This window comes from Acanthopagrus latus, chromosome 21 (assembly GCF_904848185.1).
Source record: "Acanthopagrus latus isolate v.2019 chromosome 21, fAcaLat1.1, whole genome shotgun sequence".
Classification (NCBI taxonomy): Eukaryota; Metazoa; Chordata; class Actinopteri; order Spariformes; family Sparidae; genus Acanthopagrus; species Acanthopagrus latus.
The window spans coordinates 16722100-16794188 of record NC_051059.1 but is presented as its reverse complement, the minus strand read 5'-3'; the positions used below and the strand labels follow the sequence as shown (position 1 = coordinate 16794188).

The 72089-nt window shown below is 39.6% G+C and overlaps 2 protein-coding genes across 6 annotated transcripts; one reads left to right on the top strand and one right to left on the bottom strand.

Moving 5' to 3' along the window:
- The first annotated feature begins 25899 nt into the window (after positions 1 to 25899).
- On the top strand, positions 25900 to 61127 carry asic1c (acid-sensing (proton-gated) ion channel 1c). Of its 5 annotated transcripts, none has more exons than XM_037085267.1 (11): positions 25900 to 26504; positions 43734 to 43884; positions 44721 to 44848; positions 49185 to 49335; positions 49441 to 49497; positions 49950 to 50103; positions 50346 to 50437; positions 50798 to 50877; positions 52274 to 52345; positions 55963 to 56015; positions 57132 to 58854. In XM_037085267.1, exons 1-11 carry the CDS (start codon positions 25980 to 25982, stop codon positions 57208 to 57210), a joined length of 1542 nt encoding a protein of 513 aa, XP_036941162.1. In that variant the 5' UTR covers positions 25900 to 25979; the 3' UTR covers positions 57211 to 58854. The 5 variants fall into 5 exon arrangements, with proteins under 5 accessions (XP_036941162.1, XP_036941158.1, XP_036941160.1 ...); XM_037085263.1 differs by lacking the exons at positions 25900 to 26504; positions 44721 to 44848 and adding exons at positions 39491 to 40739; positions 47119 to 47246; XM_037085266.1 differs by lacking the exons at positions 25900 to 26504; positions 57132 to 58854 and adding exons at positions 39505 to 40739; positions 59106 to 61127.
- A 1062-nt stretch (positions 61128 to 62189) lies between these two features.
- cdk5 (cyclin-dependent kinase 5) lies at positions 62190 to 71228 on the bottom strand. Its single transcript, XM_037085272.1, has 12 exons — positions 70908 to 71228; positions 70482 to 70570; positions 70323 to 70390; positions 70123 to 70183; positions 69984 to 70040; positions 69747 to 69842; positions 69480 to 69554; positions 66957 to 67053; positions 65699 to 65768; positions 65470 to 65530; positions 65287 to 65367; positions 62190 to 65057 (listed from the first exon to the last, which is right to left on the bottom strand). Exons 1-12 carry the CDS (start codon positions 70942 to 70944, stop codon positions 64971 to 64973), a joined length of 879 nt encoding a protein of 292 aa, XP_036941167.1. The 5' UTR covers positions 70945 to 71228; the 3' UTR covers positions 62190 to 64970.
- Positions 71229 to 72089: the final 861 nt, after the last annotated feature.

Sequence of the window (72089 nt, the reverse complement as noted above, 5' to 3'; positions counted from 1 at the left end):
TGGCAATATCACAAATCTCCTAAAACTCATAAACATCATACACATGAAACTGCAGTAAGCAACATAACGATCAGAGAAGAGGGAAAGAAAGCAGCCAAATGTTTCTGCATCAGGTGCCAGAGTGAGACAGAGCTCTCTGATGTAGCCTTTCAGAGATTCGGCCATTATCCAGGTACACAGACAGAAGTGACAGTTCAGGCTTAAGTGGACCACTATTCAGACAGTCTGCTTTCTTCTTTCTGCAGTGTGCTCATGTAAACCTCTTTTAATTTTCAGAAATGAAAAAAAAAACCCACAAGGTAGAGACCTATCACTGTCTTTAAAAACAGCTAATATCTGATGGCATAAAGAAATGTAGGATAAGCAATTATTTTAGTAGAGTTTATGAATGATTTGTAGCCAAATAAATACATATTAACACAATGTGTTACTTTTAGTCTCACAGTCTTTGACAGAGTTTGTATATAATGTGTAACTAGATGTCTCGACTAATAACACAACAAAAGGAGGGAGTTGTGGCTCAGTGAAGGAAGCTGGAATGCATTAGCACAATTTGTGAATAGCCTGCAGTAAATTGCACGTACCCTTTGCACTCAATATAAGGTACGTACTACTTTTTGCCTCCAGCTGTGGTCTGAGTCTGCTGTGTTCTGTTATTTTAATTCACCCAATGAGAGAGCTTGGAAAATTCTGCTGTCACGGATGTGTGATATTGCTGGTATTATGGTTTTGGTGCATTAACAGAAATCCACCCTGCTGATTTGTGTGTTTTGTGATACACCTTCTAGACAGGAAATGTTTTTTTGGGGTAAATTGCTGTCCCTTTATTTATTACACCATCAATTGGTTTGAGTTTCTGTCAATAGTTACGAGATCATTGGAAAGACAGGGTGTTTTTTTTTGCAGTTTTAAAATCAAGTAATTTCTTTTGTCATAAGGAAATCTGTGAAACACTTGTGATGGCGCAAGGTACAAGGCAGTGTAATGTTCAGTGTGAACTTGCGGCATCCCCCATCAATACACATAAAAACTGTAATCAGCCCACAGTGGTGCAGAGAACTCTCTTTCATTCTTCTTCATATAACATATCGTCTGTGGCTGTCATCCACACTGTACCTCAGAGAACCGCAGTAACATACAGTACGTAACTCTTGTTGGATGTTGTAATTTGAGGACATAGTGTGTGCCGTTCACCATAGTTGCTTGCAGCTGTGGTTGAGATTGCACTGAATGAGCTTTTTGAGAATACACGTGAAGAGGAACAATCAAGCTCAAAGGTTGGTTGCTAGGTTGCTCTGTAATGATGTGTCTGATTAAAAGAACATGAAGGATACCAGCTTTAATGTTCTCTCATATTTCATCCACTGTTTTCATTTGTCAGTCATACATGCAACAAGCCAGTGGCTTCTCCATTTTATGTTTGGTGAGAGCGAGAGATCAGTTCTGGCATTGGTGGGACATTGGTGAGTCATTCATGTTACAATCCAAGTTTAGCACCACGAATGAGGCGATAGGTCAGTTTGACACACACATTTTTTCTATCGGTTGTGGCAGCAAAGTTAACCAACACAAAGCCAAGATGTTAATTTTCTATGCCAACAGATGAAATGTTTTACAGATAAAAAATGGCAAAAAAAAAAACAAAAAACAAAAAAAACGTGGCTGTCCAGCTAACTTGCAGAGAAAGTCTGCAAAACAAATCGCCTGTTCTTCTCTAAATATGCAAACAATCTGCACCAGCTACCATCCATTGAATTTGTATGCTTTTGAAGAAATGCTAGAGAAATGGGAGTCATGAAGAAGTTCAGTGAAATGGATACCTTGTGTTTGTTATTTAATCAACAAACACAAGTTAATTGTTGGTCTTATGAGACTTTCCCCTGTCAGAGTCATGTAGTTACACAATTGTGACAAGTTATCTACCAACATGATACAATTCATCCATTTCCAGGTGGGGATGATCATACTGTTAACCATAATTAAGCTAATGATGACAAGATTAGATGCTCATTATACGCATGCCTGGAGAAATGAGAGATAACAGCATAAACTTGATAAGCTCAGGAGATGAAAAGGCAAGAACTGGCAGTTTATGGCAAAGAGAAGGAGCAATGAAAATTGTGCTGTCAATTTAATGAATCATGAATTTTGCATAATCACTTAGTGAAGGAAGTGTTATCGACAAGGGGGAACATTCCTCCTTATGAATATCTAATCTATCTCGTTGTTAGAATTAATAGGTCACAGACCAAAAAAAAAACCCCCTAAATACTTCAGATGAATTGTTTATAACTACAAATCTTTTCAGTTTGTTGGAATGAGTAAAGTGCAAACATATTTAACTCATCATGTGACACATCCTCAAACCTCTGTGGTTTCTGTGCCACCAGCAACAGTTGTGCTTTTATTAACAAACTTAGATCGCATGTGCAGAAAAATATAATTGATTTACTCCATCGCTGTGCCGCAAGTGCTTCTCTTTGAAGCTTAATTATCTCTTTTCATATTTAGCCTCTGTCAAGGCACTGTCAAAAGTGGTCACTGGGGCCGAAACCATTAAAAAATGACTACTCATCCATACATGTTTCGAATCAAGTACCTGTTTTCTTCACAGTCATATTTTTCAATTTAAATCTAATTAGACTCGCACAGCAAAACACTCCTATCCCCCTTTGCTGAGAAAAAAAAACCTTTAGAAACAACCCTAGTAAATCTTCTCCAAGGGACCCTGTACTATGCTGCTTTAAATTCCCAACCTGCCCATCGACATGTTTCTATAAATAGCCTGCTCGGTTTTATTACCGCGCCTTTACACTGATGGCAGGATGGCAAAACTACTCGACACGGGCGCATACCTCCCTTACAATTGATAACAAGAAGTGCCTCATGATAATTAGCTAACTGCCTCATCAGGCTTTCCTTCGGAAGGGAGGTATACAGGAAATGAGTTCAGTCATGCACAAATATTCAGTGCATTTTAAGAGAACCTGATTTGCTGGGAAATAGAGAACTGCGCAAGCTTAACCTATTGTTCTTGACATGGGTTAAATTTAGTTTTTTCTCAACATGTAGCATTGTCAGTTTAAAAATCACTGATAAGATGATTTATTTATTGAATGTGAAAATAGGTAAAACTACAGACAGTTGCTGTACATGGGTGATAAGTAAAGATTTTTTTATTATTTTTTTTTATTTGTGTAGTTGTTTCTATGTTTTATGGCTACACAATGAACATCAGGTATGTTCTGATTACACTGTTTTTAAAGAGTTTAATCCTTTTCACTTATTGCTTTTCAGTGTCCGAAGAAATGAAAGAAAAGAAACGTGGGGATGCTATGATTATATTCAGTCTCCCGGAGTAATCACGATGTAGACATGTGTTCAATAGAATGAGTGGTTTGCCTCGGGCACTTGATTGTATTGTTTCCTTTCAATTGATTTGGGGGGAAAATCAAAAGGCACCATATGTGTGGGCTCGAGGATAAAAACGACACACACACACACACACACACACACACACACACACACACACACACACACACACACACACACACACACACACACACTAGATGCAGCAGGGCTTTTTATGCGCCAAAACAGAGGAGGCATAAGGAAAAAGCTTATTTAACCCCTATGTTACCATAGAAAACAGCACCATGTTGGGTGAAAGCTGTGTGAAAATGCCAGAATTTGTGTCTTAGTGTGGGTTTTTCTCTGTGGTGGGCACAAATCACAGAAAACATATTGATTATAGTCATGAGCTTCAATAGTATCATATCTGAATTTAAGGTGAATACTCACTCAGTTGCTTGAAGCTATACTCTACACACTTTATACTCTATACATACTCTATACACTTTATACTCTATACATACTCTATACACTTTATTCATGTTAATGGTCGGAAGTAGACAAGTTACAGACACCTATTTTAACCCTTTGGGCAAATCTGGATCAGTTGTGTTCACTGTTTGCATGTATGAATTTACTTTACATAGTGACTGCGGCAGTAAATGAGACCCCAGCCTGACACTCCATGCCCACACACGTTGCTGTGTGTGTAGGAGGCGGATTGGATGACAAGTCCAGGATATACTGTATAGTGCTTGACTCAAGCTCACTCGGTATTTCAGTGTATTTCAAAAGCCACATAATTCACACAGAAAGGCAGTTTTTATGCCAAGACCTGCCACGTACAGCTTACAGTCAACGATGGCATTTCACATTGCATTGTAATGCATGAATAATATCCTCTTCTTACCAGCTGTGATAGCTACAACAGCAGCTAGATGGATGAAGAGGTGCCTCTTTGTGCAGCATCTATTTGATTCCCCACCCCCCAGAGCTACAAGCAGGAGCCGTCTCCAGCTAATGATCCTTCACAAATTAAAAAGCTGCAGCCCTGAAACCAAAGTCACCCCTTCGCATCCATCAAAATATGCCCATCATTGGACCAGTCCGTATTGAAATAGAGTTAATCCTGTGTTTCTCCTCTCACATCCCCATGACACTCAGCTGCACACAGACTGCGTTATTAGTAGGAGGGGACAAAGAGATCTAGAGACCAATTGATCACTAAAATAACAGCCTTTCTCTTTGTTCCTACTGATTGAACATCTTGTTTTGGAAAAAGCAGTCTATATATGGTATAGATATCAATGATTATGTGCATAATTGTCTCTTAACCGCCTTGATTACACTGTTAAATCGAAGAAGATTTGAAGTGATGTAGCTAACATACCTCATCAAGACCTCGTTCTGCTCTTTTTCCTTATCTCACACTTCACTAGATATGATAAGAGTGTCAGAGAAAATTACAGTCTTTAAATTACCTGTCCTTATAAACATAGACATACAGGACAGATGGCAGCACATGGCACAGGCTTTCCTGTCACCCACAGATTTGCCATAAGAGCATTTATCATGGGTGGGCAGACTTGTTTGCCTCCCTGTATGCTATTGGTCATGGAGGCTTGAGAGTAATAGGTGGAAAGCCAAGTCCTCTTCCACCGCCATGTACCAGCAGCTCTCACAGGCACCCAGACCCACTGTAATCTCTCACACGAGTGAACTTAAATTAAATTGAAATTCTCAGGTGTCAGAAATGTATGAGCACCCTACTGCAACCACTAGTCTCACTACTTATAGACACTTATTGTGCTTTTTTTGCCCTCAGGCACAAATGTTATATTTTACACAGGGATAAAATTGGCTTCCCATTAGATAAATCAGCTTTCAGTGACACCTCAGAACAAGATGAATGACAGCCATCACTTATTAATGTTCAGCTGTGCAATCATATGAGTATATTTTGTTTGAATTTGGTGGCTTGAGTCATTTTGAAATGAAGGCGACTGAATGTGACATCCATGAGAATGAAAAAATCAAATTTCACAGAACACAGACTTCACAAGTTTCCTTCGAGACCTAATCTGGAGGCTCGGCTCTGCTGACAGGAGCAGATCTGGACTAGGATAGATAAATAGCTTGTTTGTCTACGATAGCAGAATGATTTGTGGTTGTTCTATGAAGGAATACACACCGTTTCTGTGTGTGTGCCTCACACGTTGTTATTAGGATTCACCAGCACAATATTTATCACTTCATTAGTCTCTTGTTTTCCCACATGTAGGTCTAAGTTGACTCATATGCTGTCAGTATGTCATACAGCTCTGTTAGGTGTTTATAATTCTGCTTTCTAAAGTGCGCACATTGATCTGTTAGCTGTGTCTCTGTTATACAAAAGTTATCATCCATGCTACATTGCACCGAAAGGCTTACTGTATTAGCTACACCTGTACAATCTAATGCAATCCAGTCCTGCCACATTTTATCAGAGCTTTTCATTAGTGTCAGCTGCCAGCCGGCTACTTCATTACATTAATTCTTGATTTTAATCAAATTTGATTAACCAGTTGTGCTTCGTGAATGCGTGCACACGCTCAGTAGAGCGGTTTTGTCCTGCCAAGTAGTGAGCAGAGAGTCTTCCTTCAGTGTTGACAGATATTAGCTAAATAATTGATGACTAAATACATTAAGAATTGCACTGATTGTGCACACTGAGAACAAACTCATTAAATGGGCCACTTTAGAAAACAATAGTTGCAACAACTTGTATTGCTTACAGTGTTGCTTTTACAACAGACCCAATCACCACAATAAATGTTGGCAATAGACATTTTCAGCGAACCACAGATATTTTTAAACTGTTCTTTTCATCATGTTTCAACTTTTGTTTCTTTAGGTTGAATTCTCAAATTTATGTTGATGATGGTTTGGCTTAAAATAAGTGATTTGGTCACCAAAGACACAGCAGATGTCCTTAGGTCTTGTTAAAAACACTTGGTCCAGTCACCTTGAATACAGGTGGAGATGTCCTGGAGCCTCTCCAAAAGATCTGTTTTTTGTAGCCACATTGTCCTGAAGTATCCTAAAAAAATGTCTGGTGATGTCATGCTTACAAATGTTAAAGTACAGTTTGGGTCTGCTTGGCAGCTCTGTCACTTAGCTTAACTCTACCACCATCCCCCCCACCCCCTGATATTAGTCATGAGTTGATGATGTAAAGTGCATGTGATGTGACACATATTGTACAAATATTGATCGGTGTATGTGATGGAATAGTGGTATTAGAATGTGCAGCCAAAACATTTATCTATGCAGGCATGCCCCAAGACCACCCTAGCTGTCAACTTCTCCTCCCTGCTTGTGGAAAGCCCTGAACATATTCTGCCTTAATGAAGCTTATAACAAACAGTTTTGGAAGAAACCTTTCTGAGGGGTGTTAAAGTAAAGGTCTGTTTAATACTGAGGTCGTAGTTAGTGGAGGTGATTTACTGGACTGCGTTATGTTGACATAAGTTTCTATTATACGTAGACTATGAAACACAAGATTTCCTTATAGGAACTGAGGTTGTCTCTGTATTTTATAGGCGAGTGTTTATAAATATTTTATAAGTTGCTGGATTCCATTTTAGCTTTATTTCAACTTTATTTATACTACTACAGTTCAGGAGGTAGAGCGGGTCATCTAGTAATCGGAAGGTCTGTGGTTCGAATCCTGGTTGTTCCTAGCTCCATGTCAAAGTGTCCTTGAGCAAGATACTGAACCCCAAATTGCTCCTGAGGAGCAGTTGGCACCTTGCATGGCAGCCTCTGCCATCAGTGTATGAATGTGTATGTGAATGGATGAATCTGACATGTGTTGTAAAGCAGCTCTGAGCGGCCAGTAGACTGGAAAAGCCTCATAGAAATATGAGTCAATTTACCATTCTGTTTTTATGTTGCTCAGTCCCTTTTTTGTTCGTACTAGTGTGTTCAGTGTTTTTGTTTTTATCTAATTATTATTATTATTATTATTCTTATTGTGTTCATCTATGTGGTGGGTAAATCAGTAGAGACATGCAGTCCAACACCACTGTAAACTACAACCACAATACGATACTCTTTAGTCAGATGAATACATCTTCAACAGTGACAACAGTAATAATAATAGTTTTGATGTGAGCTTTTTTTCAAACTACAAGCCCAAAGCACTTTCCATACTTAGGAAGGACATAAGCAGATTTAAGACTAATTGCTAAGGGTAGAAATAACTGCTGTATAACATTTTTAAAAGATTAAACAGATGAAAACAGATGAAACACTGGTTCAGACACTGTAGCACTTTTCCACAATACTGTATCTCTGGCTAAATAAACATTGCCACCTGCTGCCAGCCTCTATTAATTGAATTAGGTCACAAAGAAAAAGTCTTTTAAACACTTTTTTCACTGAGTCAGAGCTCTGACTGACTTTCCTTCTTGCTGTCACAACCAAATAGATCACATAATTGACTTGAACGAATGTCAAACATTGAACCATGGGAGCACAAATCCTTTTAATGCATGTCTTCAGATTTATCAACAAGCATTAGGCATCACAGCTCACAGAGCTCACTCTCTGTCAGCATGTTTTTCACAGACATACACAGGCAATGCAGCTGTTTGAATTTTAAAAGTCTCTCTATCCGTTGTAGAATCGGGAGTGAGGCCTCGAAGACTACCTGCGGGGTAAGACGTTTGTGGGGACTGTGTCCGTAGCGAGCACTTGGTGGATGAGCAGTGGAGATGCGTAGCAGATAGCTCAGAGGCACACAGGAGAGCTTGTTAAGGAGGCAGCTGAAAAGTATAATGGAAGCCTCTCACTTCACTGTCTGCTAAAGGGCCCAGACAAAATATATATATATATATATATATATATATCTATATATATATATATATATATATATATATATATATATATATATATATATATCTGTACTGAGAATAGACAAACCGCCAACACAATGGGCCCTGGTGCTGTATGTAAGCCTTCCCTCTCAAAAAAGACCATCACATGGCCCTGTAGCAACTGACAGCTTGTTTTTCTACTTTCTTTTTTTTCCAAAGACAGGGATGCAACACCTTTGCACTGCTGAAATGAAAAGTTGCCTTTCACAGTTTACATAGCTTTATGGACAGGTTCTGTACACATCACTTGGAGAGTTGAAAGCCAGTAAAAACTGTGAACAAGTGCAGGTAATAACCAAAAAAAAAAGTACAGCAGGAGAGGTGCCGTTGTTTATTCCTCAAGAACAACAGCCAGTCTCTGTGGTGCGTCATTTGTAACACCTCCAAAGCACATTTTGGCAACATTTTATTAATTGCTGTATGCATATGAAATTATTCATATGTATAAGCATTAATGTCCTCGCTTCAGTCCTGCTTGGTTTACCATCAGAAAGATTTAGTTAATCCCAGGGGAGCTGAAGGAAGTAGGGCTCAGCAGGGTGTTCCCATGGATTAATGTCACAGGTTGTAGCTGAGTGAATGTTTACTTGCCCAATTTAATTGAATTCCTCATGCTTCATACGCAGCCATTGCAGGTCGAAGATAGCCTGATTAGTTAAGTCAAGCCTGCAGCCAAGTGACAGCTCTCTGCCACACCAAACGGTCGGATTTAATAGGGAAAGATTCTTGCAATCAGTACAAATACAGACTTTAATGCCATCGATTCCCGGGCCGACATATGTGCCCATTTATTTAGTCACAGCCTAAAGTTGCCTGTCAGATGTACAGAACGAAGGTAATTGGTTTCAGTGGGCTGTTCACACACCACGTCCCCTTCAAGGCACAGCTCAGAGGAGGGAACCACACATGAGTTTTCAAAGGTTTATTAAACCAAACGCAGAGATAATCTCAAATATGTAAATAAGAAAACATCAGAGGTGTGTGCAGTGCATGGTTGAGTTGGCAAGGCAAGCTTATTTGTGTAGCGCATTTCAAACCATAAAAGAGAAGAACATTTGAAATGACAATCAAAAGGGGAATAAAAATATATAGGAATATAAAGAAATGACATCATATTAAATTAAATTACCAGTAGACAGAAAATGATGAAAAAGAATATATATATATATATATATATATATATATATATATATATATATATATATATATATATATATATATATATATATATATATATATATATATATATATATATATATATATATATACACACACACACACACACACACACACACACACACACACACACACACACACACCACTTTCAGTGCAGTAAGAGCAGTAATAAATAACAATAAATTTAACACAGAGGACAAGATAAGAGTTTTTATTCGGATTTGAAAGTGGCTAAGGTTTAGGAACATTTTAGCTGGGTGATTTAGCCTTGCAATGATATTGCAATATTCTAGGCTATATTTTGATACATGATACATATTCTGATATTTTGAAGCCCTTGATAAATGCTAGAAATCGGCAAAAAAATGAACTATTAATGAAAATGTATTTGATTAAATACCTCAAAATCCATATATTGACAGTGGGTTGTAAGGTTGACTACTGGTACTTTGACCTTATTAACAATAACACAATGACATTTTGATAAATAACTAGTCTGGTAAGTTCAGAGAGCGACATCACTTTACTGTAATGCAGCCTATAAACCAGGAAAACACAACACACAACATATCATGATGGCTTGTTGTCTCATATCATGATTAGGATATTATATCAATATATTGCCCTGCCCTTGTGTGTTAATATATTTCTTTAGGCAGTTAGGGCAATTATGAAATAAATGGTAGAGGGACTCACATTTTGGTAGAGCTTTTCTGGTCTAGCAAACACTTAAAGCACTCAACAACTCTTGCCAGAGGCTACCAACCAAGGTGTCAACCCTCTCATCAGAAGTAGTACAGGGCTTCCTAACCAGAGTGCCCCACAATATTTCTATGCTCAGCCATTTTCACATCCATTGGTTCAGTATCCTCACCGTGCAGCTGGAGCTGGGGATTGAGCCACTGACCTGCCCATTTGTGGATGACCTGCTTTGACCTGCTCCCGAGCCACTACTGGCCAAATGATATTAACTCTGGGAAATCCATTTTATGACCAAAAAAAGCTGCAGTAAAGAACTAAAAATGTTTATCCTACTGTCCAAATGTGTAGCAGTAATTCGTATTGAGATAGCTGAAATCATTGAGTGCTATAGGCAGCTAGCACTAGCTCCAAAAGTCACAAAAAATCATCAGATGTCTTCATATGCTCATTTACATATTCATGACATAATTGTGCACTCATCTGCATAAAGCAGATTGTTTCAGTTGCAGCAAGAGGTCACTTAGAGCCATATCAAAGGTAAAGGTATTGGCAAATTGATGATGGGAACGCCATCGATTTTAATTTTTAAAAATCTACCAAGGGAGGGAGAAGATCAAACAAACTATTTAAATGTTTACAAGATCAAAAAAAATATTTACATATTACAGGCCACACAACACTAACTCAGGGAGAAGGAGTGATGGAGAAGCACAAACAAACTATTTACATATTTACAAGCTTCATTACAGAGAAAGTTTCAGAGAGAGGGCATCACATAACTATAGAAAGTCTCAACTTCACCCCCCCCTACTGTGGTGAGAAGGCTGAAGACAAATAAGACAAAGGAGAGACCCTTGGAATAAATTATAAAATCATACATTTGAATATCTCTCTTGGCTTTTTCCCTGATGGTCAGAATAAGTCACGAGATTTGTCGGTAGTTGCTTTTTTAGAAATTGAGTTATTAAGAGGGTCTGAAAAGTTGCTAAATCACTGGCAACACTGGCATTCAAAGAGGTTCTTTAAATCTTGTATGGACACTGAATATCTGATTTTCACCTTGTTTTTTATATATTCAAAGGAAGATTTACTCATTGCCACAGTGTGGCTTGGAAGCTGAGATCCATTAAAACATCAAGATTTCTAATGTGGCCTTTAGTCTTTATAGTCTCAGTCAAGGTGAACATTAACCTTAAGTCAGTCCTCTTGTTGCCAAAAAGAAAAGTATCCATCTTGTCTTTATTCAGCTGAATGAAATGAAGTCACGTCCACTTGTTTACTTGCTTTTTATCAGCACTGACGGTGGGAAATGTTTTGCAATGCACAAAAGACGTGAACACGAGTATAAACCCACCCAGAACAACAAAATGAATATCAGGGGAGCGAAAGAGTGACTGACTGCCTCTACCAGCTTATAAAGCCGGGGATCCAGCCTGCACAGGTGTCAGCCGTCCCTCAGATGGACTTCCTGCCAATCTCCCTGAGGGAGCCGACAGCAGACAGGACCAGGCAGCACTACAGGGCTGTCACACTCCTCACAGTTACTCTGCCTTTCTACTCTGTTTCATTTTCCAGACGTCTTTCAGACAGCTATCAAAACAATCAAGCTCCCTCTAGTTTTATATTAATTGGTCCAAAGCAATTTATAGCCGCTTTAATTAATGGCCGTGGGAGTGAATTGGAAGCAGGCTTGTGTTCAAACTTTACACCGAGGCATAAATGAGGAGAGAGAGAGTAATGCTTTATTGACAAGAAGTGTCCAGTGCCTCCTTTTGACTGTCATTGCTAATCCAGTTAGCTGACTTTGCGCAGCAGTGCAAAGTCAGGGCAAGCAGAGAGGACATTATACTGTAGGGCTGCTTAAATACCCCAGTCTATTTAATCATATCAGCATTCCACTAAAACATCTCACATTGACTAAAGGGATCGGACTACTTAGCTGTGATGATTAGTGATAAAAGATGTAATGGATTCCATCAATCAACAAACACTTCATTGATTTGTCAGGATTTAGAAGCATGGAGAAGAAGAGTTTTATGTAAAATACTCAGTGGAAACAAGGTTCATTTTCTAGTGTTTCTGCAGAGACTGTGATGTGATAATATTCTGGCATTGATAGGTATGGATACATCTTCGGCCACAAGAGGTGAAAGATTAAAAATGTATTGTAACCATCTCATGAATAGCAGCACACTATCCAGAGAAAGATGGTCATTAAAGTTCCCTGACTTGGCTGTACTTTTGCTTCCCTTGGTTTTATACTGCTGCAAGTCCATCACAATTAAAACATCTTTAAATCACCAATCTGAGGTTGTTTCTAGTGTCTGTGGATACAGTCTATCTATAATTCATGTCACATATAAATCACCACAGGCACTACTGTGAGCAAAACATTACTGTCATGTTTCTGAAATGCATTATTTGTAGAAAAGATATTCCTGACTTTGACTACAAAACATACAGCATTACAACCAACTTTTCAAAAGGCACTTTACCAAATACAAATCCAATCTTAATATGAGATCAGTGGAGGCACTGGAGCCTACACTGGTCTGCACCTCAATGTGTGTGTGTTCTCAATGTCAGAAGTAAAGTTAACTGCAGGATTGCACCCTTTACGGTTTATAGGCAAGACATCAGATGTATTCTGGGAGATCTCTGTAATGTATAAGGTTTGTTATTGTAAGCAATATATTGTAAGAAATGGTTTAACCTTCAGTGGGCCATTTTGCACTGTGATGCCATATTGATAACTGTAATCATGTACCAGCAGAGGTGGCCATTATTGCAAAATGAGCCCTCACAGGTTTAGTGAAGCATAGGGGCCTTGAGTCAGTCTGCTATGAAGTTGAGTTCCAGTGGACATTATCCTTTATCATTTATAAGGAAAGTAATACTACACTTGGACTTGATGTTATATTGTAGGCAATGGGGAATTCTGGATTAGGACTGGGTATCTTTTTAAAAAATGACAGTACCAGTACCAAAGCCATTATCTTTAAAGTGATTCTGATGCCAAATATGGCTGCAACAGATGAGATCTTCACAATAAAATAGCCACCTCAGGAAATTCACTTGCTTTCACTTTTGCTTAAACAAACGCTAACAAACATAATTTCATAAAATATTATCTCCTCACAGAAGTGAAACTTGATAAAAACAGAGCATTTTGTTTGTGATAATGCTAATACAGTTTAATCTGATATGCCAGACAAGCAAATATGTCGTAATCGTCAGTAACTTTGATACTTTATTTCCATTCCGTTCCGTTTTCTTTCCGCTTATCCATGAGGGTCGCAGGGATGTTGCCGCTTTTTCCCCCCTAAGGGGTTGCGGGGCTTACTGGGGCCAAATCCAGTTTACTCGATGGGCCTAGGCCAGGGTACACCCTGGATGAGTCGCCAGCTCATCGCAGGACTAATACTTTATTTTTTGGCCTGAAAAGGACAACTACACTAGGTTTCCTGAAAATTGCAAAGCAAGTGTGGAATCCATAACAGATTGTGAAGTCTAGTCCACAAACCTGCCTACTAGAGCCACAGCATTTTGCCTGTTAAACATTTATTTTATTTGAAGAAAATGACTCTTGAGGAGAATACAACTCTTGTGTCAAAGAAGCCATTGGCCTTGAACACTGTGCAGCTTTCCACCCTGAACTCTCAAAAGAACATTGATACCCAGTTGACCCCGCCAGAAGCCAGAATTAGGCAACAATGTATGATGATGTCTGGGTTTTCCAGATCAGTGTGTATATACCAACAACAGATATAAAATAAAAAATAAAAAATATATGTTTCACATGTCTGTAATAAGGGAAAGTAGGTAAGCTGTAACTATGGTAACAACTGTGTCAAACTTAATTCTGATCCAGACTTTAAAAAAGAGAAGTCCTGTTGAGTTTAGGTGGGGCTTAGTTCCTATTCTCTGGGAACTGGTCTGGTCCAAACAGAAAAATGCAGCCCAAGTTGCACTCTACAACACATCACAGACTGTACAGGCTATGGTAGTGAGACAATTACATGTTGCATCACGTCGAAGAACACTAGTAGTGATTAGCATTGAGCAAAACCATCCAAATAATAGTTTTTTCTATATATGGATACAAAAAGGACTGAATGCAAGTATTTTGCAATTGTTGCACTGGGTTTTAATATATACTACCAATACTCAGCTCTATTCAGGACTATCCTCAAATCGTTCACATGCATTGTTTTTGTGACCTTGGGTGCTTCACTAAGATAAAGAAACTAGAGACAACACTGACACTCTTATCTGTGAGAGCAACCAAGATTTCCTGAAATTCTTCTGTTAATAGAGTAGGAGAACTGGACACTGTGTCTTTGCCTTGACACTGGTCACTGACATTGTAATTTCATGCGGACATGTGCTTTTGGTTCAGAGCCACCAATACTAAATGGAAACAGCATTGATTTAGGAATAAAACCTCCAACAGACCATATAATACAAATCCCACTAAGTCAGCAAATTCAGAGTAGAGCCTTTATTATGTGGATAGCCCAGAAGAAAAGTGTTCATTATCACGAGTTGAAGATCATCCAACTGGTAATAGTAACCATTAACGGTTAAGTGCTTTCCTAGAAAATAATTGGGGTACATTTAATGCCATCTTACAGGTGGAATAGTTGGTCATTACTTAGATTTCAAGGTTCTGACATCCCAGATTTGAGTCTGCCACAGATAATATTTGGCATTGACAAATCCAGCATCATATAATATTGGTTACTTTGTGGACAGTGTGGTTGTGCCAAGGGTTTTCTGTTATCTGGTTATTATCATTTTATTTTTTTAACTGTGAATATTTGTTGAAGTCTGACATGTTGAAACTTCTCTGATTCTAATATTTTTTGATTGATTTGTTATTAGATTTTATTATTAGATTTGAATTTAATTAATTTATGTAAAACATTTTTTTTAAAAAGTTTCCTATGTTTGTATGTAGTTTCCTATGTTTTCCTATGTAAAAGAGGAATCTTGAAGGTTTTTTTTTAATGAATTGGTAGGCTGTAGACTAGCTATGTGTAGAAGGATACGTTCAATTTGTTTAATTTTTGCCTCAGACTGATAAAGCTGGCGCTCAGATCAGATGAAACGTGAATAGTCTGCCGAACTACCGGAATGGCAAACAATGATGAGGAAAGAAAACGCCAAACAAAAACTTAAAAACTATTTTCAGTAAACGGACAAAATTAGATGGAATTTTCTTCCATCTGTTTGTTGAAACTGTGAAAGATGAGAGCGGGGAAGAACAGCTACAAGAGGAAGATGGAGAACTAGCCGCAGCAGAGAAATGTCAGTTGAGTCTGGAAAAGCCTTAAAACAATCTCAGGGCAGAGGACACCAGACTCCCAGGCTGCGGGGGATCAGACGTGGATGAACGACATGAACTTATTCTTCAATAGGTTTGACCAGACACCCACCCCTCCCCCGGCCCAGTCATCTCTGCTGCCCCCCACCACTTCTTCCATCCCCCCTTCTTACTGCTCCATTCTCACCTCTACCTACCTTTCCACAGCTTTCATGTCGCAGACTCCCCCCACTGCCCCCCCTGACATTCATTCATGGTCCTCGTCCATCTCCGCCCTCTGGTGGGTCCTTTAATGGACCCACTCCAGTGTGCATATCAACCTGGCATTGGAGTGGACAATGCCATCATCTTCCTCCTGGACAGATCTCTGTCTCACCCAGAGAAGCCTGGGAGCACTGTGAGGATCATGTTCTTTGATTTCTCTAGTGCTTTTAACACTATACAAAAGTTCTCTGACAAAGTTCTCTGACAACTCTGCTATCGTCGGCCTCATCAGGGACGGAGACGACGGAGCCTACAGAGAACTTTGTGACTGGTGTCAGTGGAACCACCTCCAGCTCAGTGCCAGAAAGACCAAAGAGTTGGTGGTGGATTTTCACAGGCACAGACAACCCTGCACACAGGTGAACATCCAGTGAACAGACATTGAGATGGTGACATCTTAGTACCTGGGGGTTCCCATGAAAAATAAACTGGAGTGGACTGATCGCACCGCAGTTACGTAAAAGAAAGTTCAGAGCAGACTCCATCTGCTGAGGAAGCTCAGGTCCTTTGGAGTGCAGGGGGCACTCCTGATCTCTTTCTATAACTCCGTGGTGGCATCAGCCATTTTCTATGGAGTAGTCTGCTGGAGCACCAGCATCTCGGCAGCAGACAAGAGGAGACTTGATAAACTTATCAAGAAGGCCAGCTCCATCCTGGGATGCCCTCTTGACCCAGTGCAGGCGGTGGGTGAGAGCAGGATGATGGACAAGCTCATTGCTGCTGATGCAGGAGTCCTGCCCCCTGCAGGTCACTCTCACAGCACTGGGCAGCTCCTTCAGCAACAGACTGATACACCGTAAGTGTGTGAATGAGAGGTATCGAAGGCCCTTCCTTGCTGCTGCTGTCAGACTGTACAACCGGCACTGCTCCCTATAGACCTCACCCTGTACTCTGCACTGTGCAATAAGTCTGTACAAAACTCATTTCTGTTTTTGCATCTTGTCAATTTCCTGAACACCCATTTTTATTGTCTTTAAAATCTGTGTATAAAACTTTGCTGTTTATTTTGTACTATATCATGTAAATGTATATATATGTCTATTCTTTTTCTTCCCTTTTTAATTATATTGTTTACTGTATTTTCACGACCATAGGGCGCACCGGGTTATAGGGCGCGGTTTCAGTTACGGGTGCTTTTTCTGTATTTAACAAATACATAAGGCGCACTGGACCATAGGGCGCGGGCATGGTAAAACACACCGGTAAAACATGCATGCTAGTGTGTGTATTTAAAAAGGCAGCGGGAGCAAAACTGAGTTTGGTTGTGCTTTATTGAAATATCCATACTCACATTATTTTTTCAAGCATTGATCAATCAAACCCATCAATGTTCTCATCCTCTGTGTCTGAATTGAACAGCTGAGCTAGATCTTTTTGCTGCAGTAGGAGCGGAAGGTTGCCAGCTTTTCCTCATAATCCGCTGGAAGTTGCTGCAAGGACCTCCTTGAAAATGTTCAATTTTCATTTCTTCCGCTAGCGTTACTGCCCTTAGTCGTATGGTGACTGTAGAGATGCTTCTTCCAGCTGTCCTTTGACCGGCAATCCATTGCTCGAGTCGGTCTTCCAGCTCGGGCCATCTCGCCTTGTGTCCGCGGAAACTCAGCTGCGTCTTCTTGACCTGTCGCAGCTCGTTTTCCATCTTCCTCCACTTGCGAACCATGGATTCATTGATATTGTATTCCCTCGCGGCTGCTCGATTCCCATGTTCCACCGCGTAATTGACAGCTTTCAGTTTAAACTGCTTCTTAAGCATGTCTCTTTGCCATTATTGGGGTTGCCAAAACAATGATGCACATACCGGCACTAGTGTCCTTTTTATATACAATTCATGATTCACCCTTTAACGTTCTCATCTAGTCCTCTGTTACGTCCGCCTTACAACAACAACAATAACGCCCACACTTCACACTTCACCCTTCAATGTTCTCATGTAATCCGCCTTACAAAAAAACAACACATTAGGCGCACTGCACTATAGGGCGCGCCGCACATTTTGGAGAAAATTTGAGACGTTTAGGTGCGCCTTATGGTCGTGAAAATACGGTAATTTTGCTATTGGTTTTTGTTCTTGTAATATTCTGTTGTTGCTGGGACAAACAAATTTCCCTGTCTGCGGGACATTAAAGGATTTCTGATTCTGATTCTGAATCTTTCAGAACACGTGGACCAACACTAATTTCGTCAGAAGCATTCCATGACACAAGACAAACCTGTAAACTGAGTTTAATATATTTCTTAAAAGTTCTCTCTTGGAAGGTTCGTGGTCTCCGCAGTCTGAGGTATGCAGACACGGATGGTATGCGGATGTCATTTTAGATAAGATTTTCTTCTCAAGAGTGTTGTTTTTAAACCGCTCTCTTAAATGGACGGAGGAAAGTCACCTTTTATTCCCCTTAACCGTACTTACAGCTAATTGCTGTCTTAGATGGACAGAAATTAATTTTTGAAAGGTCCTTTGAAGTACCCACAGTGAAGCTCTTCTGCCTTTTATATTCCATGTGATTACATTGGCAGCTGTATGAAGTGCTCTGCTTGTGCCTGATGAATAACTGTCAGCATGGAATTAGGCATTAAATCAAACTGAGGAGGGATTCTGACATAGAAAGTTATAGACCAGGCTCTTTGTGAAGCTGAACCACAGTGTACACCACTGCAGTCCAAACAACAGCTTAAGCATCTTCCCTTTGCTTTTATGGTACCCAGTTTATCAAGGATTCTTATGTGTTAGGGTCAATACTGAAATATTGAATTTCCTCATAATTCGTTTGCCCATTTCCTGCCTGCCATTAGAGAAACCAGCTGCAGTCTACATTCAGTGAAGTCCCAGATTCTGATTATTGGTATTTAAAAATCTGCTTTTTAAGAAATGAAAGTGGAGTAGTGGATGGATAGCAGCAGATACTGTGCTCATATTAAAATGTGTTGATGACTTTGAATGGATGTTGCTTTTTTATATTTTGGCACAAACAGAGAATGAAAAGATGTAAATCTAAATTTGTTTAACTGTAATATGAGTCATGTTAATAACAGGGACTCACGGACGGCTGGATTGCTGGTACAGAGAGATGTTTTCTGAGTGCTCGGATATTTAATGGTGCCACTGAGGAGCGTTTCTTGTTTGTGGATATAATTTACATTTACAGTTGCATTTTGGCACAAACATGAAGATGCAAGTCCCAGGCAATCAATAACATTTCTGTTTATGATCAAAGGTCAGCGTGGTCAAGTGAGTTAGCTTATCGCAAGCTTTCAGCTAAAACAGCCAGTCACTAAATTTATGTTTTTCAGTCAATTGTGGGGCTGAAAATGAAAATGGTTTTAAATTGATTCTTTGGACAAGAATATGATATCACAAAGTTTGCCAGATTTTGATTTGATTCAGTACAAGGGCCTGGGATAGATATGAAACAATATCATCTGCCCGTTTAACATAATCAGTTACAGTAGAAGATGCCACCACTTTCTTTCCTGCTTTTGGTCATACATGTAAACAAAATAGCAATGCATAAATAAATGTAAATAATTTTAACCAGCTAAGCAGAGCAAACTTTACTTTCAGATGACATGGCTGAACAACAAGAATTTTAAACAAAAGTATAGAATAGGAGGTAAGGAGTAGAATTTCCAAATAAAGGCAGTCTGGGTCGATGGATCATCACACACCTAATTAATTGATTTTTAAGCTGTCTTCAGCCTCTTAGCCTTATTTATTTGGTTGTATTCTAACTCTTCTATGATGGTAGATTAACTATCTTTGACCCTGTTTTGACCCTTTTCTTAATGTTAACGGACATTTGTTTTTATTGTTTTGTACATTTTACAGACTAAGAGATTTAAGGAAGTAGCAGATTAATCTATATTGAAAGCAATTAGTAGCTTATATATCTCACTGTCTTTCCCAACAGATGGAGTTTGCTCAGTTTGATGTGATTAAAATTGGTGAACAGCATGTGCACTTTGAGTTCAGACTTTTTTTGTCAATACATCCAAGGTCAGGAATGACTTTTAATTATCACAGTTATTCTTTATTTTAGCATTTCTCACCCTTAGGTAGTTGAAAAAATTAATACTTAAACCTTGAAGCTCAACTTATAGGAGTTTCATGCCTGAAACAATTTGAACTGAGTCCCAGCATCGTGCTCCATCCTTGCATTTTAATGAGTTTATTTGCGTCGTTGTTCATCATTATCTCAGTATGGCTTATTGATGTGACATTAATGTGTCATCTCAGCACTTTGGAACTTGGCTGCTTCCCTCTGTTTTGAGTTTGGGAGCACATGAAAGGCTGTCTCTACATGTGGTGAAAGAAATTAGGAAAGGTTGTGAGTCGGGAGACAGTTGGATAAAGTCTTTGTGCCTTAAGTGTCCTTGTGCTGTACATCAGGATGTCCTGACCAGCTGCAGGAACACTCTTCTCTTCCTGACCTCTGACTTTCCTGTGGAGGAGGCCAAGCAGTTTTGGTATCGCAAAAAAAAGAGAGCCAAGTCAAATGCCAAGAACACTTCAAACTCCTTAAAACTTAACATTTGGGTGGCTGCTGTGATGCACAACCAAATGCGAGGGGAGCTAATTAGAGTTTGAGGAGCAGAGGGACAGGTTGAAACCTTTTGCACAGTATTTTAATGACCTTTTTTTTTCCAGCATTACAATGATGACATTCTCGTAGCTAACCATATCATGTCCGCCGTCAGATCCAGCAGACTAACTCTGACATTCACCACACAGTCAGGGTACAAAGTGGTTGATGAGAACGAGCACTTAGTCTCTCAGTAATCTTGACACGTGTGAATGCAGAGATTCCAGGCCTCAGAGAAGCCATGATGCACTGAATTGCTGATTTCTTGAGACAGTACATTAACCAGACTACCTAACTTAAAGCATCTGGAAAAACTCCACAGTGTATTGATTGAACAGTGGCCTGCACTTGCTCTGAGTGCACCTTTTTAATTACAGAGCTGTGCTTTGACCACTGTCCCACTTGCTTTAGTTAAAGAATGATTGCTCAATTTTATCCAAAGGTGATAGAGAATGGTCCTCACAGGGCATCATTGCTTAGTTAACTGTGAATAGATATCAGCTTTTAAATGAATTTACTCAGACAAAGACAACCTCTGCCTCTGCAGTTTGAAGGTGCACTTCTTTAAGTTGTTTTGTGTCTGAACTTCTCTCTATTGATGTGCCTTTTGCTAAACCCTACACTGTCTAAATGAATTTTCTCTCAGCTATTTGACATTCACTGAGAGGTGTGATTGTCTTTTGAGCATCATCTTTTAGAGTCAGCTCTAAACATCAGCTTTTAGATTTGGATGCCTTTGTGTTTTTGCCCAGCAACCACAAAATGCTCAATTAAACAATAAATGAATCCAATTCTCCATTAATGTTGTGGCGTCTCCCTACAATTAGATGCATGTTTGAATGCAACCTGCAGAAGAAGTGAACAATCTTCTTGCTTTTACCTTTCCTTTTTATGTGATGTCACTTTGTGCAGCAATGGTTGGCATATTAGGGTGAAGCTGTGCAGTTCTCAGCTACCCCAACAGCTGTGGCAAATTTAAATTTTCGGACAAAAGCTGAATGTGAAATATATAAGTCATTAATTATCAAGAGTGCCCTTGTCTGATATTATGTGCTCTACATAGATCCCTGGGTGTGCAGAGGACTTAGATGTTTGTTCGAGAAGAATGTTATGATTATTATAATTATTAATTGATATTATTGTAATTTTGACATGCTATTAGTAACCTGAAGTTGGAATTTTGTTATTATTATTATTATTGTTATTTTGTTGCTAACAGTTAACGAAATAATCTTAGATACCTGTAAAAAAACAAAAAAAACAAAGATTCTCTCAAAAACATAATTTTTACAAATGTTACTGGTCTGTAGTGATTAAATGCAGCTCTTAACTGTAACAACAGTAACGTTAGTATAACACTGTATGTGAAAATGTACTAATAATAATCTTAAACTCAGAGTCCATACACAGTAATATAACTTAATTGGTAACTGGAGGCTGCTGTCTTTATTCTTACTTCTCACACTGCTGTTGCAGACACGAGTTACCACTGCAGTAACGGCAGCGACACCGGATGGTGGAACACACGAACCAGTGACCCGATCTGTCTATATCACAGCTGTGGCATTAGATATGTGTTTTTTTAGAGTTACTAGCTTTGCCAAGGAAGACAGTTTGTTTTCTGCCCTGTCTTTTGCTTCTCTAGTGACTTAGTGACATTTGGAGGAAAGTAACAGCAGGATATCAGCCGGAGGACAAGTGATTAATCTTTGTTGCAGATCCGGGAAAAAATTTATGAACATTGTGCAGGTTCAGACATTTTCATTATTCCTCATTAAACCATTGACCTTACATTAATTGAAAATATGTTGCATGTATCCCTTAATTGTCACTATGTATACAGTGTCAGGACATTTTGCCGCTTTGGCAGTGTAGTCATGTTTTTTTTTTCTTTTAATATGTAAATGGAGCGACATCTGCAACATAGTTCAGGCAGACGACTCGAGCTGCACTGATGTACACATGACATGCCCTACTCTCATCAACCAAATGCACCCTGTCAATTTGGCGGTCTGTTTAAATTGCAAAACTTTAACGTCTCTCCAAATGCCACCACTGCGCTGTGTCAGTATTGCTGCATGTTATTTGAGCCCCACCACCACCCCAGTATTAAGATGTTTTTCTCATCACTCCCCAATATCTCTTTGTAAACATATCTAGAGTGATGACGCTGGAGCCTGGACACCAAACTCTAACTATGTTTAGCTGCTCTAATAAACATTTCAAACTTGAGTTGTCCAACCGAAATGCATTTAAAGCCCGTAAGACAACAGCACAAGTAGCAAGAGTGAAAACATGTAGAGTGTGCATGTATTATTAAGTATGTAGTTATTATGAAGTGTGACTTACTCTTGACTGCACTTCTTGCATGAATTAAGTGATGGAGAGAGGGCTGAGTCAGTGTTTAGTGCTGACACACAATGACATCCCCAATGGTAATGTTAGAGCTGTTAAAGCTGCTCTAATCAATATTTTTGCATTAACAATGGATGAAAAGCCCACATGTAAGGTGAAAGGGGCCTTTTGTAGTGATTAACCCACAGCGAATGATGACCCCGCAATTGCCCTCAGCTCTCTGGAGCGTTTTAACGACTTTCAGCCCATTGTTTTGGACTTTAGGGCCAGCAACCTCTATTGTTATGATTCTCCTTCATGCTCTCGTCGAATGAGCAGCAGCTTTCAGTTACAACAGCTAAGAAAAAAGCTACTATAAGCTGCCTGCTCAGCATCAACAGCAGATTAGTTAACAAATGTAATGATAAGCTTTTGAACACAGATACATATGTAGCAGTTTTAAAAGCCAGATATTTCCCTCAGGGGTTGGTGAAAACCAAAACGGAGCAAAATGGAAAGTCAGTATTGGATTTGCATTCATCAGGTGGATAGAAACATGCCTCCAAACTAAGTTTGTTTTTTTTGTTTTTTTTACTTGGTGTCAACTGTTTGCTGACAGTTTTCCCTTGTTGTTTATAAGGTGTCAGTAGATCGATAGTAGTTGTGTTGAAAGTTTGTTATACTGCTCCCAGGTGGTCAAAACATTACCTTATGTAGTTTTACAGTTCACCCCACCTTGGGATGCAAATAAAAAATTCACAATAATTCACTGTGATCTTTTTCTGAGACGTAAAGTAGCTTGAAGTTGTTGAGAGTTATATATTTTTTATTAATGTAAGTGTTAAATAGCTTTAGTATTTGTTCAGTAACCCATACCTTTTCCTTCCCCTGCTCATGCAGTGAAAGAGAGGAGAGCTTTTCTTATATCCCTGCCAACTTCATCCAATCAGGATGTTTGCTGTCTGATGATTACCACAGCATGTTAAAGTGGTAATGTAGAGAGGGGGGAGGGGATTGCTAACTGTGGAATGGACAGGAAGTTAGCCAAAATGATGACATTTGAATATGATATGGCAATTTTGTTAGTCAGTTGCTTGTTTACACATCCAGTAGTTACTGTATGGACAAATTCCAATGATTAGCTTTTAATAAGCTTTTATCTCTGTTTTTGGTCTCTACCAATGCCTGAGGGAAATATTTTACCTTTTAGCTGCTCCAGTGTGCTCACTAGCTGCATGCTGCTGCCAAAACACTATAAGAGCAGTGAGAGCAAATGAAAACAGTAAACTGCTAAAGAACAAGCTTCCAAATCAAGTGATAATTCTCTGTAGCTTCATCATGATCACTAAGAAAGACATCTTTGAAAATTGTGTGTACCTGATTATTTTCATTATCAGATCATCTGCAGATTATTTTCACCTTCAGTTGATCAATCATTTAGTCTATGAAATATAAAAATATTGTCAGAAATGCTCAAAACAATATTAAAAGTGATGTCTTCAAACCAACAGTCCAAAACTCAACTCTTTATGTACTATGATAAATGACCTGGTCCAATTAGCAAATCCTTCCACTAGAGGAAGCTGGAACCAACAAATGTTCAGCATTTTTGATTGAAGAATTGATTAATCAATTATGAAAGTATTTGGTTGCTAATTCTCTTTAAATCAGTTTATCAACCAAATGTTGCAGCTGTAGTTTTCACATTGTCAATTGCTGCATCATTAAAGATCAGATATCACAAATGCAACACAAGGAGGCTCAAGGAAATCAGTAATCAATAAAATACACATGATCCATATTTGGAAACCTCAGACAGTAGCTGAATGAAGTAAAGCTGAGAGATGTACTAAGGAACTGATTTAAGGAGAAGAAAGACAGAGGGGGATGTGATGAGAAATATCCTTTATGTGCTGAAGGTTAGAGGTAAGGTGATGAATGTAAGGGGAAATAATTGCTGATATAGAAAAGCTGTGACATACAGGAGGGAATTAGTTAATCTGGTATATAATCAGGTAAGTAATTGTGGCAGGTGATGAGAGGTGTGGCTAAGGTCTTTGCTTTGTTTCCAACCTCAGTAAACTTATTAACTTAGTTTTAAATGAATGCTGCTCTGAGCAAATCAATTTCAGTTGAGACAGATGCTTATCAGTATGGACCGAAATCACCTCAGGCCTGCATTCTGCGAATATACACCTCAGTCCATGAGTTGAAATGTATGCAGGAGAACGCATTAATAATAGATGCTGTTACAAAACACATGATAGGGAGGCTGCAGCAAGATGGAAGATGATGTGTGCTGCAAACTTAAGGGATTGGCTGCAGTTGTACTGACTACAACTTCTAATGTGATTTTTTTTTTATGATAAAAGAGGTTATTGAGAATGTGTACAGTAGATGAGTGCCTGGTGTATTATATATAACCGTTACAAGAAATCTCAACGTTCAGGAGGGATGATGGGAGTCTAAAGATTGTAAATGTGTCTTTGGCTTAGAAGGGTGCCAGCTTTGAATCCAGCTGCAATAAACCTAATGGGAAGCCTGAATGAATAATTTTCTGGCCTTTCATAACAATGTCCATTAAAGGTTTCATTAAGGAAAGCTCTAACCATTCCCCCAGTGTAGCTCCCAGTGGCTAACAATAGATTATTGTAGCTGTACATGGCAGCTCAAGCTTTGTGTGTGCTGCTGTAACTAAATGTGATGCTAATTGGGAATTGCTGACATTTTCTGTTTGCAAAATGTCAAATGCCTTGTTTTTAGATTTGCGACCACACATTTGTGATGTCTCCGATGGGTTTCGAGTGGGTCACTGTGTTTTTTCACTCATTAGATAGCATTAGATCTGATGTCAAAACAAGTCCTTGAAGTCAGAGCCACAAGGTTTTATGCAAACAATACCACTGACTTGTGTCCAGACAGCTTTTCTGGATAAATGAATATTACAAAAGAGGAAATCATTTGGGTGCGTTAGAGGTCACTAAATTGAATATGCTTCAGTTTTCATTTTTGCTTCTCTGGTGTATCCCTGACCCATCCACCACTATCCGCTGTGGGATCAGGTCTTCCTTCCCAAATGAAACAGGATCTCTTAAATTCAATGTGCCCTCCAAGATCTCAATGAGGATTGGTTGATATAACAGTCCATCGCTACTTCCCAGCTCCAGATATCCAACCCCTTCCCCTCCCACGGGTGCAAAGAGGAAACCAGACCCCGTCTCATCCAGCCTCGCTTGTACATTTAGTTTGGGTGAACATCCCTGGTAGCACCAGTTGTCAGCGGACCACCACTGCAGCGATCACGCTTAACTTGAAAAGTCTTTGGTGACAATGGGAGCCCCAGAGGAGGATGCGCCACTTCCACCTTCAGACATTACGGTGTTTGGGGCCAACTGTACCCTCCACGGCCTCAGCCACATCTTCCTGCCCGGTGGAGTGACTATCCGACGGCTGCTTTGGGCCGCCGCATTCAGCTCTTCCCTTTCCATCTTTCTCTACCAAGTGGCTGACCGTGTAATTGAGTACTACCAGTATCCTCATGTTACCATCCTGGATGAAATGGACAGTCCCGTCATGTATTTCCCAGCCATCACCCTCTGCAACTACAACAGCTTCCGAAAGTCCCAGATCCGCAGGAATGACATCTTCTGGATGGCTGGGCTCTTGGGTGTGGAACAAGGGGACTTTGATGACTTCATGGCCGCCTTGGGGCAGCCGACAGACAACAGCAAGTTTTTCCCAAGCAAGACCTTCAACATGCTGGAGTTTGTGCAGAGGACTAGCCACAACATAGACGAGATGTTGCTTGACTGCAAATATAGGGGAAAGGACTGTGGTCCAGAAAACTTTACCACAGTAAGTATGGCTCCTTCTGTGGTTTTAGCTTTAAGTGAAATAAGTGTTAACTCCATCAGAATTATTATAGAAAAAGTAATCATCTTTGTGGTGAAGCGCGAGACAGGTAGGAAGAACCATCTTAAATACCTGTGATTTCTTTGAATGATAAACCCAAATTTATTAAACATTTAGACTAAATATTTATAAGAAAATGTAAAATTATGATTAAAAGACAGTTGAAATCATGAAAAGCCACATTTGCACACCGTAACCTTTGGCTAATTCCACCAACTGTGAACTATTTAGAAGTCATTATAATGCTACAGTTTGAATTCTTTGTTCCGCCCACAGTGAAATGAAATACTGCATGAGTCAGTTTGTGTTTACGAATGCCAGGAGACATTACAGCGCTGAGCCACTGTAAGAAAGTGGTTCTTTTTTTTAATGAAATGAGCATTGTCATGATGAGACACACACATCAGATACAATTAGGGAAAGAGATATCATTTTCATCCAAATTATGTTGTCATTTCTTAATTGTTTTTCAGTGATGGTTCCATAATCTTCCATTTTTAAATAATTAATGGCATGTGTAGGGAAGGATTAAGTAGCTCTAGGGGGAACAACAGGTATGGGGGAGTAAGACAGGAAATAACTCTAAGGAATACTAACACAGCTATGATTTATCTCAGTTTACAAGAGCTGGTGCCAAAAGCAGAGAGAAACCTCCTGGTCCTTTTGGTGATGCCTATATTAATGCGTGTCCAATTCTTCATTTTTATTAATTGTAATTGTTCTCGAAGCAGAAATGAGAATTACTTCCCTCAATGTCCTCAGAAATATGTAAACTACCGAGGTGCCATATGGTTCAACAAATCTCTGCTGACATCATGCATCATGCATTATGGAGCAAACATATGCCGTTTTCAAAACCAGTTGAGTTTTTAATACGTTATTGTTTTCTTTGTAAACACCTCGGAAAAAGGATCACCTTCATAGTTGTAACGGCACCGGCTGTTCTAATGTTTTGTCTCATCCCACAAAATCAAAAACACATGATGCCACCAAAACAGAATAATGTCACCTTTGCAACAAAAAGACAATTTTTGATAACTCGTGCTTTTGTTTTTAGAAAATGCAATTTTTTCCCCCCTCAATTTTCAGGCCTCTACCAAAGAGATAAAATCGTGTCAGCAGAATTTGAATGGAACTTAATCGTCCTGCTGCAGAGACAGGGGAAGGATTGTATTTCGATGAAATGGGCCATTGATTTGAGTGATGAAAGCCTAGCACCAAGATGGGCTTGTCATGCTGCACAGTTTCTGTGAGAACCAGCAGCAGTGAAAGTGAGGCAAATGATTTATATCAATTACTTGCTAGTTGTACAGTGGCAATACTATTATTTTGTGTGAGACACAGTGGTTTAAACTGAAAGATGAGGTTTGGCTTTCCAACTGAACTAGACGTCTATGAAGAAGAGCTCCAGATTAGACCCGTAGCTCCTGAAACAAAATGGCACATGTGAGCTTATAAAGGCAGATTTTGATATCGATGTGGTCAGTCAGGTGACCTTGGCTCTTTTTCATTCCTACACACAAAGGGCAAATTTCAGCTAAATGTCAGAAACTGGAGACGCTCTGAGGGCCTAAGTATAGAGGGGGCTAATTAAAGATTCATGGAGCTGCCTGAATTCCCCCTCCTCGGCCTGCTGATCTTACTGTGGGAGGCTCAGAGGCAGGTCCTCTCATAGCGGCTGAGATGTGATGGAATCGAGATTACCCATTATATACTTCAGCAACATCACCACAAGATGACTCACGCAAGGTCTCGACAACATCTGACAATTAGCTCTGCGCATGTGGAAAATGTATGCCTAAATTCATTCTAACGCCTCTGCTCACATACTTTACATCTGAGTGTTATGCATTTAAATTTGGCACTAAAATGGTAGAACATTAGCATAAATACACTATCATCCTCTCCGATTTGAAACCCTCAGGATACTATCATCTCTGCTCTTCTACAGGAGAACTTAACAAATTACCTGACGATACTTGAACCTTTTGAAGTATTTTAAGTTGCCCTGTGCTGTGTGTTTGTGTGCTGTTGCCTGAACGTGCAGTTTTCGTGTCAGTCAAAGTCAGACAAAAGAAACACTGGCTGCAGAAACTCTGCGAGGGGAAAGACCAGATGTTTCTACTAATGAGCTGGATATGGGTGCAGTGGTATTGAGAGATCTTGGAGAGGAAATATCAGGGCCCCCAAGTGCAATTATTCCCTCTGCATAACGTAATGAAATTTTTTTTTTTTTTTTTTTTTGAGAGGAGGATGCTGTAATTCACTGGAGGAGAACGAGTCTCAGATATTAAAAGGGCTGGCAGATGGTAGATGCTGCAAGTTTTCTACCCAGTGCTATAAATATGTACAGGAACATAGCCTTGAACATCCCTGTATCAATCTGTGAGTGAACTGTGGTAATAAAGTTTGCTCCAATTACACTTGAGAATTTCTGTGCTTCTGCAGGACTTCATGAAACGTATACATAACAACCTTATATGTCAGACAGTGTACTCAGCATTATATTAAAGAAAACACTTTCAGATTTCAGCAGGCCCTAAAGGATCTCTGAGTGGAGGATTTATTTCATTATCAAAATTAATCTCATGCCTCCATCTTGTTGCCTTACACGCTGTCTGTGAACTGGTGCGTGATTGATTGCCTCATTAATACTCAAAGGCGTAAACACCCCAACACAGCCCCACTCACTGCTCTGGATTAAATCTGGGAGATTGGCTCTGACTAAATAAATCATCTGTCGGTGTGTGTATGCAGGATGCATGCAGAAGTTGGTGTAATATCATTTCAATCGATCAGTGGCTCAGCCCTTTAGCTAGCTTGCGCCAATGCGGGCGGACACTTGATTCCAGCACATTTATCCTTTTACTGTTGATCTCAAGTGTTGTAATTGAATTTCCTGTTCAGGTATCAGCTTGTGTTGAAACCAAAGCCAGAGCCTTTTTTTAATATTACATTGTGGTCAGTCTGTGTTGTTTGGGGATTTGTTAAGAGCCTGCCAGAACAGAACCAGGATGTGGTGTTTTGCTTTATCCACTGCAGTAAAATCTGGAGGCTGAAGTTGGCTTTGGAGGTCAAAGGAAAGGGATTGGTGAGTAAAGGAAGCAGAAATCAGGATTGAGGGTTTGACCTCTTCAGAAACAGTGCAGACAGAAGCAGTGTGGGAGATAGGAAAAGAGACAGAGGAGTGGTGGCTTATACAAGAGAAGAAGAAAAAAAAAAGCAAGACATGGAGTTCAAGGAGAGAGTGGAAACCAAACACAAAAGAGAGGCAGAGGGAAAGGAGGCTTAGATTGAGGTGGGACTGGGACTCAGCTGAGGACTGACACCATCATTGTGATTCAGCCTGCCTTGGAGCCGAGCCAACGCCGCCATGCACAACTGGAAGCATTAGGAGAGATGAAGGGAAGAGGTGTGTGAAGGAGCACAAAATTACAGTGCTGCGCGGAGCATGAAAAAGCAGGGGAGTGATAAAATAAAGCCTCCACAGTGCAAACAATGAAATAAACAAATCTGAAGTGGCGAGTATAGATGACAGGCCAAATAGCAAATACCTAATGTGTTTGTTCCATTACTCAGTGTCAGTAAAGGCCTGTACGGGAGCCACTGTTACTGTAAGTGCAGTATTGGCAGTCCGATCAATGGCTCTGAAGAGGAATAGTGAAGGAATTCATAACGGGGGCCTCTGTTTTGCTGACTTGCACAACCGGGGAGCAGATACTACCAGAGACGAACATTGGAAGGTGCCAGTTGACAAAACCTCTTAAGTGAATTAGCTTGTTAGGTGGAGACACCGGACACACTGCCTCTCCGTCCAAAACCAATAGTGCCATTATGTTACATTGGACATTACCAGCCTCCTGGCATCGTGTGATATCCAAACAAAATCATGCGTTTGGCCTTTCTCTGTCCAGACTTTCAGATTCTACCCTGCAAAAAAACAGTGACTCATGGTTTCATATCACATGTCCGTTTGATCTTGGATTGCCTGCCATGCCCATATTTAGCTTTTGTTTCCTCTAATGGCCTCTGGGATCTATATCCTGCTCTCTTAGCCAATAAAAGCGAAGCCTTGCACCTTGTAAAGTATTGTATCTTCTTTCAAGTAAGCTGAGATTCAACCTGACACCACGAGTCACTGTATGACAGATTTCTGGAAACGCTAAATCATTTTTTTTGGAAAGCTTGAGTGATGATGTAATCCACTTTCAAGTGTTTAAAAAAAAAAATCACATTTAGACTCTGTAATGGCATTTCTTTGAATGTCTGGGAGAGAGATAGTCACTGTAGCCTCGCAGATGTTTAGAGCTGTGATATGAATTTATAATATGTTCACCTGACACAGTAAAAATCTCTTGATGGAATGCTGTTTCTCAATGGCATTTTTAGGCCTCTGGCAAGTGCTTACTTTGCTTAATTTCTGGGCAAGCGGGCAAAATGTATTCACGAACGACTCACCAAAAGCCCCCAGCTGAGCAAATAAGATGAGAACACGCTAAAAAAAAAAAACAAGATTATCCTTGCAAATGAAAGCACCGGTGAGGAAATTTGAGGAGTGAGTTTATCAAAGTGTGACTGCGGGCTGCAGACTGAAAGCTTGAGTGACAGTGTGCTTATGTTTTTTTAGTTGGATTCTGGAATGCAACAAGGGAATGAGACTGCAGGTGAAACCAGCAGCATCTGTTTTTTATTGATAGAGACTGCAGCTGCCCTCCGCCAGGGCGGGGTATACTGTACATGTGCTGTGCCAGAGATGTTGCAATGCAATTACTGTACATTTCAAAGTCTTGCAATTTCCTTCACTGACGAAGAAACATGCTGCAGCAGTCTAAGAACACACCACTTTTAGAAAAAACAAACATAAACGCAGATAAAATACAGTAAAATGCAGTGACTATAGGATTATTCAATCCAGCTTACGATTCTTATTTTTTATAGTTTATTTTTTTACAAAGTACATGCCAATGTTTTTCCCCTTTGATGAATTTTATATGAGACATTTCAAAGTATAAGCCCCTGTTAGCTAAAAATCCATTCTTGCTTCCCTTGCATTACTTGTGCAGCATACAGAGTGGCCGTGTTGCTTTTCAAGGCAGCAAGAGGTTAGTTTCATTTAGAGGCAGGCCACAAGATGTCTCCCTCTGCTAAAGAAGCTGCTCGTCCACCACAGTGGCACCCCTGACTGCAAATGCTTTGGCTCTGCCCGCCTGTCACTGCCAGATTTGCATTTGTTTGGTCATGTTTTAGTCCCAGTGTAACACAGGACTCTCCTGCCATTCTCTCGTCTTGATTTTAGGTCTTGGAATACTCAGGGAGTTGTGAAGTTTTCTGTGTGACATGCTGCATATCAAGTAACTCCATTAGGATCCCTGAACTCACAGTCAAAAAACTATGCTCTAATATATGTGCAATATTTCCTTGATATTCAACAAATCAGCCTAATTTTGTCAGGCTTTAAATATCACAGGACTTTATTTTTTTATCAAAAGAAATTCAAGGCTGGTATGAATACCAATGATTGCCTCCTCATTTGGTCTTTCCATTTAAACTTCAATTGACAGAATGGATCAATCTCATGTATTGCAATCATATGACTGTCAGTGCAGAATGCAGTACAAATCTAACAAAAGGAAGATTTTTACATGAAGCTGAATTATTAATCAATAATCAGTTATTTCTAGGTTGTCAAATGATAACTGGGTGCTTTACTTTATCATTTATGATATTCATCTGAATATTTTTGGGTATTGGAATTATGGTTGGATACAAAAAGGCATCAGAAAAAGACATATTTGACATTTTTGTCTTCTCTGTCACTTGTACAGAAAAAAATAAACTGATTAAATCAAGAAATGAATTGCCAAATTAATAAAAAATGAAAATACTCATCAGTCACAGCCTTAAGTCACCTAAAGCAACATTACGCTGATAGAAGAATGGATGATTTTTGTGATTTGGCACCCCCACTAGGACTGGTGCTATTACTGCAAAAAGTAAATACCATTCCGTTGACAACCCAATTGCACAGGATGACGAGGAACCTCCACAGTTGCAAGCGATGTTGCATTCCCCATAATTAGTCTGTTTTTTAAGGTGTAAACAAGCAGCTGCTATAGCAAAACAAACAAAAAAAATTAACTGTGGCTGTGTATGATTTTCACCAGGAGCCAGCCAAATTTAGAAGCGACAATATTCAAAATGTGCGTCCCAAGGCACCTGGGCTGAAGTGACGTCACTCAGCAGAAGCTTTAACTTTGGAAGATTCTTTCCGTGCTGCTGTTTATTCTTTCATTATTATCATTTTTATTACAATACCCTGTCCTTTGGCTGCTGTGATGAAGAAATGTCCCTGTTTGCTGGACAAATAAAGGAAGTTCTGATTCTGATTCTGATTCTTACATCTCCCTACCCACAGAATCACAAGCACAACAGTGTCCCAAGTTTGGATACAAATTTTGCCCAGTATCATAACCATGTGAGAAAGTCACATAGCCACTACATCACTCACCTCTGGTACTCCCGACTGGAAACACCAGCCGTCTTTTGGTAGAAAACACGGACTGGTCCTCTAATTATACCAACTGACAACACTGAGAACAGTGTAGTAAGATGAAACATTACCCCACTGTGCCCGTTGCAAATAACCCAATTTGCAAAATCAAAACCAAAGCAGAACAAGCTGTTGAGTCACCCTAAATGACTGTAGGGGAAACTCCTTCATCTTGACTGTTCCCCGCACTAGCAATTCACTTCACCACTGTCATAAAAATGGACAGCTGTAGAGCCAAACATAAAGTAAGTGCATCAACACGCCAGCTAGCCAGCTATCATTACTTACAGTGTTGGTGTACAGCAAGAACACCAGCTGGGCCTCTGCAACTTTTCATTTCACCAACAACTAAAAGTCAGTCTGAGATGTTCTCTTGTTCCTTGCCTCTTGCTCTATCCCTTATCTCTACCCATAGAGCTCACCTGGCTGCAGCAAAATCTTTACTTGCCGGCACTCCTGTGCTGACCTTGTCCTGGTGCTCCAAGCTCCCATTCCCTGCCCCAGAATGAGGTAGCTGCACAGCTAACCAAACTAATTAGCTAAGGGCAGTGGTTAGCGGTAACTTACCAAGTAAGCTACAGGCTCTTTAGAAAACCTCTGTGAATCACGCAGCATTGAGACATCAAATATTTCTCCATAAAATATATAGACTCATCGACATAGTTGGTGTGTGAGGTTGTGCTAAATTAAGCGCAGGAAAAGCGCTTTGCAACACTTGTCACATTCACACACAAATTCATAGACTGCCATGCGAGGTGCCAACTGCTCATCAGGAGCAATTTGGGGTTCAGTATCTTTCTCAAGGATACCACGGCATGCAGCTGGGCAAGCCGGAGATTTCTGATGCTGATTAATAGATGACCTTCCAATTACTAGACAACCCGCTCAACCTCCTGAGATACAGCTGCGCTACACACTTCTTGTGGCGTGATTTCGAAGTCATTATTTTAAAACTGCAGTGCAGAACTTTTGTCTGTTGTCTGTTGTCTGTCGCTGTGCTTGCTTCCACCTCCAGCACTGGTAAACCAATCTTCGCTGGTTTAAGTCACATGTATTGCTGGTGGTGCGCAAGAGCAGGAAAATTGCCACTGACTTCAGATTTTATACAGCGGTTATTCATTTACATCTAAATCTAACAGCAGGTTCAAGATATAGTAGATACACGATGTTCTTTCAAGGCTGCAACAACAACAAACAAATGTAATTGTTGACTCATTATTCTGTCAATGATTTAATAATTTTGCCTATAAAATGTCAGGAAATTGCAAAAAGTGCATAATGCCAGTCTACTCAATCAAATAAACAGTCTGGGTATACAGTAACTGCACAGTAATGTTTGATAAAGCTTTCATCCTTTTTCATCCCCCTCTCTGCCTCTGTCTGTGCCGTGTGCAGTTCTCATGTGCATCTAATTGCTGCCAGTATTTCATCTTGTGTAGAACATTCTCACTGGCCCTTGAAGGAGCTCTTCCCTTTACTCAGTCAAAACACCGCTCCTCCTCTAATGAGACCTCTGGGGTTCAGCTCGGCTTTGACATGAAAGAGGGTGGTTAGTGTCAGTCCCTGACTTGTCTCAGGGCCTGAGCTGGTCTTCAAACTGGCCACTGAAAGTGAAAATACATCTTTTTTCAAATAGTTTCCTTTTTCATCTAACAGCAATCAGCCACTCATTTCAGTTTGGTAAATGTTATTACACTATGATACTCTAATTACATGCCCGAGCACTGAGACAGAGATGAAATGTGTTTGCGTCCCGAGGAAGATAACAAAGGAAGTGTGCGACCGGCAGAAATGTGGTTTCAGTGAGGAGGATAGTAATTCTACAGAAGGAAAATCATTAACTTCCACCCTGAGCGTTTCATATACTTGAGTGATTGCAGCGTGGGCTTTGAGGGGACATTTTAATTAAATTAACAATTTTGTGAAATGATTTCACAAATAAAAACAGTTTTTGAATGAGTCAAAGAGTCACAGTGTTGGCCATGTTAGAGGAAGCTCCAAAGCACTGCAGTGCAGAAACATGATTGCAGAGTGTTACACTAAAACTAGACTGGAAATACTCTGAACTGTCTTTTGTTCCCAATAACACAGGTGCAGGGAAAATACTGTAATCCCTTACAAACAAAGATAGACTGTTCACTGCCTTGTTCGTTTGTCTGGATCCCTGCACATCATTGATTCTGCTGAAAACAAATATGTACTTGTGTAAGACTTCATTCAGCTTGTCCAATATTTACACTTAAAGTTGCACTAATCAATATTTTTATATAAACTACCGAATAAATGACTGTGAGATGAAAATGGTCACTAGTGACGAACCCACCGAGAATTATCACCGCTTTCCCTCGTCTGTGTTTATGCACATTTGAGTTTATGATTTTTCACACCCACAACTTAGCTGTTTTTGGATCACTCTCTCTGCTTTCATCAATCTTGTTTCCCAGCAGCAGCAGGCAGCTGTTTGCACCCGCTGTACACTACCTGCTCTTACAGACAAGGTTATTGACGAGCATTTAGCAGCTAAAGAGACAGACAACTCTCTCAGGAGCTGATTAGAAACAGAGCCAAAAAACAGAATAAATATTGGATTTACATTTAACAGGTTGACACGAACATTTCTCCAGAAGAAGAAACTGTTGCTCCATATTTGCTTTGCTTTGTATTGGCAACTGTTTCTACATGGACTTTAAAGCTGAAAATATGCGTGTTGTGTTTTACATAAATGATATCACCACTTTGTTGATGTATTTTGTGCATCAGTTTCTTGTCAGTACTTTTTCCACTGCAGATACTACTCTCTCAACACAGGTGGGATTCTTAGCTCCGGGCCACTTTTACTCTTTTAAGGAGTTGGGAAACAATGCAGTTCTTACTTTGGTCTTGAGAAGCTGCAGCCTTTATTCACTGACAATCTGTAGCCTACACTGTACATTTACCCACAGACTGACACTGCCAACCTTTTTCTCTGCTCCTGCTCGCATCCATCATCACTTATCTGGCGCTTCGTAGTCAACCACACACGTTTCAGCACCCATTTACACCTTTTTGGACATTGTTTTGCTGGCTGCCATTGATTTAAATATGCTAGGTTCAGTGTTGCGTGAGTGATGATCATAGTAATGTTTCTCTGACCGATCAGTCGTTGGCAGTGTCTTCACATCACCTTTTTAATCAGCTCAGCTTTATTGGATCCTTCCTCCAATCATCCCAGCCCAGTTACCAGGATAAAAAATGTTCGCAGTAACATTCACATATTTATTTGTTAGAGGCTGCATAACATATTCGTCAGGAGGTGCAGGGGATGGTGGAGGAATTACAGGCAAGAAGGCGACTGTGTTTCAACATTTGCGTGAATAACACGACTGTATATGGGGAACTTGGGGCAATGGCAACAAAAAATTGATATAAGAAGTCAGGAAATCTCCAGATTTTGGCAGCCAAGTGCTTAAATGCACCACCGTTAAATGCTGAATTTAAGTTCATTTGTCGAGAGCTGCTTTCAAAGACAGAAAGCAAATATTAAAAAGAGTAATGATGATTGTCATGCATGGCCTGTGTAACCTCTGGAGCTTGGAGTAATGAAATTGAGCTGTGGATCAAACTGCTGACGGGGGGCGACTCAGAGACCTGGAGAGTCTTACACCTCACTCCTCCACTGAGCTTTTATGGGACAAGTGAGTCAAGCGTTCAACTCATCAGTTAATTGCACCTCATTTCTATTGACATGTTCCCAAAGAAACCAAGACAAGAGGAAATCAATGCAGCTAGTCAATCAGTGGAGAAATCAGGCAGCTATAACTCTGATAAGGTGGTATTGTGGGAGTTATTTACTTGGCTGCCACTCATGCAGCATTAGTGTTTTCTCCTCTTTGTTTAGCTTTGTTATTGGGTCTGAAACTGAGGTTGTTGTCCCTGTTGATGCTGAAATAGAGGCTATTGTTCACTTTGATTGGATCTCTCCTCACAAATAGATAATCCTCGATTCCACAATTAAGAAAAAACAAACAAACAAAAAAACCTATCCGGTTGTTGCGAAGAATAAAAAAGGTTTGAACATAAGGCTTTTACGGAAAGCAATGCAGGGCATCTGTTTTGTCTGGACGACAGAAAGGAATAGGCGTCGTGTGGACATGAGATACAGTGGCTGCTGTGGTAGCTGGATCCAGGCAATTAATTTAGTTGTTTTGCTGCCGGAAAGCTCTGAAATCACCCAGAGGGAAAATAACTATTACCACAGTATCGGAGCAGTTACTTTGGCTGCTCTTTATTTCTTAGTATTCAGACATTCATTAACGTTATCAGACTGTTATGACCACAACTTCTGAACACAGAGAGAACTGTTCTGCATAGCGTTCCCCGCTCCCTCTTTGTTATGAGTTAATACTTTTGGCAGTAATTAAGTTGGCCAAAGATAAGTATAAATGTTATCTCTTTCTGATTGAAATTAAGTTACACATCGTAGTCAAATAACAAGAACAGGAAGAGACTTCCTGTGCAATATTTGTAATTAATAAAGAGAAATTTGTGTCACATTTATTAAATATGCATGCTCGGCACTAAATGACACTATGGTCCTGACAAAGTGAAGCTATGATTACCCTTCTCACAATTTGTAATAATAAGATCCCATTAGATTTAATGTGGTAATCAAAAGCCTCTATTCTTCTATTCACATTTGTGCTTCTTTTTACTTATCGTTTGTCAGTGGAAAGCGTATTATCAGAAAAGTAAAAACTTTACATGCGTTGCTTTCTTAAATGTTTCTGTAGAGTTCATTTTCTGCTGTAGCTTCAATGACCAATCAAAGGTGTACTATGTAGTTGTTTTTTTTTGTTATTAAACTTCTTATTCATTTGAGAGAACAAGAGAGGAAAAACAGAACAAAAATACATGTAATTGTTTTTTTTAATGCTTTATAAACAAACTAAATAAACAAACTGACCTTAAAGGACAACACAATTTCATACTCTTACTTTGTTTACGTTTGGCGGACCCTGCCAACTTGCTAGCAGTGTTCTAGGGACCTTGTTTTCCTCTGAGAACAGCTTGTTTATTCAGTTACAGAAAAAAATCATTCTTCCGAGTTTCTTTTGTTACCTCATTAAATCGTAGAATATTCAAATGAACAATCTGAATTTCCTCTAAAGAAAAGCTATGTAATGCCCCTTTAAATAATATGTGTTGCATTTTGATTTCATTTTTTGACAAAAAGCAGGCTTGATGGTTACTCCACCATAGAAGTCTGAGGTAGAAGAAGCAAAACGTTTCTTGTTGAATCAAAACAAAAAATGAAAAGTAAAAACTAGCGCTCGACTTGTACTTGATTTGGGGGGGCTGCTGCTGCTGACACCGATATCGGAGGAAAAATGTCAGTGTAGATGTACTGACACAACAGGCTAGCTGTTCCATGTTTATGCTAAGCTTACAGCATGCTAGCTTTAGTGTCATATTTAGCAAATGTATATTATAATTTTTTCCCCCAAAATATTTAATTTTCCTGTCAGATAAAAATGTACTTTAATGACTATATTTTAAGATGACATGTTGGGAATGATAAACAGAATCATGGATTCAGAATTGGCAGATCAGTTCTGGCATCTCTTGACATTTCTTCATCACTATAAACACAGAGACAGGGACCCCATGATGCCCATGAGTCATTTTCACTCTTCTCTGTTATGTTTAAACCAGGTCGATTCTTATTATTTTATCAAATGATTTACATCTACACTTGCAAATAACAGCCTCTCCTCCAAGCACACACTGTTATCCAATGTTTAAAGCCATTTTTCACTTTCCACGATCTTTTTTTAACAACCTTTTATCACCACAGCTGTGATCAGGTTTTTCTCAGCCAATACTCACATTTCAGTCTGAGAAGGTTCCAGCTAACATAATAATAAAAAATAGTCTCCGTATCAAGCTGAGCCTTCTGCCAAGCAGTATCCTCTGATAAACTCACATAAAACGAGTAAAGCACCTTTAATATCAGCACGAGCCACATCTGCATGCAGCAGGATGTCAGCCCTCATTACACTGCATTTGTGAAATTACATTAGATACTGGCAGAATGAAGAACAAGAGCAGATATTTCTAACACATTTTAAATGATTTTGCTATAACTAGCTGGCTCCCATTAGTTATCAATTATATAGCGATATTGATCCCCTATCTGAGCTGCAGATCATCAATATTAAAGAATTTCAGACTTCATCGTTTTCTCTGTTGCTGAATTTCTTTATCACAATTATTTCTACTTTGATTGATTCCTTCCCCCCGCCTCTCCATACCATTGGAGGTCTACTTCATCACCGGAGGAAAACAATTTCATCCACTGGCTCCACCTCATTCTCCATTCGACTGTAGAGAGAGTGTGTAGGGGGGCAACAAGCTTTATATTCCCTTCTGCAGGCAGCAAGTCAACAGACTAAAAAAGCATCTCTTCAATCTGTGGAAAAAAGGGAGGAGTTGGGTTATGGGCAGCTACTGCACAAAGAGAGAAACCACCGAAATCTGCAAGTATTGTCTGGCACTGGAGAGGGCGATGGAGGAGTGAAAGATCTGAGCAACAGGGGTAAGCCTCTCCGGATTTTCAAAGTGATTGCCTCTGGGAGTGAAGTCGTCGCATACATCTGCAATTATCACGTCCATTTATCTATTGATGAAGGGACTGGTGATGTTTACGCTTGATGGTTTTTGTTAATGGAGTGATTCAGCTGTTTTTCTCATAAAGGAATCATTATGTAAATCAATTTTGCCTCCCCCCAAGGAGCTCAGTTCCTTTTGTTTATGTTCACGGCAAATCATTTTTTTAAGCCTGAACAGTGGGACAGCTGCACACTAGGACTCCAGTCGCTGCTACCTGGAATTTGTGATACATAAATCTGGAGATGTTTGTGGGGAAAGCCACTGTGTGTAAACTGGGGATGTGTAGAGCTGGCTGCTAGGAAACAACATTTGGTGAAGAAGCACCTGCCTTGTCACGAGCAATTATGGTTGAAGCACCACCAGCCGAGTCGGTCGCCCTGGGGCCACCCAGACAGAATGATTCCCAGGAGACCCCTGTCAAAAAGTCCAGCTCGCTGAAACCATCGTGGAGAGAGATCACGGTGAGTTTCATAATGAGGACCAAGATCCACGGTTTAAAGTTTGTCTTCTCTCCGGACAAGTCCAAACCACAGCGAGTCGTCTGGATCATGGCCTTCTTTGTTTGTGTCAGTCTCCTTTGCACCTGGTCCTGGAATCGAATCCTCTACCTGATGTCCTACCCCGCCATCACAAAGATTTACATGGTGTGGGCTCACAACATGTCCTTCCCGGCTGTCACCTTCTGCAATAAAAACGTTTTCCGCGCGTCCACTCTGACCAGGGATGACCTGTATCACAGCGGCTACTGGATGGACCTCATGTATCCTAATCACACGGTGATGGAGAAGAGCCTGTCCATCCTTAAAGACAGCCACAAGCAGGGTCTCCTGAGCCTGCTGGACTTCAACAACTACAGTCCGCACCCCGATTACCGCATCAACACCACCGAGATGATGGGACGCCTCGGCCACCAGTTGGAGGACATGCTGCTGGAGTGCAGGTTCCGCGGGGAAACCTGCACCTACAAAAACTTCAGCACTGTATGTACAGAAAAGAAATATGGTGTTTGTCAGGTGTTGATTTGAATGTTGTTTGCAAGGTGTATTAATAATTCATGCTGGCATTTGAAGACGCACCCTCCGGCAGCCACTCTCTCTGGGTGTTGTAAGGTGTTGATGTTTCAAAGCTGCAAACAAGCCTGTCCTGTTTTTTACCTCTCCGACATGACAGCTCCTTTCCTTATTAAACTTGAAAAAGTCACTCAAGGAAACAAGTACGATGTCACCTCCATGTTGTGCCGGAAAAATCAATGTCACGTCACTGTCAATGACTTCACCGTCTACTTTATGTTTTTTTTCTCTTTACAGTTTCGCATTCAGTTATACTCACCATGGCAAGTTTCTGAGTTGCCAGGTGCTTTTTACGCCTTTTTTTGCTTCATAACCCGTGACAACAATGGTAAAGGGAGAAAAATTGGAGCGTTAATAATTCAGATGTCGTAAATCAGTTCAAATTAAAGTTTTAGCTCCTCTAATTAAACATCTGGAGGGCATGTGGAGTATATGGCCTTGTTTCAAAAAATGCAGCTGAGTTCCCCATTTAAAACACCAGACGTCCGAGTCTATTACAGCCATTAATTGCAAGTAATCACTGAATGCCACACAGAGGAGGTAGATGGTGCTTTGGAAATCGTTTCAAACAATGTTATTTCTCTCAAATACATTAACCAAAAGGAGGCAACCTATAACGTCATCAGAAAAAAAAAAATTATAAAGCTCAATGGAGAAACTTGTGCAGTGTGAAGTAAGCATGCAGAGAGACTAATTCATTTCTACAGCACTGAGAATAATTTACATCTGGGAATGTGCTTGTAGTTCTCAAACACTAACCTTGCACCACCATCGCAATTCAAACCCATCTGAGCATCTGGATTCCAGTCAAAAAGATGAAACTGTGACACCTCCATTCATCTTAAAATGTGAAGTCCTGCACGCTACAAGATGTCGGCTCGCCATGGTGGCTTCCTTGTTTTGCACAAACCCATGCAGAGCCTCCACAATCCATGAAATCAGCCTTCATGGCCAGATTGGGGTCAGAGATGGGATTTAGACTGTGTTGTTTCCATGATGTTGCTGAACAGAGGCTCATGTTTTATCCAAAATGAAATCTGAATCTTTTAAAAAAAAAAAGGCTGGCAGTTAACATGCAGACCTCATTATATAGCCAGCAGGGGGAAGGGACCAAAGCGCTGTCTTATCTGTCTGAGCTTCATGTAAGTCTCTGTGAGTCTGGACATGGAACACTGACTCTGATCTCTAGAGATCAGCTTTTCCATGGTGGTTGAGTTTTTGCCAGCCGCCCTCTTGCCTCAACCCCACCATGCTGGGTAGTGAAAATCAACCATCACACGAGATCCCTTTCCTTTCAGGCGTCACTTGTTGTTTAAAAATGTAGCGAAGGCAGACAGGATTCCAGATTTTCGACAGCCTGCAAAAACATCTTCCCTGCAGCCAGAATTATTTTTATTTTTTCTCTCCAGTAAATGTGTGACACCTTTCTGGTTGCCAAGTAAAGAAATTTGACAACTATGGTCATTAATGGAGCAAATGTTATTCATTGTAGCAAATTAATGATTGAACTTTAAAAAGAAGGGGTTTATATAGAAGCAACAATGGGCTGAAAAATTATGATTTTAGAGCAACTACCTCTTAAGGTTTACAAATAATAACTGAACTGAATGTATGTGGTTATAAAGAAAGTATTTTCTTCTATTGAAATCAAAGGTCACGATGATGTGACATTTATTGGGTTCTGTACCAAACATACACGTTTCCTTACTCCGGACATCTCTCACGCTGTTTTGTCACTGAACCTTCATCGAAAAACTAAAAACTCAAATCATTTTGGCTCTTCTTTGCATCCGCAGTTCAACGAGGATTTCTGATTTTACAGTATAGTCATGACTCATTCACAATCACTCCCCCTTAATTTCTAGTTGCTTGCCTCGAACAAAAACATTCTGCATGTATATGCCGTTCGGTGAACTTGTGTGACTGTTTGTAAGACACGCGTAGGTGTTGGCACGATTTTAAATGAGACAAACTTACTATGACAGCTGTTTCTGGCATTTCTCAACACTGCAGGTTTTTTTTTATATTGTGCTGAAGTGCATGAAGGAGAGATATTCTAGTTCCTCAGAGTGTTGCATAACCAATCAATTATACAGTTTCATAGTCTTATCTCAAATTGATGGGCTTATCTTGAATTTACTCAACCCCTCAAGCTGCATTCAGAATTTCAAACTTTTCCGGTCTTTATCCAAACTGTAGAGTGAATTTAAAATGCCACCGTTTTTAATCTCAGCACAGATTTACTTTACTTGTTTGGCAGAGGATAGAGATTTTTTTTTTTCTAATCACAGAGAAAATCCATAAACTTGGGAGAGGGGGGGGAAAAAAGTCAATCTGTCAACTGTGAGTGCTGAAGCAAAATGTGAAAATAAATAACTCAAGCCAACTGGATTAATTAAATCAGGAAGATGTTTGGTGTGAGCAAACCTACTGTAGCGGTTGCACATCAAACGATAAGTACCGCAGAGCTGTGCTGGCACAGGTTCGGTCTCTTAAGAAGTTTGTAAGGCAGGACACACAAATGTCTTTTAAAAACCCAATTTAGAGTTTGTTTGTGTGTCCAGAGAGCTTCCACCTCAGATGTTTCGTATTTAATGACAGCAAACCAGTACATTCACTCCAAGTTACTCAGGGGAAATTTGGTGTGAAATTGGGTAAAGATTGATAGCTACTGCCGCTGCTGCTAAGGAAAGCTCATTATTTCTCAAATCAGAGCCAGGTGCCTGCCTAAAGCTGCTGCTGCTTTCTCTGATAATCACAAAACCTCTGCAATGATTACCTGTCCTGCACAATTACAGGCTGATGTGTAATACATCCCGTACAGGTGCACAGTTTACCCCGGCTCAAAAGGGAAGGCTTTGACGTTCCCATTAATGCCCCTGTTGCTTTTTGTGCTCTTCACAGATTTACACGCGCTACGGAAAATGCTACACATTCAACTCGGGATTAGACGGTAACCCTTTGTTGACGACGTTAAAAGGCGGCACCGGGAACGGCTTGGAAATCATGTTGGATATTCAGCAGGATGAATACCTGCCTGTGTGGGGAGAGACAGGTCAGTGTGGTACATTTTTTACTTGTTTAATACTTTTGTGGAAATCTTTTCATCTTGTTGGGTAACCCTTTACATCTCCTCTGCTCCGCTGCTCCTTTTCATTTCTAGAACCTGTGGTGTATCACTGGATGTTAGAGTTGCAACAATTAACTGAATAGTTGTCAGCTATTTATTAATCACCATTTATTTAGATGATCGATTCATTAGTAAGACTGTTGAAAGAAAAAAGTCATCATTTTCTGATTCCAGCTTCCTAAATGTTCTGGTTCAATCCTCCAGTGCAGTAAACAGAATATCTTTGGGATGCGGACACAACAAGACAGTCGAGGATGTCTTCTTTTGGAAATACTGCTTGACATTTTCTCACATTTTATACACCAAGAAAACTAATTGACACATTAATCAACAATCAAAGTAAGCATTAGCTGCGGCTTTATTTGATAAATATAACAAAATCTGAAGATTTAGTGTACACCTAAATTTCTACCAAATTACACAAAAGCGATGTACTATCATGTGTATTATCTTGATATATTCCGCCATGTCTGCAAGTGACATCTAATAAAATACATTCATTGACATATTGTCTTACATTTACGGCAGACAACAAAGCCACTGAACCGTACATTCATAAAGTATACAGCATGCTGTAAATCACTGGGTGTTAAACCTGTTCGATACCGGTCCTCTACACTAACACATGAGCATCTCACTAATATTAGCCTCCAGCATGGGGCTCTGGGAGCACTTAGCATCAGTGCCAGAGCCAAAAAAAAAACGGGTCCCAGAGGCGAGCGTACTTGTTGTTACATTTTTCTGGCGTGCTGTATCCACAGATGAGACCTCCTACGAAGCAGGCATCAAGGTTCAGATCCACAGCCAGGACGAGCCGCCCTTCATTGATCAGCTGGGATTTGGTGTGGCCCCTGGTTTTCAAACTTTTGTGTCATGTCAGCAGCAACTGGTACCTAACGTTCAGCCTCCTTCCCCCTCTGACCTCGACCTCTTCTTTGCTCCACTTCATTCTGTGTTTGTCCCCCCAAACCCCTCTCCAGCCAGTGGCCATTACCTCTGTGTCACAGAGTCTGGAGCAAAATCAAACTGTTGATTTACCTTGTGAGGGAAAAGTGCAGTCAAGGTGTTAAATGAAACAACCAGTTTTTTCTGGATACATGAAACAGAAGGAATTATTGCAGCCAAGGAATATTGACAGAGAAGGGCCAAGTAACGATTGGATGCAGGCAGAAGAGCATACTGTGCTTATCAGAGCCAAAAGAAACTCAAGACTACACAGCAAGCAGAAATATCTGGCAGCTCAAAGTGTTTGTTTTACTTTTTCATATTGAGTCTTCACTGCTTTTAGCATGGGAACTAAAATACAAATATGGCTGATTTGAATGCTGTGAAATTGTCTCCAGTGGTGCTTTCAAAGAGACGGAAGAGGAAAAACTGTGAGGAAGACTCGCAGGATTCACACAGCCACGGTTAACAAGCTTCAATGATCAGACCGTTAACTCTGATTAATAAGAAATAAACCAGAGTCTGAAGAGAGAATGGACAATTTCTTATCATTAAAACCCTTTGAAGAAAATTGTTAACGTGATATTAAGCTTTATGAACGATTTTTCTCTCCGTTATTGGTGAAATGGTCTGCAGTTTAGCCAAAATCACATAGCTTTAAAGACTCTATAAATAACTGACCTCTGGATACTCACTCTCAAGTCTTACCGTATCTTGAGGGAGAGATGCGGAAATATTGTGGTTTTGAAGTTAAAGGGACTATTAAAAGAAGCCTGGTGCACCTATCCTCACATTAGTTTATTCCTCAGTTCTGCTTATGCTTAAGATTACACACAGCTGTTTTGAAGACACATTTTTCAAAATATAGGAGGATTTTTGACACTGTAAAAAAAGCGTTTTATCACCCAATTTAAGGGGAAGGAGAAAGATTTGACTGTAGAAAATTAGATCCTGCCATCATGAAAATTAGATCCGTGCAGAGTCATAAGACTCGCACATGGATTTCATATCCAGATTTAATGAATGTGTACAGCAGTTATGTGACGTTTGCCAAGATGACAAATTCAACGACAGGAGAGGGAAATATCACTAAGTCACAAGAAAATGGCGCCTGTGCCACAAAGCATTTCAGGTTGTTTTGCAATGATTACCTTTGAGATCAAGTGTATTTTTGCATTGTGCTGCAGGCTCATTAAAATTTCCACCACATAATGAGTCCCTGTGAAGTCTCAAAGTAATGGATACTCCGGCAGCTTATCAAAGCCATTATTTTAAGCAATTAATCAAGTCCAATTTAGATGATTTTGCTCCTTAAGTTAATGGTCTTGGTCAGTTCACGAGCATGAGATAAATAAATGATCACATAAAAAAAATCTTCCATCCTTGAATTAGCAGAATAACATGGGATGATTGAGGCAGAGTTTGGTCTCCTAAAACAGACACTTGGACACCACAAGGATGACAAATGTTATTTTGGGGATGCAGTTATGAAACATGTGATTGTTCCGCTCTCTTTCTCTTTCTCTGTGTGACTGTTGAGAGATGCTCTAAGTGTATCATCATTCAGCCATCTCCGAGATGTGAATCAGATCTATTAATCACCATCAGGAAGTTTCCCCCGCAGAAAGCAAAAGTGCACGGGTTGTCATTTATAATCAAGACACAAGCACCCACACCAGCGACAGCTAAAAGACGTGTTTACGACCTAAAAGATGGGCTGAATTAATTAGACTGTCATTAAAGTCTGGCCAGCATTAATTTCAGTCAGTCTCCAATGAGTACAGTGACACTGCTCTCAGTTTCATAATAGACAGCTGGCTCAAGCACTTATGATTTCAAGACTTTTCATTTGTTAAGCTTCTGTCGGAGGAGTTTAATTTTTAATAGGAGGGTGACTTGTGAGCTCAGAGAGCCGTGAGGACTATTGAACCAAATTTTAACTGGAGTAATGTCATGGATGAAACTGAGATGTGTCCTCACTCAAGCTTGAGTGGATGTAAGAGGAGAATGGCTGAATGACAACCCACCAGCGCACCACTGCTGCCGAGTCTTCACGCACCACTGGGAGTTGTAGCTGTATCATTGTTATCAGACAAAGGGCTGTCTTACCATCCAGAGAGGAGTCGACCGCTTTCCGCCCCTTGCCTTTGCTGTTGCTCCTCTTATTATTTTTGATAATCATGTGGGCTGTGTTCCCTCACCCCCTCGCCCTAGATGAGACGTCCTATGAGGCCGGCATAAAGGTACAGCTTCACACTCAGTCAGAGCCTCCTTTCCTCCATGAGCTGGGCTTCGGGGTCGCCCCCGGCTTCCAAACGTTCGTTTCCACCCAAGAGCAGAGGGTAGCGTATGACTGTCTGGGCTTGCTGCATGCCACAAATGCTGTATTGTTAAATAGCTACACACTCCATCATTAAGTCCTACACTTTCATCTGCTAGTCCCCCACTCCCTCCCTGCCTCCCTCCCCAGGGACTGGATCCATCTGTCCCCTTCCTCTGTGTGGCTGAAGCAACGACATGCAACCACATCAGCAGTGTGTCATTGTCGTCTCTGTTTAATACATATCAGTAAAGAGCAGCTAATGTGTTCCATTCCAGCTTTAAGTCAAATCCATCCGAGTCTGTATCTACATCAAGGCTGTTGTTTGGCTTTACCCTTTCACTGCCATGGATGGTTCTGTTGACACTTTTCCTTTTGTTCGTTTTACTTTCATGTCTTCTTGGGACGATCCACTGGACCGCTACTTAATGTCATCTGGAGGGACCAGACAATGTGATTCATTAGGTTTTATTACCCACGAGGACTCTGGCATCAGTTTGAAGTCAAGCAGTTATTGCACTGGGGTTTTATTTCCAGTGTAACTCCAGTTATGAGAGTCTGTGGGCTAGAAATGGAGTCCAATAAAGGCTTAATCATGTTTACTAGTATAAGTGCACTCCTTCAGTGAATTCCACTCTATCTCTGTCACTTTTTATTGACTTAATGAGCTTCGGACTGTCTGAGTTAGCCAGGTTAGAGCCAGTGGAGAAGATTGAGAATTACAGTGACAATAGCATTATCATTTCCCTGTGAAGTTTGTCAGCGAAGAAGCCTTTGGCATTGACTGTTGGCTAGCTCCCACTGCAATTAGTAGCAACATGCACAAATGCCCAAGCAAGCATCGGTGACCCTCATAAATAATTGGTTAGTTTTTGTCTTGAGAATGAGAAGTGGGCATTCATTACCATAAATTGCTGTAAACAAGACTTTTAAAAACGGACTGAGAGTCTTGTTGGTGCTTCACTGTCAGTGTGTTAGGTCCACCAAAATAAGAGCTCTTTTAAAGTGTTAAAAGAAAGCTCCACACGTGTGCTCCACACGTGTGCGTGTGCGTGTGCGTGTGCGCGTGCGCACACACACACACACGGGGCACATCAAGCTGCAATTACAAGACGAGCACCATGGGTCTAATGTTTAGCGCAAACCCAAACCTTAAGATTCCGGCATTAAATATTCCTCATTAGTGGATTCATTGAGAATTCCCTCAGTTGCCCATAATTGTAATGACCTGCTCTTCACCTTTTAATGAGAGTTTTACCTCTAATGAGACTGCAAACTCCACATCTTCACTAAATTGTTTAAATTCACAGGGGTTATGCAGTCAGAGTAGTGTTTTAATAAACTCTCCAGGGCTTAGATTAGAACATTTAGATAGTTAATCAACTATAAAAATGCTTTCATTAGCTTCTGGAGAGTCGTTTATTCATTAGGACTTATTATTTACTATTAAACAAGATGTAACGCTCTGTATAACGTCTGTTAAATTCATGTGTTCGTTCATCCGACAAACCTGTAAACTGTTTATTGTTCTGAGTTCTGTTCTCAGGGTTGTAAAATTTGTCCATTGATTGTGGTGTCCTGTCTGAAACTACATATTTTACAGATTCCTCTTAAGCTTGTCTCTATTCCCATGGTATTCTGCTTCCTACCGGGGACTAGACCTGCATCAGTAATGTTCTGCATGGTGTCTGCTTGCTGCTATACATGAGCAATAATGTTGTTTCGACTGGACATTTTTGTGCCAGTAGTGTCTCAGTGCGCATTTTCATTTAAATGCTTCTGTATTATTATTATATATATATATATTTTTTTTTTATGTTCGAGACATTTTCTGTTGGGTTTTGTCAGCTTGTTGTCCTCTTTTGTACTTGAGCTGTACCGGGCTTGTAATATGTTTTTATTTGTTGTTATCCTGCGTGCCCATATACTGAGGGAAAACATGTGCTGTTTGCTCTTTCAGCTTCAGTACCTCCCTCCGCCTTGGGGAGATTGCAAGTCTACGCCCATAGACTCTGAATTCTTCTCCACGTACAGCATCACCGCCTGCCGCATTGACTGTGAAACCCGGTACCTGCTGGAGAACTGCAACTGCAGGATGGTTCACATGCCTGGTATGATTTTGGAAAAAGGCTTGACAGATTAAAATATGTTGCCAAGACGCGTTTCCTCATTTCCGTTTGTGTAATTATTTTTGACTTTTATGCAATCTCAAACAGGAACCTCCACAGTTTGCACTCCTGAGCAGTACAAAGACTGTGCTGACCCAGCTTTAGGTGAGCCCACACACCTTACTGCATAAGTATCAATTGTTAGTGCGATAGTTTTGCATTAATTCACTCGAGTGTTCATCAGCACAGGCATGAGACTATTCTAACTTCTATATAACACCTCTGTAGCTTTAACTCGGAATTGCTTTAATCCCAGACAGTGCTGAAGCAAAATAATAAAGTAAAATTATTGTTTAAAAAATCCATTAGGGAGATTTGTGATGTGTCTATGCTTCGCTGATATCAAATAAATCCCACAGAGCTTTTTTTTTTCCTCCCTCTGTATTATAGCTTCAGTCATTATTTGCTTTCATGGAAAGTGAACGATGGCAGCAAATGTATTTTTTTTTTCTCCTGTCGTGTGTGGAGACATTTTTAGCAGAAACTTCTGAGTGTGCAGGTTTGTTTGATTCTTCGCAGTGATCACAATATTTTTAAATGACTTTGATCATCCACAGACTTTTTGGTAGAGAAAGACAACGATTACTGTGTGTGTCAGACCCCCTGCAACATGACTCGCTATGGCAAGGAGCTGTCCATGGTTAAGATCCCCAGTAAGGCATCTGCTAAATATCTGGCTAAGAAATTCAACAAAACTGAGCAGTATATTGGGTAAGTATTATGGCAGCAGTCAGTTATTCAGATCTCAGCCTCTTGTCTTTTTTTTTTTTGTTGTTTTTCTGTTGATGGATGGATGTACTGTGGCATAGCATGACCTGGGTCTCCATCGTTCACCTTCAATGTAACAATAATGAAAGATAGTTACACAGGATATGTGAGATATCATTTTGTGTGATGTAATACCATCGGAAATAAAATTCTTTTGGGTGTGCTTTTGTCTGTTCCCTCTCCAGAGAAAATATATTGGTCTTGGACATCTTCTTTGAAGCTCTGAATTATGAGAAGATTGAGCAGAAGAAAGCCTATGAAATTGCAGGGCTCCTCGGTAAGATTCTCAAAGTTTGCAGGTTCACGGTGACTGAAAAGTGCAACTGACCTCGGTGTCAGCACTCTCTGCGGTGCCCCCACCACACACTTCACATCGTGTGTTCACTGTGCCCAGTGCTTTGAGGCTTCCCTCCTCTTTGAACCGAAACAGGCGGAACACATTTTCATAATCTGATGCTCTTGCAAGGGCAGCTGGGTTGGGCCTGATGAGAAGCTGGGGCTGGATGGACACTTTTGACAATTCTGCCCAGATTACTGTGAGAGATACTGAATTGGGAGTGACAGCACGGGGAATGGTTTCATGCACCATTGTTCAATTACTGTACCTGCCCATATCTGTTCATCTCTTTTGTTCTAGGTGACATTGGAGGTCAGATGGGGCTGTTTATCGGAGCCAGTGTCTTAACAATACTGGAAATCTTCGACTATCTATATGAGGTAAGTGATTGGTTGTAAACTATAATGCAAAACTTTGAACACTTATTCAATGCAGAAGTAAATAGTTTGCTGTTATACATGTTTTTGTTTATATACCTTGTAGAAAAAGTCAAAGGCTCAATCCCATCTCCAGTTTGAACTGCAGCAGTTGTTTTCGAGTGAACCCGCTGCCCTTCAGAACAGACTTACAAGGGGCAGTGGTTGAAATCTCCCTCTATGAAATAAGACCCTTTAAGACCCACTTCTGTAGTTGTCGATGGCATTAACATGAACGGATAAGACTGAACTTTTCCAATATGCCGTCTTTTCGCTAATTTCTTGTGCAATACTGTGGCTATCCTGCTATTATCATAATGCTAATTATCTGATGGAGACAAGAAAGAATAAACGCTTACGAATCATTTACAACTTTAATTCAGCAGATAAAATAAAAAATACTGCTTCATTACCCCACCACTGGCAGTGCTTTTCAGGTTAACGCTAGCAACCTGTGCTCCTACCTTTCAGCTGGAAATGCAGCATTGAAATGCAGGACTGTCATGCACAAATCAGCTCTAAAAGTGTAACATTAGCTAGCTAATTAGCAAACAAGATATCAGCAAACAAGAACCATTATACTCTCAATCTGCAGAGTTCATATAACCCTTTATTTAAAAAAAAACACAGGTTGACCATGTAGCTCTGACATTTCCCACAGCAAGGACCAGGATACTCTACCCAAAGGCATGAACACGCAATGAACGCACAAGGAGTGTCATGGGATTGGGCCAAAGATGACCTTTGTGCTGCATGTGTTTAATCATAAAGGAACAGTTTGACATTTTGATGAAGAAGCTAATTTAGAAAGACAGGTTGTATCTTCAGGCCCAACCAGCAGCTTATTAGCTTAGCATAGCTTAAAGGCTCAAAACAGGTAAAGAGCTAGCCTTGCCCTACCCTAAGATAACAAAACTTACCCACCAGTACCTCTAAAGCTTTTAAATTAGAACTTGTTTGTTTCATGCCAACAAAAATTGAAGTGTAATAATGTCAAGTTGTGACTCAGGGACCAAACTGTTTGTCTATTTGACAGCTACAGTCCAGCACATTGCTTCCCGTAGAACCACAACTTTCATGACTTTTCAACAACAATCATTCTTGCACTTCAGTTTATGTATGGATTAGATTAACAAGACATAAGTGTTTAATTGCTGCTGTTTTCCCTTGTGTTCATGCTAATCTAAGCTAATGTGCTGCTGGCTGTTTATGTTTACTGCACATTTATCTCTCTTGACTATTGAATAAGCATATTTTCCAGACATAAATATATATTTGCACTCAATGTTTAATCTTAATGTCACTGACCATGACATCTTCCATATGTGAATAATGTGTAATTGGTGTTTTTTGCATTCAGGTGTTTAAGGATAAGGTTTTGGGTTACTTCATACGCAAGAAACGACCACAGCGTTGTCAGAGCGACAATCTGGTAATTCTAGCCTCTCAGAATGCATCTGATTGAATGAAATTAATGTGTTGTGGTTATTAGATGAGCTCAGGAACAACAACAACAAAATGTCTGCTAACACTGGAAAATGCTTTTAATGAACAGCACCAGAGAGAAAACAAAAGCCATGGCACACTGTCATCATTAGTTTCAATTTCCCATGCAGGAAAGACATATTGGGCTAAAACACATAATCATTAATATTTCAAAAACATTGTTTTTATTGCACAGTATGAATGCATAATCAGTGTATCTAATGGTATACAAACAGTGCTCTTTATTTACTTATTGAATATGAGAATCAGCACATTTCCTCGTAATGGCAAAAAACGAAAGTTGATCAGTACTTACAAGGAGAAAAAAATACTCTTTTTTTCATGTTGTGGTTTGTCAAGTGTTTTACTAACCAGGTTTCCTTAAAACTACAGTTCATGGACAGGCACAAGTGAATCGTCTGGCCTGTTACCGATTACATTTTCATCATGACTCATAAACTGCTCTTATATTCACTTCGTATTGCCTCAATTGACCCAAACACCAATCCACTCTTAAATATTTACACATTATGTAGTGCAGTAGCTTCTTGAGTTCACGTTCAATCAAAAAATTGCGTCTCACTTAGAGCATGAAATAGCTGTTTTTTAGTACTGGCTTTATATATACTGCTTTATGTCTGGCTGTGTGATCAGAGCAAATTAAAAATCCAAGTGGATCTAAGGGAGAAAAGAAGAATGAGCTGAAAGCAGAACAAGATTAACAGGTCTGGAGGTTTTATTAACATTTCATGATCAACTCTTTTTTTCAAAGCCTTCAAGGCAGTAAAACCCATTTTAACTTGAAAATGAAAACTAGAGTAATGTGTGGCATTTCGGTCCTGCCCTAAATCTCAGCATTTTGTCGAGCCCAGCGGTTTAACACTGCGGCCCTCCACTTCCCCTGCAGACTGTTATGTAAGCTTTATACAGAGCAGGGAAGAAATTATTAATAACCAAAATGCACCTTCTTAATAGCAGTAATCAGCAAATGTTCATCACATACTGCTGAATCAAACCCTTACTAAAAGATGGAGAGTCTGCAGTTGTAGAACCATTAGCTCACAGTGCTGGGAAAAAAAATACTTGAGTTCATTAATTTAAGGCAGGTTTAAAAGTGATGTTACTGATTATGGTTTTCTTAATGCCAAGCTTAAAATATATAGTTTTTCACTTCAAGAGCCTGTGTGGGAGGAGTTCTCTAATAGAACAAAGCAAGAATACAAATAAATGGTTAAAAACAATTCCAGGGGAGTCCCACAAGGAAGCTGATTGGGTCCATTTCATTTTCCATGCTAAGTCCTTTATTTACTTTATATAAGTATAAATACTAATTTGATTATGTATGTTGATAACCTATTATAGCAATAGTACCTCACGAACATGTTGAGCTGCATACTTTTAGAAAAATAGATGAAAGCAGTAAGTAAATAAAGTAACTAAATGTATTAAAATCTGTCCATGTGTTAATGGAAAAAAATCAAATGCTGAGGCCTTAAGTGATTTAATGTGCTGTCTCACTTTGATCATCATAAGTCCCATTTTTTATATAATTGAAAAGTATAGTTGCTGTCTTCTTTCTTGTCCATTTGTCTGTTCAAGAGACAAAGTGAAAAGAAAGATACCGTCATGACTGACTGTAAAGGCTGGCTTTGAATCTGTTTTTGTAGCTTAGCAGCTATGACACAAAAAAACAGTAGAAAAAAAAAATAGATATGACGTGTTTTCTGACATTGACCTGTTCACAAACTATTGGTATGATGAAAAATGTTCTCTAAGAACCTTTTGTGTGTGGAATATCCTACACGCTACTATAAACATATGAGAATCTGAAACTAAACTTGGTCTTCACTATTAAGACCTATTTGAAGAGGGCTAGTATTACTCGGAGACCTCTAATTCCCCTGCATATTGCCACCATAATTCATCCAGCACACAGAGGCCATGAATAATATAAGTTCAGTGTGAATCGACATGTTTGCATATTTGTGTTTTTCTTTGTAAACAGCTTTTTTCTGCTGTCAGACAACTGAACAAGTGAGATGTTTGATTGCAGCTCATAATGTTTGACAGCAGTCAGCAGTCAGATCGGCTGTATTGACAATCAAAAGTGACGACAAGAGAAGGTTAGGAACAACAAAGGTCGTCCCATTTAAGTACAGCCACAAAGGATCTATTTTTACCCCTATCTAAATGAGCTGCAGAGGTTTTCTTTTTTATTCCTATTTGTAAGAACTGCTGAAATCAGCTACAAACTATATAATGAATGTGGCTACTGAAGAAATACAGACTTTGTGTATTTGGGATAAACAAAGTCTGTATTTCTTCAGTAGCCACATGCACAACATGAATGCACAACATGAAAAACAGATGTCGGGGGGCCATTTCTAATTCACATGAGGTCTGTTTTTCCTTTCCTGCAGTTTATTTTTAATGTAATGTGCGTTTAAAACGTTTTTTGTTTTTTTTAAGTTGTTGACCCGCCAATATAACTGTCATCAAATTAACTTTCCTTTCACAGTGAACAGATCTTAATTGTGTAGAAAACACTTAATCAACTTCATTCTAACACTGGTCATGTCCAAATAACAGCTAAAAGCCACTAATCCCTCTCTGCAGCTCATTGTAAGCTGAAACATTTACTTGTTTCTGGTGCCGTTTTCATCAAAAGCATTTAAGCAGATTTCTGTTAAGCGCAGACGTTTTGTTTTGTCCCTGAGCGAACTGTATCTACCAGTCTGCATCCTGTCTTTTTGGCAGAACCTTGGAAACGCAAGGTCTAATTCCTCATGATGTGTCGCACAAGCCCAAGACTTTTTCATTTCCAGCAATCCGACAAACTTTTCTTTCAAATCTGTCAAAAAGCCATGGGTTTGTCTCTGCATGTGAATTGTGTGATGCATGCTCACTTTGCCTCGGGTTTGGGATTTTGGTTTTGACGGCTTGTGTGGAGGGAAAAAGACTGAAAGACGTGGTCACAGAAATTAAAAGAAATCAGCAGAGTTGTGTGTGAGCTTAATGCAGTCCGTCCGGCTTGTGGAGGATCAGCCTCTTAGAAATGAAACGTGGCAGAAGACGAGTATGTCGTGCTTTTACTAAAGTCTTACATAGTGTGATATTTACTGTATTCTTTCCCATTCATGTCATGCTCACCTGCTTACAATGAACCATCTTCTCGTACTTCTTTTCTCTCATATTCAATAAACGTTTTTTTTCAACAAGTCCATTGTCACATCTCCACTCAAACAGACCGACAGTACAGTAATGCATTTAGTGGTCTATTTGACTCTATTTTAAGTTTTGACTGTCGTTCTCCTCAGTGATCGGGGGAGCGCTTACCGATGACAGTAATTGTCTTTTTGTTTTCCCGGCTTATTAGAAAAAAACTCGTCTCTTCTTTATCTTGTTTCAAACACCTGTCCTCCTCCTCCTAATGAAATGAGGTGGGAAAAACAACCTCTTGCAGTGTCTCCCTCGCAAGTTTTTTAACTACTAGCATTTGCATTGTGTTTTTATTTTCATTTCAGTCACCCTCACCCATCTTTCTTTTCATCATGTCTATTCCAGGAGTTTCCAGAGAACCCAACCAGCCCTGGTGTCACGCCTAATCATGCCCCCAGGTAGCACACCCCATTGATAATAGATGCTCCCCTCTCCATGCTGTCCCTCTCTTTTCATACATACTTGATACCATCTCATACATCATTTCCTCAGTGGCTTACAAATGATTTGGTTGTATTTAGTAGACGGTCGACTAAAAAGAGGGGTGATTATTCTACAGCAGCAAGCGTTATTAAAATCAGGTTAGTTTGGTGCGTTTCTGTACAGAAGACACGAGTTGGTTGGATTCTCCAGTAAAAATTATGAATATGTGCAAAATGCAAAAACTAAAAAAAAAAAAAAAAACTTGCTCCTTCCACTGAATAATGAATCTTTTTTTTCCTGTAGGATAGAGCGCAGTACTCCTGTGAAAACAGATTAGGTATTTATTGAACTGTTGTACAAAAAGCCGAACCACATGAGATCTATTTGTTTCCCCGCAGCACAGAGGTCCATTTAGAGGCGATGCATTTGAGGCTCACGCCAGATAACATCACTAGATGCATTACTTTGTGATGTTATCGCAGGTCTGCATGCAGTGAGTTTGCGCAACATACAAATGGTTCTTTGTCTGCTGGAAATAGTGAAAAAAATGTTGCCAATGGGGACTACCAGTGGTTATCTTCTCACGGAGCACATAGAGAGAACTGCAGACATATGTGGTTGTTTTCAGCTTCCGTAAATTTAACAGTTTAACATGCTAGTGTCAAAAAAAAAAAAAAAAACAGGACTAAAAATATGCTGTTTTCTTTCTCTTCTCCCTCCTCTCATTCATCTTTTCCCCACCTTCCCCCCTGATTTTTTTCTTTAAACTCTCTTTCCACTGCGATGTGGCTGATCTTGGAACTTCCAAATCTGTTTTTTGTTCATCACCTCATCGCTGTCCACATATGTTTGTGTCATTCATTTATTATACCTTCTATCATTGTGATCAACCTCATGTATTTTGTGTTTCTGCTCAATTTCTCCTTGCCACATACGTTTTTCTTACCCCGCCCCCAACATTTGTCCTGGTCGCATTCATTTTACCTGTGGCTCATTTCTGTCCTCCATCGTCACCCCCTCCATCGCCCCTCCTTCCCTCCCTTAACCCGGTTGAACTCGTCTTCCCTCCTTCCTCCCCCTCTGTTTTGCAGAGCACCTGTGACACCCTCCGGAGTCACTCGGACAGTCTCGGATTCACGCCGAACATGTTACCTCGTCACCCGACTCTAGGCAACTTTGAGGAGTTTGCTTGTTGACGACATAAAGTAGGGGTTGTGGGGTGGGGTGGCGGCACATCCGGGGAACTTGACAGCAAACTGTGAAATAATGTATGTATTTAGCAGAGTGTGTAACTCACAAGACGTATAGTAGAGTTTATCAATGCCTGAATAGAAATAGAATACTATCATCAGAAATAAAAGAGACCACTTCCAAAACAGAACTCAGGTTTAACTGCCATGTCAAGGCATTAGTGTTAATTTATTCATGTTTCATTTTGTGGATTTGTTTCTGCTTCTCACTCAAGAGTTATACAATCAGTGAAGATAAATGTGTCCAAAACAAATGGCTTTCTGACCTGTGTGAAATGAGTTACATAGTACTGTTGCTCTAGTTTTGCTGTACATCAATCCCAAAAAAATGAAAAGAATACATGTGGATTGAAATGTGTAGCATTGCAGTTTCTTGTAAGTGTTAACGTCTTCAGCATCGAAACAATGCTGTATCGAGTGACCTTATACTTGTCACCAGTTTGAACAGGAGAGCCTTTCTAGAAATCTGCTCGACTTTAAGGAGCCAATTGTTGGTTAAAAGAGCTTCTCGCACCTGAATCAAAACATGAGACAAGTGTTTAATGTTGCCTTTTGCTACTATGAGGCTTTGCCTCATTAATTAGACGACTGTGCTTATTCAATTTAAAAACAGAGGAGGAACTTGATTGTATATATGCAAGTATCTAGTTTTGTTTCAAGTGGATCCCAGGACAACAGACACTACAGAGTTGGATGTTTTTGTTAACTTAAGTCACTTTTTACACACAGTTAAGGTACAAAAAAAAAGAAAAAAGACAACCAGGAGGCCGAAACAAAGGCTGTTGATTGTAATCTTTTTATCTTTATATAGCTGACGTTTCAATTTTTATTGTTTTCCTCATTTTTGTGGGGGAGGGGTGATTTTGCTGTGCTGACTGTCACATAAAAAAAATAACGCTAGCATGCAGCTTGCTGTAGAAGTTGGCCCTTATTTACATTGAATACATTAGAAGATAAACAATCAGGCTTTTCCTTTTTGCCTTTTTAAAACAATTCCAGCTATTTTTCATTACAGTGTCTTAAAGGTATTCATCAGCACAATCCCCTGTGATAGTAATCTATTGTCTATGGAACATAAGTGGAGTTTAAAAAAGGCTTGTCGGTGACATTCCTAAACTTGACAGAAATTTGTAAATACCCGCAGTCAAATCAATGCCATGAAGAAATTCTATACCACTCATAAATATATATATATCTATTAACTGTATATATAAATATAGATATATATAGATAAAAACTGTTTCTTCATCTGTTCTTACACCAGAAGGAATTTGGACTTTCTGAGTGGACTGACTTTGAGTTTCTGGTGACTATAATGAGTGAATAGACTTGATTAGAATCAAGAGAATTGCCTCAAAACATTAAAAAAAAAAAAAAAAAAACACCATGCAGCTCAGCCCCATTCACTTCAATTGGTTTATAACAGAAATGCATTGTACAATTTAACCATTGTGTCCTTTTATTATTCTTATTCTTATTATTCCAGAACGTGTAATAAGTCACAAATAACAGTTTGTGATGTATAAATGATCAAGTATAATAAACAATATATTTACCCATCTTACCCACGTACACAACTTTCCTTCTTATCTTCTTCGTGTGAGTCTACTTCCTCTACAGTTAATGTCCACTGCTATTTAAATCCTTGACACTACGTTGTCGTGGACTTGTAGGTGCATATCCTCACTATAAATACTGGGAATCCAGAGAACCATTCTGTTTTTATAAATGTGAAACTTTCAAGTATAACAATGCCAATCAAGTAAATGGTGTTCATAACACTGTAGCTTTATTACTCTGTTGTCTGTGTATTAGATGACTGTTGATGTGAAGCACAAACCCTTGGAGATCAGCCATCACTTGAAAAGCCAACGACCGGATGTCTATGGTTGTGACTACCTTACATGGCTCTTTGTTTTAGCTACACACACTGTTAACACGTGGAGTGTTCACTGCCCCTCAATCGTTAATGATTATAATAGAAGCAAATACTCCGAGAGGAGGCAGAGAGCGATCACCTCGTGAAGAGACTTTCTATCCATGTTACTTTTCAGGAAACAAAAAAAAAAAAAGGGTGAATCAGTGGCAGTTTGTCATCAGCAATAAGTGCACTGACTCAGATTCAACTGTTCAAATTGACGTGAAGAAAAAAAATATTTTGGGTCCCCATTTTTTGAATTCATGACATATTTAACAGCTGGAACGGACGGTGACTGAACAGCTGTAAAAGGGACACGGAGGCCAATTCATGTTACGCAATGATGCTATTCTGATGATGCTGCATTGCCTTGATGATTTTCTCGAGTGTGTGCGTGTGTGTAGCGTTGTCGGGTTTAAAAAAGCAGAAAAGTGACCCAGCATTTACCGCAAAACTGTGGATGAAGGCTTTGTGAAAATGTCCTGGGTCTTTACCTCTCTCTCCCCACCCCCTGCCTTACTACCAGTCAGAGAAAAAGCAGACTGTATGTGAGCTGGAAGGAACTATTAACTGGACTGTTTGTGCTCAATTGATATTTACCACATAGTTACGGCCAAGTAGAGAACAGTATCCTATATATTTCTTGTCGCCCGACACCTAGATTTGACCTATTTTTATTTAACAGTTGACAGTTTATGTCACATCAGTCGCCCTGTTTTCTTCCCTGCATGACCATTGTGTATTCCTACAGTATTATCTCTGGTCTCTTAATGTAATCTTAGCCATGCTATTCACTTTGTAAGGTCCAAAAATGTATTTTTGGAGCCAGATGAATCAAAATGAGGGTTCTCCACATCACGTGATACCACATCTTGAATCTTTATAGCATAATAGAAAAATAGTCAAACCAGGCTTGGGATCATGCAAAACTCAAAAAGGAAAGAAAGAATGCAGTGCAGATGTAGGGAAACTGTATTATCTTTCTGTCAATCTGTAGGGTAATAAATAAATGTAACGTGGCTTGAAGTGAAATGTGCCTTCAAGGCTGGTTCTGACATCAAGGTTTTCATGCGCACAAACGTCTGGGGAACTGAGCTTGCTTCATCTGGCTCTAACGTGCTTTATGTGCATTTTATTGTAGATATGTGATTTTAACTCTGAACTGTACATTAAATAGTTAATAACAATTAACTATGTGTAACGTAGTCAGTCTTAAGTGAAATGGTCATGAGCGTGTCAGATTCCAAACCAAACTGTGCCACTTAAAAGGCCCTGAGGACGTTTTATGACCTCCACACTGAGCGATGTGATCCTACATGTGCAGATCTGCACGGCAGATGAAAAAGAACTTGTTTTTCTTTTCTGTTGTCATTTTCAGTCACGAGTGCATCGTGTTAACGCCATGGGTCCCACCTATCTGGCATTTTCTGCTGCGCTCGTTTCATGTACTGTGTTGTTTCATCAGTGTGTTTGATAAAATATAATCCAACAGTGACATCTCACTAACAAGCTAGTTTTTGGTTAAACGCAAGCTGTCATTTCCTTTAGTCTGCACCCCAGTCAGATAAAACAGGTGTCCAACCTAATGCTGGAAAAAAGTGCTAGCGTCAAATGTGTGTTTTAGATTAATTAGATCTATACACTTTGAATTAAGATGAAAAGCCAAATTAAATTGTATAAAGGTGACATGATGCAGGGATTTTCTGCCCAGACATTGTAACTGGCTCAATGATGATCACATTACAGCTGGTTTGATGGACGCTCCCTTAAAGGGTAACGCCACTATTTTACACATTACAGGTCTTGTGGGGCATGACTGCATGTGTGATAAAAAGGAATATCCAGGCTTTTGTGGCTGCATGTCATCTGATTAGTTGCCTCTAGTGATGTCACTCAGTGGCTAAGTTGCATTAAGGGTAATGTAGGTGCCAGGTTTTTTTTTAAAAGGTACACGTCAGAAAAAAAGCCTATATCTCTGGTTCTGGTGCATCTATTTGGACCATTTGTTTAAATCATCTATAATGAGTCAAACAGTATTAATACTGCTATTAAAACCTGGAGCATACATTACCCATAATGCAACTTAGCCACTGAGTGATATCACTGGAGGCAACTAATCAGAAGACCACAAGACCTCTAATGTTCAAAATAATGGAGTTACCCTTTAAGGGAGAGGCATTGTGGGAAACGTATGCTCCAGGTTTTGAAAAGCAGTATTAACACTGTTGGACTCATTATAGATGGTTAAAAACAAAACAGGAGATGTCACCTTTTTTGATACGCATATTTAATTTTTTTAAAAATGGCTCCTACATTACCCATAATGCAACTCAGCCACATCACTGAAGGGATTTTGTACTGTTTCTTCCACATATGCAGTAAGACCGCCCCAAGACTTGTTAAAAATTGTTGATTGTGTAAAATTGGTGGAGATGCGCTTTAATAATAATATATTTATTCTAAAACTCTGGTTCCTATACAGACAGTTCTTTTGAGAAAATATTATTTTTAAGTGCTGTAAATAAAGTGGATATTCAGTTTAATCAAAACACGGACTGGCCTGTTGTACACTGAAGCTGACAACAATACAAGCAAAAATTAGGACCAGATTGAGTCTACTGGATTCTTTTTATCTACAGTTTAAAATGTGTCCGTCATAGATCTGACAAAGATGTTCCTGAAATAGTCAAGGTGACTTATGAATGATTCTCCCCACAAGGGTTCTGTGTAGAAGCCGTTAGGAAGCTCTAAATCATATCTCACCATCTCTCTCTGCCGATTGAGTTTGCCAAGTTGTCACAGATAAGATGGAGAGCTTCACAACAGCGACTACATCAATGGACTTTGGAGGCGAGATGAATTTGTCAGCTACTGTTCTGCAGAGAATAAACTTTTTAATCTCAAATTTTAAAGACAACAAGAATGAGAAAATCTGAACATCGTTTCCGTGACGACGGGGCTCCAATGGGATGAGAGAGATCTTGTGATTATGTTGAACAGAGACAATTTGGTCAAGTACTGCTCCCAAGGTCAAGAATGAACTTCAAATCTCAAAAGCAAAAATGTATTTATGTCTTATTGGCTGAAATATACACAGAAGAAAATCATTGACATCTGTCCCAAGTTCTACCAACAAAAGCAAATAAACTAGCAAAGTGCAAAATCCACTCATCATTCAAAATGGAAATCTAACTCTACAGCAGTTGGTCTGAAATCTTCTGTCACTATGAGATAATGAAATACTGAGAGCGCAATGCTTCTGTGTTTTTGTCATTATAACTTAATCCACACACACGCATACACACAACCTTCAAAACATTTTAAATCCTAAAAAGAGCCGGCTAAACGCTAAAGATCCGAGTATCATGAAGTCATTCAAAAAGGAGAGTTCCTGTACCAAACGAAGCGGTGCTACATTAAAAGAATGCAAAACAAACCATGAGCAGACATTCCATCATTAATAAATACATGCATCCATTATCATGTCTTACATCAACTAAATGAAAAATAAGTCATTTCCCTGTTAACACAGTCACTTCAAACAGCTCATTATGTAGGCTTTTATGGGATGAGTAGCACTGTAACAATCTGAAGTAAAATAACACTGCAAGCTGTTAACCATGTTAATATAAAGTAACCAAATGGAAAACAGCTAATGGTGCAAAACAATCATGAAAATACAGATTATCAGTGGATTTTTTTCAGCTCTAATTTAACTATTACAAAAGCATTTTTAAAAAAAGAAAAAAAGCTATTAGTACAATAATGACAATGAAAACAATGAATGTGTCACTAATGGTCCACTAGTCATTAACATATATATTTACTGTATATATTGGCCCATTTATTGATAACCGGCTATAATCCTGGCTGTCAGTGTTCAACATATTTAATAATATTAATAACTCGACGATTTAAAATTAAACTGTCAGTTACAAAGTGCACAAAAGACAAAAAGACAAATACACAAAAAGGGAAATAAAAAGCCTGAGCATAAAGAAAAATGATAAATTAGCTTCCCGTGCTATTGTACAATCTCGTAACAGGTAGTGGGACAGAGAGTTTTTAATGTTGGTGCTGTGAAACTTCAGTATTACAAGTCTGTTCTGGTCTAAGAAAAAAAACAAAGAAAATCTAAAAAGAAGGATATTTTACAGGTCTGTAATTTCAAAATAATTTCCTGGGAACTTTCCCAAGAAAATAAGTATTTGTTTAGGTACTAATTGGTGTTTAACCTCAAGAGTCTTTGTGTAAATAAGGCTTGGGCTCATATTGGATATTATCGAATATCAAGATATTTGCTGTCACGTGTGATATTTTCCAAAATATCAAATATCCAAAAGCTGTTACTGCATCTTTGGGCTTTTATTCTAAAAAAGTGAACACAGTGGCCTGATGCAGCAGCAGGCACGCTACGCTTTGATATACAGACCCTGACAATTTAGTTTTTAAGATGACTGTGAGCTTGTTAATGAGGCAGACTATTGGGTTTAAAGAGAAAATGGTCTGCGGAGGGGTTTAAATGAGGCTACATGTGGTCTTTGCTGGAAACAAGCATAAAAACAACCAGACATGTTTGTTCGCACCTCAGAGAAGATAACGATGATATTATCTATTGCAAAATCTAAGCAGGACAATATCAGGGTATAAAATGATATGTATCAGCCAAGCCTAGTGCAAATGCAAAAATCTTTCCAGTAATAAAAGAATAACTGCTGAGTATTAGATTTAACTGGGAAAGTTATTTCAAAGAAAGAAATTAGCAACAATAATTAATACCAAACAACAAACATGCTGTAGTTAAATATCCTGATGAAATTACAGACGTGTAAAATGAGGTGTTACAAAAATAACATATGGGCCTTAAAAGGAACATTGAGCTAAAGCCTTTACAACTTTCTAATGAGTCGCTCACTTGTGGTTCTAAAACTTACAAATCAATCTCTTTAATTAAACGGTATTGTAGCGTTAGCTGCCCCAGGAAACTGTAGTCTCCGCTTAGAGCAAATACGTCAGTGGATATTAGCACAGACGTATCAGTACCAGCATAGAATTTCACTGACAAGCAGCAACAAACTGCACAGGAGAAGTGCCAATCATCTAATAAGCAAATTTAAATGGATCTCATCAAAGAACAAAACTAATACTGGCTGATAAATCATCGTCGTAGTTTCTGAACTCCTGTATCGGTCGACAGTCTACAGTTTCCACTGATGTTAAGACTTTGTAAAAATGGAAGCTAATTGGCAAAACTTCATCACAACATCAACAGAAGCCATAATGTTCAAGAGGCTGTTTGAGTAACTGATACAGCTGAAGTTTTAGTATCTCAAATGAATTCACCAAGTTTTAAAAGGGTCTATTTTCATTCACGCTCAGCTATTAGAAACAAACAAACTTCACATGTTAATTTCAGTCTTATTGGAGCAGTGGGGCTTATTGTTGACAACCATTTCCACAGGTATAAAATGTATTTGATGCAACACATCCTGCACCCTCCAGCATTTTGTGCTAATTAACCGGGAGGCGTATGTGTACCAAATTAAAACAGGCTTGCAACTTAAAAAGAACCTAAAACGTTGCAGAGCCACTAGGACTTTGTTCCACACAGAGGCACAGCAGAATTAAAGCAGGGGAGGGAGTGCTTGAAAACCAGTGAGGGATTTGCCTTGTCGGGGACCGGTCCTAATGACCCAGCAGAGGGAAGGATGGAAGGATGATTGATTCTGGCGGCTGAAGTTTAGTGAGAGGCAATTTAGCATTTAGGGTGGGCAGAAATCGGCGAAGTAAGGGTGCTGCAAGGCCTCCTCTGCAGAGATCCTCTGGACAGGATTACATTTCAACAGGTTCTGGGCAAGAGGAAAGGAAACAATTTGAATCGGGGAAAAAAGCAATATCACAATTTGTTACAAGCAGGAAGATAGATGAGCAATATCTGGTGGGTCATTTTAGCTTAAGTTATTGAGCTATTTGTGCAAACATTCATAGAACATAGACAAAAATGAAAAAGAACCATTAATGACAGTAATATTTGCTGGTAACCCATTTATTCTATTGGCAAGCTAAAAGTGACCGTACCTGGAGTAGATCTCGTCCTGTGCTACTTAGTTTGGGGACCACATTCACCAGTGAGGTGGTGGCTGGATACATGGGATATGGCTGCAGGCAGAAAAGGAATCTGTAAATAGTTTGGAAGGGAGAGAAACAGAAAAAGACAGCAACATATGGTGTATACTCCATCCACCATGGGTAATAATTTACCTTGTAATCGGGGAGTTTTGTCATCGTCTGCCACTGCTCTTCAGTCGGTGTACCCAACAATGTACAGAGTGGTTAAAGAAAAACTTCTTGAAACAGAGGGCTGTGTCCAACCTGTTAAGACTCACTGTTTGTACATCGGTGATCACAGACTAGATCAATAATTCTGTCTGAACACACCTCATTGGTCCCTAATATCAATACCTACTGCAGTTGTCCAAAAAAAAGATATCTGAAGATTCTTTTCAACTGGTCGTCCACGTCGTTCCCGGGGAATAAAGGCCTTCCAGCATTAGCCAGCTCTGAATGGGACAAGAAATCAAAATGAAATACGATTAATACTTTGAAAATGGCTTGATGGACACACTTTTCTACATATTCATCAGAAAACACACAGAGTCAAGCCCACATGACACGTGAGCACACAGAACCACAAAACTACTAACAACATGTACAACAAAGTGTTTGCATAAGTCAAATCATGTCAGGATAACAACACTAAAGATTCAAATAAAAATAAGAACATTTCTGTCAGTCCTGGCCAGCCTTACTCTACAAGCTGCACATTTTTAGGGCCCAACAAAAGAAATTAACACACATTTTTGTTTCTCTAAGCTGATGCTGTTAGACGCTAAAGAGTGAGTCATCTCACTTCTTTCTCATCTGTGTTGACAGCTGCACACTGACAATACCGATCTGGCACTCGCCATAATGCAGTGGGTGGCGGGTAAAGACGCTTATGAGCTAAGAACCAGGCAAACTTCTCAGTTATCCTGCAAACAGGAATTCAGTTGGGCAGTGTTAGAGGATGCGGAAGAAAACTCTGATTATGTACTGCTCGGTTTGCCGCAGGATTAGAGCAAGGCGGATACGATTAAACATGACAAGTAACTTTAGTTCTTGTTGTTATTTCATAACTTCTAACTTATAGAACTATTTGTTGAATGGAAAGTAGAAATTGACTTGTAGCAATTACAGATTGCAGAAATGCTGACATCCGCAAAGTTCCCATAAATAATAACAGTAAGTATAATAATAAACGTTATTTATATAGAACCTTTAAAAACAAGATTGCAACGTGCTTTGACAACCAAGTAAAAGCAGGAAACTCAGGAAAATATACAGAAGAAACTCAACAGTCAAGCCGAAGCCAATTCTAAGGTGAGAAGGCAGGACAGAAAATGTAAAAAGACAATATGAGTCATTATAAGTAAAAAGGAACAAAAGCCATAAAACTGGCAAGATCATAGAAAAAGAAAGCAAGAGGCAAAGTAAGGTAAAAACTGAGATAAATAAAAGAATAAAATCGATAAAGGACCATAAGAGGACTACATTAAGGGCTGAAATTGTCTGCCAGAGAGCTCTCCTAGAGGATTTGGCAGAGAGACAGACCTAAACCCTCGCGGACTTACTGGTAACGAGTGTCTGTAACTCTTTCAGTGCGGATGCTGGGATTGTGCTTCAAGTGAGAAAAAAGCAGTTTAACAAACCTGCAAATATGCATCCAGCAGACCACATGTCAATTGAGGTAGAATAAAGTTTAGCACCAAACAGCACATCTGGAGGCCGATACCACAGTGTCACCACCTACAAACAAACAGCAGAGTAAAGCGTGAGATTTTGGATCGATTACAGCAGTTATCACGACCAAACTGATGTTAACAACGTTCAGCCGTTGTGTTGATGACAGCTCTCTCAGGTGGGTGTTATTTTGTCCTGACACTAATTGTACAAGCACTGCCACCAACAGTAAACAGTCAACTTCCATCAGCTCTCTGGTTCCCTTGACGCCTTTGTGACATTTTAACAAACTGCAGCTTAATTAACTGTTTTACAGACATCTACTTTTCCAGGTTACATGAGACTGTGTTAGGTGAGGAAGCGCATGGATGGAACAGTGTTAAAAAAATAAAAAATAAAAAAAATCATAAAATTAAACTATAGAAAAGTTCCATTCCTCAGAGAGAATGTGTGGGCTGACTGAGAGCAGTGCTTTTGTCGCAGCTTGGAAAGTTTAAAAGTTCAACTCAGAACAGAAGTTGAACAGAAGTACAGAAGTTAATTACGAGACCACCTGCAAACTTTTCATAAGTAATTCTACAGAGAAACAGAGGAGTAAAATTGTGAATCTTCCACCTGGAATGACATTAATGTACTGTTAAGCTGTTGAGTAGTTTCAAAAGTGGTGAAGTCAGGAACTTTTGCAGAGTTCATTTCTTATTTACAAAAAAAAAGTGACGCACAGAGACATAAATTGAGCGTGTTCTAGTGCCTTTACAACACATCCTCGAGCACTCTGTTTCAAAGCCACCTGTGGGTTTTAGGGCATTTTTAACTCATCTCAGTGACTGGTTTATTGCAGCAGAACTTCCAAATTAGTGTGGGGGACTCTTTCTTGCATGAAAAATGCTTTTGCGCTTCAATTAAGCCACTGTTACTGCCTCACTTTAACTTTGAGTCTTTCTAAAAACTTGATAAAAAAGGAAACACTGATGAACTCCACTCTTTCTTGGATCTTTGGGGATTTGACTTGGCTGGAAATAATGCTTGAACTTCAAACAAAATCCCCATACTATCAAAGGAAGTTCAGTCACTGTGATTAATCTGTGCTGCGTGTTATGTATCACATTCTGTATATAGTGTGAAATAACTGCAGGATCCATTCATTTCTTCTGGCAGAAGAGTCTCAGGGAAATACATCCTCTGAAATGACCTTTTAAAATGACCTCACTTCAAGCTCTGTTCCCCTCTAGGTTTTCTGTTTATTACATTTTCAGATCAGCGGCGTCACCCTGGGTCAAATGTCCCCTCTTGAGACTGGCTCCCCGGGCCCTTAGGTCAGCCAACCAAAAACCACTAAAACCTTTCTGAGCCTCGCCTGTCATTGCTTTGATGGCATCAGCAACAACAACAAAATGAAAACACTACTTAAGCGATTTGCTGCTGTGTGTTACCCCCTATCCCCTGTCGCTAATTTAGCTGATTCAGGATGTCGGAGAAAACAAACTGAGGACATCGACTGTTCTCAGATGAGTAAAAACACAACTGGGTGTCCCCGATACATACTGAACATTGCTGACGTATCCATGAATCTGGAATTGTTGCTGCAGTTTGCTAGTTGATTGCTACTGCTGCGCCGTATTTTGATATTAATTTTAACACCGAGATATAGATTTTCAGATCATGTTGTCCAGCCTGAAATATTGCTCAATTAATATGAAATGGCTTATGTAATGCACCAAACACTGCTCTTCTTCAGGATAAAGTGGCACTGCACAACACCATCTTTTGGTCTTGCGGTTTGAGTGTCATCTATTAGGAAGTATATGCAATATCATCCGTGCGTATGTTCATCTGCAGTGCTTTTCATTTTTGCTCACTTACGTCTCAGCACCTGACCTTTTATTATATTATTCAGTTTCATAACTAGAAGTACATAGGGGCTGAGAAACATCATTCAAAATAGAAAAAATGGTAATCCTTTGATAAAATGTTTATAGTTTTTATCACTGGGTCGCAGGTCAAAGTCTTTTCATGATTTGGGCGACACTTTGTATTCTTCTGCATGGCTTTAGGCAGGAAATTGCATGAATGCAAGACAAACAAACGCGGAGGGGAATGAACACGACAGGTTTGGTTAAGGTTTGTGGAGTTGCTTCTTCTGAAGCATGGAAGTGGTTTGCGTATGAAAAGTCTGACACTGACCATGTATCAGTTACACAACACAAGTTTGTGTAATGAAATTTCTGTTGCAATTCCCTAAACTTCTTCAAAAACACAAAAAAAGCTAAACAGACTAATTAATATGTAATAAAGTCACAAAATAGACATAATACAGCTTCAATGACAGCCTGGTCAAGAGCACAAATCTCTTCATATTGTTAGTTAGAAGCCCGCGATAGCAGTCAAATGTTTCTCTTCAGATGGTTAATGTGCCAAAAACCAATGTGAATGTCACACAGATGAAACAAGTCAGTCATTAGCACCTGCTGTGTTAATGAAGTACAACCTACCTCTGCTGAGTAACACCTGACAGGAATGCCAAAGGCTCGAGCCAACCCAAAGTCAGCCAGCTTCAACTCTCCATTCTGCAGACAGACACAAGTAATCATATATTCATGGGCGACGTTAACACAGCCTTAACAGTATGTTTCACACATACTGTTACTCATTTAAATTTACAGCTTTGTTTTCTTTTGCCCTCCTCAAATGATCTTCTCATACAGTTAAGAACATTTACCAGCCACCAAGTCAAAGTCCAAATGCGTCTAAACACTCACTCTGTTTATGAGGAGGTTCTGCGGCTTCAGATCTCTGTGAAGAACGTTTCGACTGTGACAGAAAGCGAGGCCTTTCAACAGCTGGTACATGAATGACTGCAAAGAGAGAGGGGGGGGTTTTAGAGAGAAAACACCTGACGGTAGCTGACATATCGATGGCAATCACAGGCTGTTCATGCAGCACGCGTTGCTCTTGGTGAAACTTTTCATTGGCTATTCCTGGATGTTTTACTTTACCTTCACAGTTTCAGGATCTAGATCTCCATTGCAGCTGTCAAAATACTTCTTCAAGTCCTGCAGATGATAAAAGTCACACATTAGCCAGAGAAGGTATACATTGAAACATATGGTGTGTTTTGGGGTGACTCTATCTCACCTGATCACAATATTCAAAAACCAGGGTTAACTTCTTGTCACTGTGCAAAACATCATGTAGTCTGGAGGAGACAGAGCAGCTTTAAGTTGATGCTTGTTGACATTGGGATTAAATGCAAACTGCTTGGTGACACAGTGAAAGACAACCTGTTTCTCCCAAATAATAACAAGTTTGACTTGCAGCTCGGGCTGCAGACTGACCTGACAATGTTTTTATGCTTTAGCTCCTTCAGCAGACAGATTTCTCTCAGGGCAGAACTTGGCACCCCCTGAAAGAAATGACACCCAGCTATATTAGCACTAGCATGCTAACAGCTTGCTAGCATTAGATGGAATTAAAACATTACAATGAAAACAAACCTCGTCGTCGTCATCCAACCTCACCCTCTTCAGAGCCACAATTTCATGGGTTTCTCTGTTTTTCGCCTTGAAAACTGTCCCATATGTACCTGCGAGGCAGATAACGTAAAGTTCAATCTCAGTTATCGTACTGATGAATGAGCATAGCTACGTTCAGAGGTGCTAGGGTTAGCTTGTAGCTAGTACTTATGTCGAAACAAGCTGTCAGACAGAAACACTATGGCAAATCTTGGCATCAACATATTAATGTGCAAGTAAAACATGTACACACTGACTTGTATATGTTAAACCAGCCAGGGAATTAATTACAGCAAGCATAAGGTTTACAATCGAGCTTTAACGTTAGCTAGCTCTGCATGCTAGTTTAGCAAACCAGGGTAACTAGCTAATATTAACTTTATTTTTTAAAAAGCGGACGAAACTTACCCTCTCCGATTTTTTCAAGCTTTTCATATTTCTGCATGTTTGGCCAGTGAAGCCAGCCTTTAACGGGCTAGCAACCAATGACTGATTAAAGCCCCAAACGGGGGGAAATAATGTTATGATAGCTAGCGTTAGCTTCGAGCTATCTTCACTTGCTGCTCCTGGTCGGTCTGCAAGAGCAAAGCTTCTCCTCTTGTTGGTCATCTAGAGGCCAGGGGATGAAGTGCAGCACAGGCTGAAACCCAGGCCAAACATACCAGATCATTGTGGGATGCTGTGACATTTTCGGAGCAATTTTATTCTCTTCGAGGAGATTTTATGGCAGCTTTAGATTGTAAGGAGAAAACAGCTGTATCTAGATGGTTAATTTGGTCAAGTACAATATTCATCCTCAGACCCACATACTTTGCAGAATGTGTAACCTAATCTGCCTGTTTAATGTTTAAAAATTAGCTTTTTCACTTGTTCTATTTAGCATATAGGCACAAAATATAATTAATGACCAGTGATGGCTTTTATTCGCCAAAGACATTGTCGTCAAAAGGGATATTAAAGGATCAGTTCACCCAAAATGTAAAATTCAGCTATTCTGTGCTCACTCCCATGTTGATAGAAAGTTGATTTTTATAGTCCACAAAACATTCCTGGAGCTTCACAGCATGCTCCTAAAAAACATGAGTAGATGCGGAAAACAATGCAAAAAAAAAAAAAAAGCACAAAATGGCTCCACACAGCCCCTCTGGCGCAATTCCAGTCATTGGAAGCTCTGCAAACAGATTTACACGCTTTTTAAAGCCAAAATGTTCACTTTAGCTGCTAAGCTAAGATGCTTACCCTATCTTAAGTGGGTGCATATGTTCGACTGTGTGTCGGAAGGTGTAAATAACATTTTAGATCTCTTTTTTACGGCAGCTGTATGGACGCATTTTATGTTTTTCTTATTAATTTTTGTATATTTTAAACCATTATCCATTTTACATAATAATACCTAATAACTTTTTTGAAGTCCCCATCCACTCCAGTTACCTAGGCAAATGCTTCAACACTGTTTTGCTGTGAAGCTCCAGAAATGTTTTGCAGACTAAGAAACTTCCCCGATTTTCCATCATAACGAAGGTGAGTAGATAATGACGTCATTTTCAGTTTCAAATTGGTGAACTTGTCCTTTAGAGTCGTACTGCCGAT

What these genes read in the sequence shown, in the direction of transcription:
- asic1c (XM_037085263.1), top strand. Translation starts at nt 40,104, where the DNA reads ATGGTTGAAGCACCACCAGCCGAGTCGGTCGCCCTGGGGCCACCCAGA. An exon ending in TCTTCGACTATCTATATGAG is followed by an intron (nt 50,878 to 52,273) that starts GTAAGTGATTGG and finishes TTTTGCATTCAG; the next exon opens with GTGTTTAAGGATAAGGTTTT. An exon ending in ACGCCTAATCATGCCCCCAG is followed by an intron (nt 56,016 to 57,131) that starts GTAGCACACCCC and finishes TCTGTTTTGCAG; the next exon opens with AGCACCTGTGACACCCTCCG.
- cdk5 (XM_037085272.1), bottom strand. Translation starts at nt 70,944, where the DNA reads ATGCAGAAATATGAAAAGCTTGAAAAAATCGGAGAGG. An exon ending in GCTTGAAAAAATCGGAGAGG is followed by an intron (nt 70,571 to 70,907) that starts GTAAGTTTCGTC and finishes TCTGCCTCGCAG; the next exon opens with GTACATATGGGACAGTTTTC. An exon ending in AGAACCTCCTCATAAACAGA is followed by an intron (nt 69,555 to 69,746) that starts GTGAGTGTTTAG and finishes GTCTGTCTGCAG; the next exon opens with AATGGAGAGTTGAAGCTGGC.